Raw genomic sequence first — 65,629 nt, forward strand, 5'->3', positions numbered from 1 at the left:
GGTTTTTTTGTTTTGTTTTGTTTTGATACTTGAAGAGTCAGTGATTGACATTGTACAGTGATGCCCTGGACTGGACGGTGGATGCACTTTATAGTAACTTGTATACTGGTAGTGAGTGGGGTCCCATCCTGCCTCTGCCAAGCTGTCAGCACCGGCAGGAGCAGAGCCAGGATGGGCTGGTTCTTCCAAAAACCTTTCTAGGATGTTAGGGGGTACAACCTCGGGATTTTAACGTGGGGTTTTGTCACATACTGTAGAAACTCGACGTCCTGTTCTGCCATCAGCTGACCTGGGGGGAAAAACTCATCCATAATTATTCCTGGGCTCCACTTCAGTTTTGCCTGTCACAGCGATGGCTGGGGATGGCAGAGGGTGGGCAGCTCCTGCCTTTACTCCCCTGTAACTCCCTCGTTTCCATAGGGTTACTCTGCTGGAATCTGAAGTCGGTTCAGCCCTGACAGTGTCACTGCTGGAGCAGCTCCAGCCCCGCTCCAGGGCTGCTGATGGAGCGAATTGAAAGTCACCCACCCTGGTAAAGTGACACTAATGTAGGAGCTGGAGTTGTTCCACCGGTGTCTGAAGAAAAAGACAAAGAACCAAGCCGCCCTTGGGCAACAGTGGGTGGGTTTCCTGGGTGGCTGGTGGCAGAACGGGCTTTCGGGTCTTGCGCCGATGCTTTCGGAACAACTCGCGGAGGAACGGAGCGGGGGGGTGAGAGCAGCACAGGACCTCTCTGCTCCAGGAGCTGGGATGGAGAGGAGCAGTCCCAGGCTGCTTTGCTCATCTGTGAAACCACCAGCAGCACCCTTATATTTTCTTTCCCTTTTTTCTTATGAATTCTAAGAGAATCATAAAAAAAAAGGGGGGGAAAAAACCCCCACCCAGGGGCCAGCTCCTGTGCTGCGATTGAGGCGTCGCTCCTGGGCTGAACGCTGCGTTAAGCAAACATGAAAGGCAGCGGGGTGCAAGCGCTGAGGGATCCCAGACTGGCAGCTCTTGCTCCAGCCGTGGCTGCTGCAGAGCCTGTCTCTGATCCCAGCCCCAGGGGAGCTGGGGAAAGCCTTGGGGATGCCCGGAGCAGCCCCCCAGGCATCCGGCTCCACCAGTGGAAAGCCTTTGGGGCTGCAGAGGATTTCCTCTGGCTCTTCCCTGGTATCAAAGAGATCCAGGCTCCGGCTCGCTGCTGTCAGGACTCCAGCAGAGCAGCTCCAGTGGGATTTCCCACATGAGACACAAACTAACCCAAACCCCAAACCTCTGGAGACGGGCAGCCGATCCTGGTGATCCCCACACAGCGACTTCCCAACCCTCCACGGTTTGGCTGGTGGGGTTTGTTTTTTCGGGCTTGCCCAGGACCACCTCAGCTTTCTCCCCCCCTCGCTCCGAAATCCCATACAAGTTTGTGTGTATCCTCTTCCCCACACATCCAGGTGCTACCAAACACACTCCTGCTCCACGGTACGACCAACCTCACGCTGAGCCAACCAGCCACAGAGCTCCCCAGCGTTAGCCTGGCCGTCCCAGCTCTGTGGCCCTTTCCATTTCAAGTCCATTCCCTATCACGTTTGCGTTTGTTTCTTGCTTCCTTGGGGTTGTTTTTTATTTCTTTTAACGTCATAGGAAACCTGTAGTTGGGATTGTTACTATTGGAAACCGATCACATGTTCCATCCAGGTATTTTCATCTCTCTGGCGTTACGCAAAGATAAAGGCCTGAGAGAAAGAGAAAGAGAGAGAGAGAGAGGAGAGATGTAACCGAACATAGAAGTAGAGTTAGGCTCGTCGTCTGAGTTTTGAGGCATATAGTATAAGGGGAGAAGGAAAAAAAAAGAAAAGGAAAAAAATTAAAATAATGATGTTGCACAACTTGTAGAAAACAAAGAAGGGAAAGGGTTAATGTATTAAATGTGCTAAATTACATTAAGAACTTAATTTTATTAAAGTATTATTACTTAAGAAGCTTGGTGTCTGCTCTTGGTTTCTGTCCGTGATTTTGGGGAGGGGGCAGGGGGAGGAGGAGTGGGTTGGGGAGGAGCTGTGGCCGGGTAGAGCTTTGGGGAGGGGGGGCTGTAACCTCCTTCCACTGCTTCTCCCATCGAGTTTCACACCTTTAGTGACACTTCCCAGGGTTGTTTCACTTGGAAACCTGTCAGCATCCTGGCACCAGCTGCTGGTGCCGCTCCTGCAGCATCAAGGTCCCACATCCACCAGCCTCATGCACCTTTCCCCCCTTCCCACTGCTCCACACCAGCAGAAATCCTATAAAACCTGACAAACCTGGTACAAAACTGAAGCTGTGGGGTTTGAAAGCATCCCCTGTGTCCCTGCCAGCACCCGGCTGGGTGGCACATCTGCCAGCAGCAAGCCCCAAGGGGTGCTTGGTGGGAGCCCTGTGCCTTTGTGGAGCTGGGGGGAGCATCCTCCTCCTCCTGTGCACCCACCTTTCGCAGTGGCAGGGCTGACATCACCTCTTGGCACCGTGCTTGGGTGCAGGCAGATGGTGGTGCGGAAGAGGCGGCGCTTGGCAGCTCTCCCTACGGCCATGGCTCTCCCTGGTTGGGTGGGGGAATGAGTGTGTGTCATGTGTGTGTGCGTCCCCCAGACAGCCCCCAGCTGTGCCCAGGCACAGGGTGCTGCTGTGGGTGGGCCTGGAGGGCTGGGGGATGAGGCCATCACACCCCTCACCCACCCAGGGACAGCGCTGTGGCCAGGGACACGTGCCAAGGGCAAGATGCTGGGGACAAAAAAGGGGTGATTTCAACCCAAAGGATTTCAACCCTGTTGCCCCCATGCTGCAGCAGTAGGATCCAGCCCGAAGGTCAAGTTTTCCCCCTCCAGCCTCCCAGCAAGACATCCCCTTGCTCAGGCACCTTCCTCTCCACTCATCCTCCTCCTCGCCTCTCATGCCTATCATGGCTGGGGGATGCTGCCCAGCACCGGGAGGCACAGGGTGGCAGAGCTCCTGCCCTTGGGGAAGGACTCCAGCTGAGAAAGTGCCTCCAGCAGCAACTTTATTTGGGGATTTTACCCAAATTCCCACTTCAAAAATAAATTGCAGCCCAAGGGGCAATCCTACAGCACGGCCAAGTGAGGTGGGGTGACCCCCCCAAAAACCCCACTGATGGGGGACACAGACAATGCTCCCAGTGCTGGGGGTAATGGAAGGGATGGGGTCTCCTAGGAAAGCAACTGAACATCCCTCTTGACTGACACCTGTCAATCACACCCAGACAGCAGCCCTGGGCTCAGCACGCTGACTGCATCCACCCTAGGAGGGACCCGCTGTCCCAGGGTGGGGGGACACAGCCACTGTCACCCATGGGTGCCACAGACACTCCCTCAAGTACATGGGTCACGTCCCCAGGACGGGACACACCGGCATCGGTCCCCACAGGACAGGGGAGGGTCCCACTCACTCAGGGGGCTCCTCACACGCCAGGGGAGCTGTGCCAAGGGAGCAGGTGCCCACCCTCAGCACCCCATCCCTGTCCTCACCCCACCAAAGCCCCAGGACCCCCATGCTCCTTCCTCAAGGGTCTCCCCCAGGCACTGCAGCCCCAGGGTCCCTGCTCCACACCCCCCAGGCTGGGGCAGCAGTGGAAGGGGGAGCTTTTCCTTTGCTGGGGCCACGCCGCAGGCACCCCGAGGGGCTCACGGCACCAGGGTCCTTAGGGGCAGCAGCAGGGAGTCACCCCCTGCGTCCCATGGGGGAGAGGGCTGGCCCACAGCTGCCCCAGCAGCACCCAAAGGCACACCCAGCCCTTGGCATTCAAGGGCAGGGCAACTGACTGTGTCACCAGGCAAGAGAAGGGTGCAGCTTGTGTCCCCCTGCGCACCCCACCCTGAAGAGCTGCACCCAGAGGTGCTGCCAATGTGGGGCACGAGTCAGGGTGTCCGGGCTTGTTCGGTGCCACCCTGAGTCACTGTGCCTTCAGGGCTGGGGGAGGCAGGGACATGAGGGGACAGCGTGTCCCAAACCATGGGGAGAAACCCTGATGCTTTCCAACCCCCTGCCCACCCCCCCACCTTTGTGTAGGTCCTACATAAACACAGGGAGAGCAACACACGGGCAGCATGATGATGCACACGAGAGCAGCCGTGCAGAAGCCCCCCCTGTCCTGGGGAGCTGCTGTGAGCAGAGGTAGAGGGTGAGAAACACGATGCCAGCGTGCGCTAGGTGGTGGTGTGGGGGGTGGTCAGGGTCGGGGCACCCCTGGGGACTCAGATGTTCTGGCAGCAGGGGGTCTGCTTGTTCTCCTGCTGCGTGGGCAGCACCTGGATGGGCTCGATGGTCGTGGTGGGGACAAACTCAGACTCTGTCTGTCCATCCATCTGCCTCTGTGACACAACACGGTAGATCTCTGCCAGGAGAGAGGGCAAAATAAAGCAACACTGCAGTGGGAGACCCACCCCCCGCTCCCAAAACACACAGCACAAGGGGTGCAAACACCCCCAACTCTCCATCCAGGGGAGCAGGAACCCATCCCACAACACACAGCCAGCGTCTCCAGCAGGTCCTGCGAGGACACAGCGTTTATCATGATGTCCATCATCCCACCCCACCCCCTTCCCTGGTCACCCCTTACCTGTGAGGATGCTTTGGAAAGCTGTCGCCACGTTGGTGGAGTCCAGAGCAGACGTCTCAAGGAAGAACAGCCCGTTCTTCTCTGCAAGGACAGGGTGAGCTCAGGCGGGTACCATGAGCTATGGTGGCTCTTGACAGGACAGGATGGGGGAGATACCTGCAAAGCTCCTGGCCTCGCTGGCGGGCACGGCCCGCAGGTGGCACAGGTCGCTCTTGTTGCCCACCAGCATGATGACGATGTTGGCATCAGCGTGGTCCTGCAGCTCCTTCAGCCAGCGCTCAGCGTTCTCATAGGTCAGGTACTTGGCGATGTCGTAGACGAGCAGAGCTCCCACCGCTCCCCGGTAGTAGCTGGGGGACAGCAAGGGGGCACGAGTCACAGCGGGGCCCCAGGAGTAGGGGTGCAGAGGGGGAGCAAGGGCACTCACGCTGAGGTGACGGCCCGGTACCGCTCCTGCCCAGCTGTGTCCCAGATCTGAACCTTCACAGTCTTGCCCTCCACCTGGATGCTCCTCGTAGCAAACTCCACGCCGATGGTGCTCTTGCTCTCCAGGTTGAACTCATTGCGGGTGAAGCGTGAGAGCAGGTTGCTCTTCCCCACTCCGGAGTCCCCGATGAGCACAACTGGGGGGGAAGGAGGGAGGGGAGGGGGCACAAGCACAGCGTCAGCCCCCACAGATCCCCACAAAAGGCACTTTGCATCCTTTAATGCCAACCATCCCAGCAAACCCCACAGCCAGGCCTGGCAGGGGTGGGGGAGGCAGGGACACAAGGGGACACTGTGTCCCCATGGGGGATGTCCCCATGTGCCCCCACGCCAGGCCCCCACCTCCATTTCAGCTGCCAGGTGAGGGGCTACTCCCACAAAGCTGCACTGGGCTGGGGGGGAACAGGACCCAGCCTCCAGCCATCCCAACAGCCACCTGTAAATACCCCTCAGGAAGATCCCTGCTGGATTTCCTGCCCAGCATCGAACAGGAAGGCACCCAGTGCCCCCAGGACCCCAAAACGGGCAGCAAACCAGAGCCAGGACCTGTGCAGAGCCAGCCAGGGAAGCCAAGCAGAGCCAGGTCTCCTATTTCCAGCACATCAGACCTGGTCTGAGAAGGAGCATCTTCCTCCTCCTCCTCCTCCTCTGCTGCCACCACTCCGGCCACGAGCGGAACGTCCCTGGGCGTGGGTTAGTGAAGCACATTTTCTGCCTGTCCCAGATCTGGCTGGTTCCTGTAGAACCTGGTGCAACAGGCTCTGGGGCAGCTGTATCACACCTCTCCCTGGCAAGTTTGTTTGGTTTATTACTCAACAGCTTTTGATTTCTTTCTTTATTCCCCCCATTTTTATTCTCCTCATTCTCTGGATGCACCCAAACGCATCCCGCTTCACATCGCCCACCCTCGGGGGACCACGGGGCTCAGGGACACTGGTGCCACCAAGATGAGCCAAGAGTTGGGCTGAAATCACAAGGATGTTGCTCCATGTCCCCACCAATTCCCCATCATCCCAGAGGGTGGCTGGGAAGCATGGGAGCCTTGCTGACAGTCCCCACGTTGGGGTAGGAGGAAAGGGTGGCTCCTCCACGCAGCGCTCAGAGCTGCTGGGGACTGCAGAGAGGCCCAGGGGGACTGTGACAGCCAGGGCCACCCCAGACAAAGCAGTAATAAAACGCAGGCTCGTCACAAGCTGGGTTAATTAACGCTTACTGAGCCCCACTGCTTTGGTCTGGGCTTGGTGTTCAATCAGGGGGAAGTTGCCACTTCCCCAGCTCAACTGCCACATCTCCCTTCCTGGCAGCACAGGGATCCGGCTGCCCACAGACCCACACACTTCCACTGCCCAGGGACAAGGAGGGCAGCTCTGGCTGCACGATGTGTGGCCAGGGGAAACTGAGGCACGAGCTGCAGCACCCCTGCCACCAGAAAATTAAATAATTTTAAAAAGCCTTCAGAAAACAGGCTGGGGGGGAGGAAGGAGCAGCCACACGCTGACCCTGCCCAGCCCAGCCGGGTCCTGGGGGCTTTGCACCACACCAGGGATGCAGGGAGGGGTTGGATGGGGCAGGGAGGCAGCAGCCTCCGGGATACCTTGATGCAGAAGGGGTACATGCTCAGCTTCAGCCCCACTCCGCACCCCCACCCCTTGAAGGACAAGAGGGACCCTCCACCCCCCTGCACACAAGCGTTGGGCACTCAGTCCTTGTGCCTCTGCACAGGCAGCACGAGCTGTTTAAAGCTGAGAACACACACCCTGTGGGGCAGGGGTAACACATCATCACATCCCTCCCTGGAGGTGGGCACGGGAACAGCCTGGAACTCCACACAGGGGTCCCTGGGAAGGGTCCAAGGAGCAGCCATACCCAGGGCCCTTTTGCATCTATCCCGAGCCCCTCCAGCAGCATCCTGAGATCGCAGACAGATCGTGCATCAGGCTTTGCCACAGAAGGCAGCTGCTGCTCCTAACTCAACGGAAACCCAGATAACAGGGCTTGGAGCAGCACCCAGCTCCTGTTTCTCAGGGGGAAACACTGACCTGGGGCAGGGCCACCCAGCCCTGGGGAGCACAGGGTGTCACACACTGCATCCCCCGTGGCCTTCTCTCCTACTCCAGGGAGGATGAATGGTCCTCCCACTAAAAACCCAGCTCTTACTCCGTTTTAAAGGAGTCCTGAGGCCCCACAGAGCCCAGCACTGCTCCTGCCTTGGGATCCCAGGGAAGGGACAGGCAGCCCAGGACGATGTGCCAGGGCCAGCTCGGGAGCCGTGCTGCTGGCGCAAGGCTGGCTGAGGGGCAGAGGACACACCAGCTCCTGCCCAGCGCCAGCTGCTTCAGTTCCCCCCTCGCCAGGTCCCAGGACAGCTCTGAGGAGGCTTTTCCTGGGCAGGGGCCAGGCAGGCATGTGAGGTGGCTGGGCTCGCTGGGACCTTTGGGCAGGCTGACTCACGGCTGGTCAGAGGGTGAGCTCACTCCCAGTGTTTATTGCTCAGGCTGTGACGTTGCCAGGCCGTCCCCTGGCCTCCTCCGGCACCAGGCCCAGCGCAGCGCCAGCGGCAGGGAAACGCGGAATGCGGAGGGGCTGGCGGCTCAGACGGGGTTCCAACAGCCAGGAAAACCAACATCCCAGCTCCAAGTGCCCAACCTCACCCCCTGACACACCTGAGAGGCCACCCCAGCCCCGGCAGGGACAAGCCCCGAGCCCCACACCCTTCACCTGACCCACGGCCGGGCGAGCAGCACAGCTTTTCCTCAGGGAATTGCCCACTCAGCCCCCAGCACCGCTCCCCCCACCCCAGCTGTGGGCAGGGGAGCACCCAAATCCACCCAGCACCCAAACCCACCCAGCACCCAAACCCACCCAGCACCCGCAGTGTCACAGGGTCCAGGCTCCCCCTCCCACCCCCAGCACCCTGCCCCAGGCACAGCCACCCCTCCCAGGGTGCTGCACCCGGGTGAGCGCCCCGGACTCCTCCCGCAGCACCAAGGAGCCGCCTTAACCAGCACCAGGGCCACGAACAGCCACCCGCACCCAGTGCCCGCAGACCAGCCCGGCTCAAACCCCCCACTCAGCCCACCCCAAGGCCCCAGCACCACCGTAGGGGAGGGAGCCCCCCAGGAGCCCCCCCAGGAGCCGGGGTTAAGCCCCAGGACGAGCCAAAGCCCCGACCTCCGGCTCCCCGCCCAGCTGCCAGGGGGCAGCGCCACCAGCCCCAGCGGGCTGAGGCCGAGCACAGCTCATCGCAGGCACGGCCAGGGCAGCAGACCCACCTTTGAAGAGGTAATCGTACTCGTCCCTCTTAACCTTGTCCCGCATCTCACCCGGCACCACCGCACCCCCAATCCCGCTGGGACAACTGGGATTTCCGGGCCCTGTCCAGCCCTGCGGGGACCGTCCCCCGTGTCCCCATTGGCGGCCACGGCCCTTCCTCCTCCACAGCCGTTGGTGGGTGGGACTGTCCGTCACCGCCCAGGTGCGCTCACCTGGGCCAGATGAGGGGGATTGGGGGGGCTGGAGGGGGGCAGCAGCTCTGCGGCTGCTCCCGGGGCTCGCCCGGGCGGTCTGGTGCCAAACACAGGGGGCTGGAGCGGCTCTGGTGGGACGGGGGCTGGGAGTGGGCTGGTCAGTCTGGGAGGGTATGAGGGGATCTGATCCACGCTCATCAACCCCTAAAGGGGGTCAAGGGGAGGGGACCAGGCTCTTCTCGGCTGCCCAGCGACAGGACAAGGGGCAACGGGCACAGACTGGAGCAGGGGAAGGTCGGTGCCCTCAGGAGGAGAAACTTCTTCCCTCTGTGGGTGCTGGAGCCCTGGGCCAGGCTGCCCGGAGCGGGTGGGGAGTCTCCTTCTGCGGAGAGATGCCGGAGCCGCCTGGACACCGGCCTGTGCCCCCCGCTGAGGGGATGCTGCTCTGCCAGGGGGTGGGATGGGGGTCTCCAGAGGGTCCTTTCTGTCACATCCCACTCTGAAAGGAGGGACAAGCAGCTCTTGTTGGAATATGAAGTGAGCCAGCACTTAACATCTGTACACAAACATTAAGAGGGACACAGAGAACGGAGGCACCACGAACGCCAGCACCCTCCCAGCTCGACCCGTTCCAGCTGCACAGCTTTACTGGGAGCTGGGGTCAGCTTTGCCTTACTTGGCAGTGGCTTTGGTGAGAAGAGATCACTGGTGCTGGATGCAGGGTCCAGCTGGGCCATTGGGTAGGAAGCATCCCCATCCCCTTGTTGGGTAGGAAGCATCAGCATCCCCATCCCCACGCCCCCTGGTCCCTTCGTTTGCTTTAACTCTGTCTCTTATGTAAATTAGGCTCTGCTTCTTATGTAAATTAGCAGGCAAGCTCAGAAAAGGGAAGTTTTGGGTGAGTGGGTGGTTTGGGTCGAGGTTGTGGTCCGTGTCCCCCCCAGCCCCGGACCCTTTCTCTTTCACCCTGCTATCCTGGGGTTTGCTGAATTCGGGCTTAGGCACCCCATTTTCTTGTGCTTTGTGGGTGTTTGGGGCATGTTTACTTCACTTTGGGGACCTCCATCCCCAAAGCACAACTGAGCTCCTCTTTTAGCTTCCAAACATCCCAAATAGCTCTAGTAAGGGTGGAGAAAAGGACAAAGGGGAAGCAGGGGTCCAGACCACCTTAAAGATCCCACCTGTCTCCTACACCTTCCAAGTCCTCCTGTCATCCCGTGTGGCAGCAGGGAAAGGCCACCAATGGGACAGTTGTGGCCACGCTCTCCATGCAGAACCACGGGACCTGGGCTGGCACGTCTTGCGTGGCACAAAGGGAAAGAGAAGGGGCTGAACTAGAGGAAGATATGGAGAATCTAAGGTAATTCTCATGTTTTCAAGGGGTTGGGGTGAGGCCAGGTCATGGTCAACTGCCCACCATCCTCCATAAGGCATTGAGGGGGTGGGATTGTGTGGAGAGGGGGTGCAGGGAGACTGTGGCATCGGGCTGGGAGGGGGCATGAGAGGACCGTGTTCCTCCCTATCTCTGGCATCTTGTGGAGGTGGGGACCAGGGGATGGAGCCACAAACATGCAGGAGTTCCAGCTCAGCAAAGCTGCGTTTCCCAAGTCCTTTAATGATCACTGAGTCACCGTAGCGCTGGACATGAAGCTGCTCCCAGGCCCTTTGGCACCGGGCTCTGCACCCACGCAGACAGGGAGGACCCTCACCAGGTCCCTGCTGTCACAATTGTCCCATGTCTGGGATGGGGACAGAGCTGTGCTAAGGGCTGAGTGCTGCCACTCAGCTCCTTACAGCTTGGGATGACCCCAGAGCCGTCCCCGCTGGAGATGGAGACCTGTGGGGACAGCCACGTCCCCAGCACAGGGCACAGGGTGGTCCCACGGGAGCAACCCCAGGGCCAGACACAACTGGAGCGGCTTGGGTGGCTGGCACAATCCTGGCCAGACCCTCCTGCCTTCTTCCCAGCAATATCATGGGGTATCTCAGTCCTCTGCACCCCGACTCCTGAGGGGCAGGGGGGTCCATGCACGGTAGCGGTGATGCTCATGGGGGGCCCAGCGAAGCAGACGGAGTGGAGCTCCCAGCACTTGATGCATCTCACCAGAGTTTGATCAGGCTGCTCGTCCCCAAGACAGGGTGTCGGGGTGTCCCCACCGCACTGAGACAGGGGTGGAGGCCACTGGAGTGTCCTGGGGCTGCGGGGATCCCGGGGGGCTTCCCGGGGTGCCCGGCTGGCTCAGAGGGCCACGCAGCACGGGCGCTTGGGCTGCACCGAGGCTGCGCTCTCCGGGCTCTCGCTGGCAAGTGACACCATGTTGCTTTGGCTGCTCCTCTGCTTCTGCTTCTGCACTTTCTGGAAGATCTCTGCAAAATAAGAGGTGCCAGGGGGATGTCGGGGGGTCTGTGTGTCAGCCCAGGGTCCCCCCAAGGGAGCAGGGACTGTTCTCGCCTGCCAGCCCACTGCTGGGCACGTCGGTGGCTCCCCCTTATGCAGCAGAGGGGACAAGTTGTGGGGTGACAAAGGAGCAGCTCCCCCAAGCTGCATCCCTGCGGTGCCTGGGGAACACCCTGCGCTTGGGGATTTCCTCTGGCTTAACCTAGATTGGTGCCCCAACCCCGGCCAGGGCTGGCAGCTCATCAGGCCAGACTGGCTTGGCTCGGCACAGCACGACTTGGCATGGCTCAGTATGGCATGGATTGGCATGGATCAGCACAGCATGGCACAGCACAGCATGGCACAGATCAGCACGGAGCAGCACAGCACAGCATGGCACAGTTGGGCATGGCTTGGCACAGCACAGCATGGCATGGCTTGGCACAGCTTGGCACAGTTCAGCACAGCTCGGCTCAGCACAGCACAGCCCGGCACGGCTCGGCACACCGCTCCTGCCCTGCTGCTGGCTGCCTTTCCCAGAGCATCACCCCTCTCCATTCCATCCCCCCAGGTCCCTGTGGCCAGTTCAGCAGGGTGCCGGAGACATTGAGTCAGGAGCCCGGGAGGACAGGAAGGGAGAGCAGGGATTACAGGGAAGAAGGAGCCCCTGGGATGTCCCTGAGCTTCGGGGATGTCCCCGAGGCTGGGAGAACAAAACTCTCGGGGTGTGGAGGGTGGAACGCCCAGCACCAAGGGCCGGAAACCAAACCAGCCTGAAAGACGACGCTGAACCCAGCCCCAACAGACCTCAGGTGGAGCGGGGCAGAGCAGAGACAGGCTGCACATCCCCTGCCCAGCCCCATGGTAAGGCACCCCCGTGATGCCCTGGGACCCCCGTGATGCCCTGGGACCCCCGTGACGCCCTGGCACCCCCGTGATGCCCTGGCACCCCCGTGATGCCCTGGGACCCCACTGTCTGTACCCTTCAGGATGGTCTCAAACGCCTGCTCGACGTTGGTGGAGTCCAGCGCCGAGGTCTCCACAAAGAGCAGCCCGTTGTTGTCTGCAATGAGAGGAGCCCCCCGAGATGATGCAGACCCCAGGGAGGGCACAGCTCCATTTCCCAGCCCCTTTAGGGATGTTTGGGTGCCTGCATGGGTGCGGGTCCCTGATATCAGGGAGGTTCCCAGGTCCCCAGGCTCACAGCAGGGTGCCACTCTGTACCTGCAAACATTTTTGCCTCCTCCATGGGCACCTCCCGAGCCTGCACCAGGTCGGTCTTGTTTCCCACCAGCATGACAACGATGCTGGGCTCAGCGTGGTCGTACAGCTCCTTCAGCCAGCGGTCCACCACGTCGTATGTCTGGTGCTTGGTGATGTCAAAGACGACCAGGGCACCCACAGCCCCCCGGTAATACCTACAGGAGAACCCCACCATCACCCCATGCTCCAAAAGACACCCCCCTACCCCCCAGCATCCTCACCCATGGGGCTCAACTAAGGAGGGCATCACCACCCAGGTACCAGGGTGGGGGTGAGCCCCAGGCATCCCAGCCTTACGCAGAGGTGATGGCCCGGTACCGCTCCAGTCCAGCCGTGTCCCAGATCTGAGCCTTCACCACGGCATCTCCCACCAGGATGGTTCTGGTGGAGAACTCCACGCCGATGGTGGTCCGGCTGTCGTGGTTGAACTCGTTGCGGGTGAAGCGGGAGAGCAGGTTGGTTTTCCCCACCCCAGACTCCCCGATCAAGACGACTGAGGAAAGAAGGAGCTCTCAGGGAGGGGAGGGGGCTGCTCTGAGACATTTCCTGGTGGGTCTGGCGCCACTTCCCAGCCTGAGCCAGACCAGCCAACACCTCGTTGCCTTGGCAGGGTGGCAGCCAGACCGCCCCAGCAGCTGGCATGGGGTGCATGGGCATCCCCCCTTGCCTGATGCCCCCAGCCCCAGTCACTCCTTTGGCAGGAGGGGGTCCTGTCTCTGCATCACAAGCTGTAAATGCCCCCCCCCCCAGCCCCTGAGCGTGGCTGAGCCACCTCGACCAAGCCCAGCCATGCTCCCTGACAGCTGGTGTGGCCCCAGCATTGTCCGGGGGGGTCACAGCTACCCAGCCCAAGGGGAACCCCAAATTCTGGTGGGATCCAGCCAGCAGCACGTGGCAGGGATGCAGGACACAGCCCTGTGCCTGAGGAGCTCGAGCTGGGGGGCATGAAACTGCACCCCCCCCCGCCTTTCTCCAGCCCAGGTTTGACCCCCACACCCTCCCCAAGTGCCACCACCCAGGTCACCCCATGCCCTTGGGGTGGGCAAGGCTATGCCAGTGTCTCCATAGACCCCAGCGCTGCTCCCCAAGCCCCTGACCCTTCACACCCCCCCCACCAGCACACACCAGCACTGCCGGGCAGGACAGCCACGTCCCAGTTCAGGGCAGGAAGGCAGCAGCCCAACAACCTCCTCCCCACCGCTCCCACAGCCCTCTGAGGAGGGGTCTTCGCGCCCAGCCCGGGACTCACCCTTGAAGACGAAGTTATAATCCTCCTCGGCGCTGCCCATGGCGCCCCGGCCGCCGCCCGCCCTCGCCGGGGCCGGTTGGTTTCCTCCTTCCCGCTGCGAGGGGAAGGGCCGGGCTGGGGAGGCACCGGGGCGGGGGGGGATGCAGGGGACAAAGTTTCCCTGGGGCTGCCGAGAGGGTTGGGCAGCGGGTCCGGGGTTGGGCAGAGGGTCCGGGGTTGGGCAGAGGGTCCGAGGCGGCAGCAAGGCCGCCCGCGTTGGCGTGGCCGGTTGACTCAAGGGGTGGGACCGGGTGTCGCGGCGCAGGTTGGGCAGGTAGTGTCACCCCTGGGACCGTCACGGGGCGGCCGGAGGAGGAGCCGGGGCCCGAGCCGGGCTGCTCGGGCCGGGGTTGGTTGGGACAGCGGGGGGGGGGTGTGTGGGTGCAGCCCCCCCCCTCCCCGCCCCCCCCAGCCCTGGCTCAGCCTGGCTCCCACCGGGTGTGGAAGCGTTTCCTCGCCTCTGCTGCCATCGTGTGAACGCCAGGGATAGTGGGGAAGGGAAGGAGCACCCCCTCCCCACCACCCCCACGCAGATGGGCAGGGGTCTGGGCTCCCAGCCCCTCGCCGCCCCCACCCCGCCTTCCCCCGGGACAGAGCTATGGGCAGCCCCACAACACAGCCCGGGACACCCCCATGTGTCACCCCCTCCCCACCAGCTCCTTTTATTGACACAAAACAGGATGCAAACATCAGACACTTTTATTTCAGCCCCCCCTCATGCTATTTTTGCTCCCCCCTTATTTTTAAAGGCCACACCAAAGCGGGACAGAGCTCCAGGATGTTTGTGGGGCTGCTCGTCCCCCCTTTAACCCCCCCTCCCCACCATCAAGGGCATCGAGGCAGCCAGCCTTTGCACAGCGACAGCTTCGGGCTCCCCCAGCCCCGTGCTCAGGATGCGGCCACCTGCGTGAGCGGCTCCTCCAGGTACTGGACCAGCGCCTGCGCCTGCGAGCAGAGAGCGGGGGGGGTTGTGCAACCAGCACCCACACACGCAGCCCACGCACCCCGCGTAATTTGGGCTTCGTTGGGGAGGCTTTGGAAGGTGTGGTGGGGCACCAGGGCTGGCACCGGAGGCAGAGGAGCCTCGGAGAGGAGGGAAGAGGAGGCCCAGGCACGGCAGCTTCCTCCACCACTCCCCTCTTCATCCTCAACAGCTCCTTCCCACCCCACAGCAGGGATGTGGCCCCGCAGACCCCCCGGCCCCCTCCGCACCAGCGTTACCTTGGCCTTCAGCATCCCGAATCCAACGGTCTCCTTCGCGTACATGCAGAGCAGCAGGTTTGCCACCCGGGTGATGGCCACTCGCCCCTCCTGCCCAGGGAGAAGCAGCACCCATCGTACCCCTGGCTTGGTAGGGACCATCAGCAGGGTCCCGAGGGACCCTCAGAGCCACGGCAGTGCCCAGGTCCCTAGGAAGGGGCAGGCAGCCCCCAGCCCCACATACCATGCAGTCCATGAGGATGAATTTGAGGTTGTCCTCATTGAAGGCCTGGTGCCCGTTCTTGTCGTAGGCCACCCAGATGTTGCTGGCGATGGCCGCGGTGACCCTGGCATCAGTGTCGCCATAGCCTGAGTAGGCGAGCAAGGACCCCTCGTTGTTCAGGAGCCTGGTCATGAGACGGGGTGGGGAGCAAAGGGGTGCCTGTAAACCCAGTGCCAGGCAGCACTGCAACCCCCCCAGCCCAGTCCCCTGCTCCCAGGACACCCGTGTTTGCCCAGGGGTTTTGGCAGGGGGTGAGGGGGGCTACAAAGCTCTGGGGTGGCCCCACTCCCAAGCACTATGGGGCTGCGGTGACCAGCTGCAGACCAGGCACGAGCCTGGGGGGCAAGCACTGTGTGTGGCCCCGTCACCATCCACCCTGCACAGCCCCGGCGCTGTGCACCGTGTAGGGTGAGCAGTATGGGGCCCCTGCACTGTGCAGGGCTCTGGCACTGCGCACCGTGCACCGGCCCAGCACCGTACACAGACCCAGCACCATGCAAAGACCCAGCACCGTGCCTGGGCCCAGCACCATCCAGAGACCCAGCACTGTGCATGGGCTCAGGACCGTGCATGGCCCCAGCACCATCCAGAGACCCGGTGCCATGCACAGCCCCAGCACCATGTATAGACCCAGCACCGTGCATGGGCTCAGGACCATGTATAGACCCAGCACCGTGCCTGGGCCCAGCACCATCCAGAGACCCAGCACTGTGCATGGGCTCAGGACCATGTATAGACCCAGCACCGTGCCTGGGCCCAGCACCATCCAGAGACCCAGCACCATCCAGAGACCCAGCACTGTGCATGGGCTCAGGACCGTGCATGGCCCCAGCACCATCCAGAGTCCCGGTGCCATGCACAGCCCCAGCACCATGTATAGACCCAGCACTGTGCATGGGCTCAGGACCGTGCATGGCCCCAGCACCATCCAGAGTCCCGGTGCCATGCACAGCCCCAGCATCGTGCATGGGCTCAGGACCATGTATAGACCCAGCACCGTGCCTGGGCCCAGCACCATCCGGAGGCCCAGCACTGCGCACAGCCCCAGTCCCTTGCACAGCACCGTGCACGTCCCTTTTCCCACCCGGGGGGCCATTTCCAAGGCAGGAGGAGGAAAGCCTTTCCTCGCAGGGGTCTCCCGCACCCAGCGGGAGCGCGGCCGCCGGCCCCGCAGCCACAGCCGGGAGGGGAAAGCCGCCCTCACCCCCAGCCCCCAGCCCCCAGCCCCCAGCCCCCACTCACAGGGTGCTCTGGACGCCGCCGGTGTTGGCCTGGCTCAGCACCTGCGTCAGGGCTTTGGGGCGCAGCATGGCCGCAGCCGCCCCGCTCCGCGGCCTGCGATGGCGGGGAGGGAGGGAGGCGGCCTGCCCCGCCGGTGGGGACCATGCTCAGCACAGAGCACGCTGGGACTTGTAGTGTCTGCCCGGTGCGTCCTGCCGGCTGCTTCTGGGGGGGCCCCGGTCCCGCGGAGCCACCCTGGGGTGCTGCCCAGCACCCGGCTCGGGGTGCGGCCGCCTGGCTGCCCCAGGGGGTCAAGGGGAAGGAGAATTGGGGAGGAGGGGGAGGTCTGGGATTGACCAGACACCCTCCCCTCCCCGGCCCCCAAACCCTACCCCTGGACTGGCCGAGCAGCGCTCGGCTCTGGGCCCCTGGCGTGGGGCAGCCCTGGGCAGGGTGGCAGGGGGCTTGTCCCCCGCAACCAGCCCGCATGAAGGGTGGGGAGCCCACCCCCCGCTGGGGTCCCTGGTAAAATCCGGCCCCCCTTAGGCTAGCTTTAGCGCAGGGGGGGTCCCGCTCAGTGGGTGCGGGTCAGGGACGGGTGCGGGGTGATCCCCTCACGAAGGGGATCCCGCCTGGGGCCAGCTGGTGGGGGGTGGGGGTATAGGACGGAGCCAGCCAGCGTGGGCGGTGGGCGTGCAGGACGGATGCAGCTACCCAAGGGCATCCCGGACAAGAAGGGGGGTGCAGACTGAGCCCAGCCGGGGAGAGGGGCGCGCCTGGGGCTGCTGTGAGGGGCGGCGGGGCGGGCAGCACCCCGGCTCTGCCCCCCCCAGCCCCCCCCAACCCGTCAGCGCTGCAGTTCCCCGCCGGGCCGCTAGGGGGCGGTACCGGCGGTGACGGGAGGGAGGGAGGGGGGGGTTGTTGGAGCCGGGGAGCCGCTCTTGCTCGGCGCGCGCGCCGCCTTTCTCTGGTGGCGGCCCGGGCTGGCGGCGAAGATGGCGGAGCCGAGCGGCGGCGGGCCCGGCCCCGGCGGGGACGGTGAGGCGGGGCCGGGCGGCCCCGGCGGGGCTCTCATCCGAGTCACGGTGAAGACCCCCAAGGACAAGGAGGAGATCGTCATCGCGGACGGCGCCTCCGTGCGCGAGGTGGGGGCGGGAGCGGGCCTGGGGGGGGGGGGGTGTGGAGCGGCGAGGGGCGCCCGGCCTGGGGCTGAGCGGGCCGGGGGCGCTGAGGGGGCGCAGGGGCTGGGGGCGAGGGGCTGGGGAGGGCCCGGCCGGGATGTGAGGGGCTGGGGGGGCCTGGCCGGGGGCTTGTTGGGAGGCACCTGGCTTCGGGGATGGGGGGCGGGGGGGGGCGAATGGCTTTGGAGGGGGCGTGAGGGCGCCGGGGGCCCGGAGCGGTGGGGGAGCGGGGCCTCGGGGGGGAGCCGAGGGCCGGAGGGGCTTGGGGGACTTTCAGAGGCCTGGCTCCGGGTTGGGGGGAGCCGGGGGGGCTCCCTGGGCTGCGCTGGGGCCTTGCGGGATCCGAGCTGTGATGGGGGCAGCCTGGAGAGCTGGGTGCGGGCAGGTGCTTGGGAGGGGGCGGGGGTCTTTGGGCGGGGAGCTGACACTGGGGATGGGGGCGGCCCTGGGGGAATCCGTGGGAGGGTTCGTGGGCGTCGAAAACGGGGCGTTGTTGGGGATGTGTGAGGGCTTGGAGAGGGGCTTTGTGGGGAGTGGTCACGGGGAAGGGAGCTTTGGGGAGGGAGTGGGGGGGGGAGTGGTGGCAGTTGGGGAATGGGGGTGGGGGCTGGGCTGCGCGGGGAGTGGGAGGGAAGGCGTTCCTTGGGCGGGCGGTGTGGGAACAGCCCTGCGATGGGGAGAAGTGGCTTTGGGGACGGAGCCGGATGAGTGCGTGGGGGGGCTGCGTGCCGGGAGGCGGCTGGCTGGGCGCCGGGAGGTGAAAGGAGAGGGGCTGGGCAAGTCCCCGGGGCAAAGGTTGGATGGAGCCGAGGAAAGGGCTCACCAGCCCGGGTGTGTGTGTGTGGGCTGGGGCGGGGGGTGCCGGGCAGCAGGGAGGGAGCCGCGCGGGCGGCGGGGGGCGGGCGGGAGGAGGCTGGAGTTGGCTGCGGCCGTGGGGCAGTGGCTGTGCCCACTGGGGCAGGGAGTCACTGCGGGCCCTGGGCCGGCTCTGTGCTTTGAGCTGGGGTGCAGGGCACGAGGCTGCGGTGTGGAGGAGCTGGCGGGGAGCTCTGGGGAGCGGAGTCATGGGGTGGGCAGGGGCTGTAGGGTGTGTGGCCCTCCTGCTCCCAAGAGCCCATTGCTGTAAGCGTGGTGGTTGATGACAGCTTTGCACAGAGCAGGGCAGAGGGCACAGAGCTTGGTGACCAGGATAACCTGGGGCTCAGGGCTTTGCTCTCCCAGGTGGTGTTTTTGAGGGTTCTGGTGTGCAGGCTGCGAGCCCCTCCAGGCAGGTGTGTCCCTCTCTTTCCATCCGCCCCTTTCCCTCTGAATTTTCCATACTTTGTGGCTTTCAGATACAAGAGTTTTTGGGGTTTTTTTCCCCCTGCAAATCGACTTGGGAATGCCCCAGCTGGGCTAGCAGTGAGGATTGTATTGGCAGGTGTTAATCCCAGCCCATCACACAGGGAAGAAGAGGTGTCTGTCTTGCATGGCCTGGCATGCTCGTGGGGAATTCAGTTGCAGAAATAGGAATTGGAGAAGACCTAGTTTGTTTCCATTGGCTGATAAAGGATTGTTCCCTTTTCCATAGAGCTCTGTCCTCTATTAAATCAGAGTTGGGCTTTCCTTAGGAAAAAAAATACCAACTCCAATGAGCAGAGACAGAAAACAGTTCAGTCATTCAGAGGATAAATGGTGTAGTTGGATTAGACCTAAGAGAGACACTTGATCTTGCTTTGGAAGCCTTCAGCTCATCTTCAGGTAATTGCTTTATTCTTTCTGAAGTTTTCTCCTCACATAAGGAGATGTGGGGCTGTTGGAGAGGGGTGAGAGGAGCCCTGGGGATGCTCAGAGGGCTGGAGCAGCTCCCCTACAGAGAGAGGCTAAGGGAGCTGGGCTGGGTCAGCCTGGAGAAGAGAAGGCTGAGGGGGGACCTCACTGCAGCCCCCCAGTCCCTGAAGGGAGCAGAGGAACATGCCATTCTGTGATTTTGTAAGTGGAGAGCTTCTCTTTGGTTTTGTTTTGGGTTTTCTTCCTTAACTCCTCAGACATCCTCAGCAACTGGTGATGGAATTGGTACCTGCCTGGGCTCCTGCTGGGTGAGGTGCTGAAGGGCTGGCAGGTCCCTGTGCTGCTTGGGTAGTGCTGATGATACCTGGAGCATCACCTTTAAATTCCTGGTTTCAGTCCTTTGCCTGAAAACTGCTTTGCTTGTTTTTCAGTTCAAAGAAGAGATTTCCAGGCGGTTTAAAGCCAAACAGGATCAGCTGGTTCTGATCTTTGCCGGGAAGATCCTGAAGGATGGAGACACGTTGAATCAACACGGGATCAAGGATGGGCTGACTGTTCACTTGGTCATTAAGACTCCGCAGAAGTAAGAAACCCTTTGGTGTGGGGGGGGTGCTGAGGGTGAATGGGTGTGATGGATAAGGGAGGGTAGAGGATTTCTGCCCTGTCAGGGACTGGAGTGGGGGGTGTGTGGGTCCAGCTGCAGTGATCAGGCAGGAGAATGCTCCCAGGCTCCCTCCCTGCTGCAGCTTTGCTGTGCAGGCTGGGGGTTGATCACTCAGCCTGTCTTTTCCTTTTCCAGGTATCCCTCCTAATACTTCCCTAGGGATTTTTCTCAGCTCCACACACATTCAATTATAAGCATGCTAAACATCCAGGAGTAGCTCCCAAACCAAAGGAGCCAGGACTGAAAGTCATACCAGGCCTGAAAACTCCCCAGGCAGCCCACAAGCAGCCCCTGGCAGACACCTGCTTTGGCAGGGGGGTTGGACTTGAGGATCTGGAGCAGCTCCCCTACGGAGAGAGGCTGAGGGAGCTGGGCTGGGGCAGCCTGGAGAAGAGAAGGCTGTGGGGGGACCTCACTGCAGCCCCCCAGTCCCTGAAGGGAGCAGAGGAACAGGAGGGGAATCAGCTTGTTAAAGGGCAGAGACTGGCAGGACAAGGGGCTGGAGTGAAGCTGGAGGAGGGAAGGGGGAGAGGAGATACTGGGGGGAAGTTCTTTGCAGAGAGAGTGGTGAGGGGCTGGAAGGGGCTGCCCAGAGAGGGGGTGGGTGCCCCATCCCTGGGGGTGTTCAAGGCCAGGTTGGCTGGGGCCCTGGGCACCCTTGTGTAGCTCCAGGCCTGGAGGTTGGTGTCCCTGGCTGTGGCAGGGGGTTGGAGCTCTGGGACCCTTGGGGTCCCTCCCAGCCCATCCCAGTCTGTGTTTCTGTGACCTCTGGAGGTCCCTTCCAACCCCTGCGATTCTGTGGTACCTGAGGGGCTGGGCTCCTCTCCCACACAACTCATACACATGACTTAGCATATTTTGAACCTTTATAATCCAGTAATCATGAAAGAACCCCCTGGACCTTGCTGCTGGTCCTAACAAAGATAAGTTGGTGTCAGTAGAAACTCCTTTCCCAGTGAGTTCCTGGTGGAAGCTGAAACCAGAGCCTGGATTTTCCTTCGGCTCCGATCACAGCCTGAGCTCTGAGCGAGCGGGTCTGGGGGGCACCCCTGGGCAGGGCTGCATGGGTGGGTGCTGCTGCTTGGTGGGAACACCTGGAGCCTCCTGTGTGACCTCAGTGGGGTTGTTGGTTCCAGTACCATGGGGTGTACCCACCACAGCTCCCAGTTTGGGTGCAGCTCTGCCTCGCGCTCAGCCTGCGCAGGGGATGCAGGAGGAGCTGCAGGGTTAGGCTCTTCCCAGTGGAGCAGTGGGAACAGTTGCTGCACTTCAGATGTGCCTGTGTTCTTTTTGCTCCCCAAACCCCCTTCTCCAGCCCTTTCTTGAGCTCCCTGCTGCAGTCACATCGGGCTCCTGGCGAACTAACAGGGCTGAATGTCTTTGTGCAGCTCTGCTGTCCCCTGGGAGAGCTGCCTTACTGGCTCAGTCAAGATTACTGCTCTCTCCCCCTTGCCCCCCCTCTGTTTTTTTTTACAAAGACGAGCATGTGCACTGTCAGCTTCTGCAGGAGGCCTCTCTCTCTGGATCCTGCATCTCCAGGTAGCCTGATAATCCCCTGATGCTGTTTACCACTGTCTCCACAGCACACTGTGGTACTTGTGAGCCATTTCAGAGGGTAAACAAGAGCATTGTCCTGCCCTGCTCATTTTTTTCCCTGCTAATAGTCATAGATAAGTGCTTACTGAAGATATTATAGCCTCTTCCTGTGCTGAGAGAAACCAAATGACCTTTCTGTCAGCTTCCTTCTTCCTTTTTTGTTCAGCTTCCTATTTGTTTTGTTTCCCCACTCTCTGGTGTCTCCTCAGTGGCTGCTGGTTTTCAGAAAGTGGATAGAGACCTTCAGGTTTGATTTTTAAAGTCCTAGAATCAGAATGAAAAGGAAAGGAAGTGAAGGAAAGGTGTACTTGGATCAGTTTGGGGGGAAAATACCATTATTGATTTGGAAAAGAAAGATCAAGAAGTTGTTATACTTATTTACTTGTAAGTGGCATGTTTGAGGCAGGATTTGAGGTGAGTGAGAAATTTTGTGGTCTGATTTCACAGGAAAGCTCTTCAGCAGTAGCCCAGGACTCATTGTCATGACTGCAGATACTTCAGAGAATCTTTAAATGTTGTCTTTGCTCTGTGATCCTTGGGGTCCCTTTCCAACCTGGACCAGTCTGGGATTCTGTGATTCTATGGTGGCTGTCTCCTGCCTCAGTTTCCCCATATGTAGAGTAATGCTGATAGTTCTTTTTGCCCCTGGGAGCACTGATAGGAATATTCAGTGCAGAAAAACATCTTCTCCCTCACCCCATGCACCAGCCCTGCTGTTACCTCCTGTGGCTTCTGTGGGAGCAGCAGGAGGATGTTCCTGTTTGGAGCAAAGTCGTTGCTCAAGGATATAGCTGAGGTAAATAGTTCAGTGTGATTCAGGGAAGAGCTGGATGCAACTCGGGCTAAGACCAGTCAAGCCACTTCACGTGGGCTGGGATAGAATGTCTGGGGCTGCTCTGCATCAGGCTGGGAGGCAGATTCCAGCAGATGGGAGGCATCTGGGAGCAGAGCTGGGTGTTGGCACAGGCGGGACTGGGAGCAGCTGGGGCTGGTGGCTGCGGGGATGACACACACGAAGGGAGGAGGCTTGGTCAGGGTGTGGGGGGTACTGCTCTGTGTCCCCCCAGCAGGACTCTGCTCCTCAGTCCCAGGAGTTTAATGCTGCCTTTTGTTTCTCTGCAGGGTCCAAGATTCAACGTCTGCTGCTTCTGCCCCCAACGCTGCTTCTGCCCCCACTGCAACCCCTTCTTCTCCTGCTGCCCCATCTCAGCCTTCCACATCCAGCAGTGCCGGCTCCGACGCCGGGAGCGGCAGCAGGCGGAGCAGTGGGTCAGGGACCATGGGAGGTCCTGGAGATGGAGGCCCTAATAGTGCTACATCCATCCTGTGTAAGTGACACCTGGGAGGAGTGACGTGAAGGAAGAATTTCTTAGGGATTCAACCAAGGAGTTGGGGTCTCTGACACCTGTACTTGTCTCTGGGCTTTGTGTGAGTCACTTCTGCTGGTGTAGCGTGGTTTCCTGCTCAGGGTAATGCCATGTGTAGGGGGCGTCATCCCTCAGAGCTGCTGTGGGAATGTAGGATACCCCCCTAGATTAGTGTGGGTGCAGTTGAGCTGATGGGCTGGTCCTCTTTCTGCAGCTGCTGGCAGTTAACTGGCTCTCCCCATATCTTCTTCCCTTTCCAGCTGGTTTTGGTGGCATCACTGGGCTGGGCAACCTTGGCATGGGCTCTGCCAACTTCATGGAGCTCCAGCAGCAGATGCAGCGACAGCTGATGTCAAACCCAGAGATGCTTTCTCAGATCATGGAGAATCCCTTGGTGCAGAACATGATGTCTAACCCTGACCTCATGAGGCAGATGATCATGGCCAATCCCCAGATGCAGCAGCTCATGGAGAGAAATCCGGAGATAAGCCACATGCTGAATAACCCAGAGCTCATGAGACAGGTGAGTTGGTGCTCCAGGGCCTGTTCAGAGCGTGTTCAGGAGCATCTTTGAGGACCAGCCTCAGTGTCCACTCTCCAAAGGCAGCATGTGAATGCCAGTGATTTTTAGATATTCCTTCCTTCCAGCTGCAAGCTGCCCACAAAGAGATGGTGGCCTTGAGTTAGGTGAATACTCAACCCCTGTACCTGCAACTCTTACCTCCCTTGCAGGACTATCAAATCCATCCTGTGTGGGGCACAAAAGGATGCTGGGATCATCCCAGCGTGCTGATCCAAGGCTTCTGTGTTCTGATTGAGGAATGGGAGTAAAAGCAGTCACAGAGAAGTGAAGCTACTGCAGAAGCTCTTTTCCCACCTCTTTATTTCTCTTGGTAGATTAAGTGTAGACTACAGACCGTTTTACTACCTGGATCAGCCAGGAGCACTAGTTGTAGGCTGGGATCCCAGAGCTCAGTTTTCTTTACAATCCCAGAACAAAGAGGGCATGTGCCCTAGAGGGCTAGCTATCTGGAAGACCAAAGGCTCATCAGGAGGGAAGCATAAGGGATGAGTGAGAGCCTGAGTGTTAAATAGCCCTTGACAGGACTCTGCCGTTCCCCCAGAGGAACCTCCTTGTCAGGAGGTCTTTCTGGGATGTTGCTGGATGAGCCTAGTTCCTGTCTGCTGCTCAGTTATCTTTCAGCTGTGTTAGCTGTCCATGAAATTCCAGAGCTGCAGGACCTCATTGTGAATGATCCATACTTAAGCAGATCCTCAAATGAGATCTGGACCTTCCCTGTGCAGGGGAGACACATCTGAAGTCTGGAGAGGGGGAATATCTTGGTTTCCTTGAAATGGGAAGGATCCAGTCTCTTCCACCTTCTTAGTTTTTGAATCCAATCCACCCACTCCTGAGTGGGAACATATGGGTGTTAAATGTTTGGATGTCCTGATAGTGCTTAGAAACAAAACATTCTCATCCAGCTGAATTGAGGTTGAGGAGGAAGAGAGCTGAACAGGAATGGGAGGAGCCAGGATCCCTGGGCTCTTTTTGCTTGGATAAATGATCTCTCTGCTCTCTGGCTGTGAAACGGGTTTAATTATACTCTTTAGTCTGGGAGCTGAGATTTAACTCTTTCAGTGCTTGGCTGGTAGATGAGGAGAATGCTCCTGAGCTGCTAACCAGTCTCTTGGTCCTCTCCACTCTTCCATGGTGCACAAGGCCTGAGCTTTCCACGTTTTCCCTTCCTTCTCCCAGACCATGGAATTGGCTCGTAACCCTGCCATGATGCAGGAGATGATGCGGAACCAGGACCGGGCTTTGAGTAACCTGGAGAGCATTCCAGGAGGATACAACGCCCTGCGCCGCATGTACACGGACATCCAGGAGCCCATGTTCAGTGCAGCCAGGGAGCAGGTACTGCCTGGGTGTCTGTGAGTGGGGTGTAGCATGCTGAGCAGCAGAAAGGGGGCTTTCCCTGTGCTGACAGAGGAGAGAAGATCTCTTCCCCCAGCGTGGCTGTCCCTCCCCTCCCGCTCCAGGTGGTGAATGCAGCCAGTAGCAGAAGCTCAGCTGCTTTTGTTCCATGGTTTGGTAACAGAGACCTGCCCCTCACTCCTTTGGTCTCTGAGCAGGCTGGATGCCAGCTGAAGGCCCCACAGCTTCGTTAGCACAGCCCTTTGCTCTCAGCCCACCTCCCTGTATTAGCTCAAGCCTGACGCCTCTGGGTTGGAGCTGGCTGCGATCCATCTGGCTGGAAGCGCAGGAGGAGCGAGCGCAGGTCTGTCTGCAGGCGGCTGTGCAGACATGCTCCAGCCCTGCCTTACCTACTGGTATGTCCGGGTGCTGGGTTGACACGGGTGTTTTGAAGCCCTGAGCTTGAGGGAGCCCAATCTAGGGCTGCGGCCACTTCTTCAGCCAGATCCCTTTCTGAGTGAGGTGTGTTGGGGATGATGGATTTCTCAGGAGGCAAATTATGGCACACAGTTAGCAAATTCTGGACCGGGATGAATGTGTTCTGCTGGCAGTTCCCTAACTCCTACAGGGGTGAGGTTAGTTTGATGGTCTCTGCTGGGGCTAATTGATGAACCTTGTGTAGCTCCAGGCCTGGAGGTTGGTGGCCCTGCCTGTGGCAGGGGGGCTGGAACTCTGTGATCCTTGGGGTCCCTTCCAACCCAGCCCAGTCTATGATTCTATGACTTCTTTTTTTTTTGTTTCTTTTTCCCTAGTTTGGCAACAATCCTTTCTCTTCCTTGACGGGGAATTCTGATAGCTCAAGCTCTCAGCCTTTGCGGACGGAGAACAGAGAACCGTTACCCAACCCCTGGAGCCCCACGCCCCCTGCTTCCCAGAGCCAGGTGCCCAGCAGCGAAGGGAGCACTGGCTCAGCAACCACCCAAAGCACACCGACTGTATCCAACCCCTTTGGGCTGAATGCTGCTAGCATCGGGGCTGGTACGTAAGCAGGAGAGGAACCAGAGGGTGCTGCTGCCTGAACAGCTCGCCCAGGCTTCCTCAGAGCGGGCTTCCCTCTGGTATTTGAGTGTCTGCCTGGCTGTGGCTGCTCCCTAGATGGATGAACGGGAGCAAGCACAAGTGGGTTGTTTCTTGTGTGCCTCTCAGAGGGTTATTTTGGGAGCTCTGATGTCCTGGAGCCCTTGAGAGCAGGGGAGAGTGGCAAGCACAGCGCTGCCAGCGCTGTCCGCAGCGATTCTCAGATGAATGGAGGCATTGCTATTGTATGTCGTGCTGGATTTCGGGCATTGCAGCGTTGCTCAGGCTTGTAAAGGGGTTTTGATGTCTTTTCCTTTCCCCCTTGCAGGCATGTTCAACAGCCCAGAGATGCAAGGACTCCTGCAGCAGATTTCTGAAAACCCTCAGCTGATGCAGAACATGATCTCGGCCCCTTATATGCGAAGCATGATGCAAACTCTTGCCCAGAACCCGGACTTTGCAGCACAGGTATGAGTGGTGTGGTTGTCTTCTCTTGTCAGACAGGTGGTGAGCACAATGCTTGTGAGACCGGTCTGCTTCTAGAGTTGGAGTTGTTCCTCTTGCAGAAACCAGAGTGCTGAGTGAATACAGACAGTGTTGTTCCCTTTCTTCATAGCCTGAAGGTGGTCACCGTGCCGAGTCCCGTGTCTTAGCAGAGCCCCTGCTGGAAAAGGTGGCTTTCAGAGGGACTTGGGAACCGTCCTTCTCTTTGCCCTTGGCCAGGTGGCCAAAGTTCAACGCTGCTGTCAGGAATTGAGCTGTCCTGTTTCAGTCCCCGTTAGCGTGGGAGCACGTTGAAAGCCCAGGGAGGGAGTCAGGGGCATGACTGACTTGTTCTTAGTTCTGTAGGGTTTAACGGCCCTCAACAGTGGCAGCAACCCTCTGACCCTGCCTACGTGTGCTGTCTCTTGCTAGATCATGGTAAATGTCCCCCTCTTTGCTGGGAATCCACAGCTTCAAGAACAGCTCCGCCTTCAGCTCCCAGTCTTCCTGCAGCAGGTAAAGGCCCCTGTCTGGCCCTGTGCTGCTCTCATCCCACGGGCTTCAGAGCTTAATGGACTAGGAAGCATGATGGGCTTGGGTGGTTTGGGCTGTGAAAGCAAGGGGTTTGCAGAGAAAGGAAGCACTTGCTTAGACAAGGCAACCTGGATAACCTCAAGGTAGATTTCATATCCGACTAGTTAAGCTGCGTGAAACTGCTGTGTGGACAGTCTCACAAAAACTAAACCAGCTAATTGTGCTAGAGCAGCTGGTCCACTCAAGTAAACCAAACCAAACTGCTTTAGTTCCAAGGAGTGTGCCCCCAGCTCTAACCTGATTCACCTAGTTCCTTTAAGAAATTCCATCTGAACTCTCTGAGTGTCCCTGCAGATGAGCCCTGCGGTCTGGAGGCTCGAAGGAGGAACCAGACTCGTAGGTTGGCTCTGGCTGTAGGGCAAGAGGCGCAGCTCTCTGCTGGTTGTTAGATGGAAGCTGCTGGATCTCTGGCTGTGGCAGCTCTCGCTGGTTGGTACCTCTGTGTCTTTCTGCCTTTGTTCCCAGATGCAGAACCCAGATTCCCTCTCCATTCTCACCAACCCCCGCGCCATGCAGGCTCTCCTCCAGATCCAGCAGGGACTCCAGACGCTGCAAACGGAGGCCCCAGGACTAGTGCCAAGGTAATAAGTGCTTTAGAGTGGGTTTCTGTGGGCAGAGCTGACATGCCTGATGCCAGCAGGCAGGCTAGCTGTTGATTCATCGAGGGGCTCTGCTTAGGGCACTCTGTCATGGGGACTTCAGGGGGTATGTGCCCATGAGCTCCAGCTAATTAGTGCTTTCTCCTTGGTTGTAGGAAGTCCTCAACTTTTATTTTTGGGGGATTTTTGGAGAAAAGGTTTGGAAACTGTTTGTTCCCTCCCCCATCTTTTGTTTGCTGTATATTCAGTATTGGCTGAACTCAAGAACTTTCTCTGGGGAGCAGGATGAGATGCACAGCCGCAAGGTTTTTGGTGGAGGGGGGGCATACCTTGGGGCAGGCTGCTCTGCTGGCAGCCCTCAGGCCTTCTGCTCTCTGGCAGCGTGGGTCACGTTCAGTCACTGCAGTTCCTTTCAGGCCTGTGCCTCTGTCAGGATTTCCCACTCCCAGCACCGTGTGTGACCAGGGTACAAATGCAGCCGGTTTAATTTCCAAAGCTGTCCTATCCTCCCAGCCTCAGCGAGGGCCAGCCTGGCACAGCCTGGCTCTCTGGGGACAGCCAGGAGTGTCAGCTTGCCTCTGAGCACCCCCTGCCTTCCTCCACAGCCTCGGCTCCTTCGGCATGCCTCGAATGCCCCCGTCCTCCACAGGAGGAAGCACAATCCCGGAGAACCCCGTTCCCTCCGCTTCGACGCCGGCCAGTGCCTCTCCAGCCGGGGGTGGTAACCCCCAACAGCAGCTCATGCAGCAGATGATCCAGCTGCTGGCCGGAGGAAGCTCTCAAGTATGTACTGCCCAGCTGTGCTGCGCTTCTGGGGAGGGACATCTCCAGGGTGAGGCAGAGGTGGGACCAACCCCACCCTGGTCCCCACCAGGTTTCTCTTGGCTGTGGTGCTTTATGTTAAGTTTGGTGTCTCAGGCTGGTTGGTTCTTTGGGGTGTAGTAACCTTTTGGAGCTAAGAGCACCAGGGATCCTCCTCCCAGCGCTGCTGCGGCTGTAGGTACAGGGCTTGGACTGACTGTGGGGTGTGGCTGAGCCCTGGGACAGGCTGCCCAGGGGGTGTGGAGTCTCCTTCTCTGGAGAGATTCCAGCCCCATCTGGACACCGACCTGTGTGACCTGTCGTAGGGACCCTGCTTTGGCAGGGGGTGGGACCCCATGGGCTCTGGAGGTCCCTTCCAACCCCTGTGATTCCGTTGGGAGGTGGGTACTGGTGTGGGGAGATGGGTAACGTCACTAAAGGAGCCTGGAGCGTGTGTGAGTGCCTAAGGCTGAGCTGGGGCTCCCTGCTCACCCCTCCCTGCTGGCCCTGCCCATATCAGGTGTTGATCTCTGCTGGGTGACTCTCAGGTCTTTGTCCTTTCCCTCTGTAGGCGCAGAGTCCTGAAGTGCGATTCCAACAGCAGCTGGAGCAGCTGAACGCCATGGGCTTCATCAACCGGGAGGCCAACCTCCAGGCTCTTATTGCCACTGGTGGAGACATCAATGCAGCTATTGAGAGACTGCTGGGCTCCCAGCCTTCCTAAACTCTTGTCATGCTGCCCCGCAGACGTCAGCACACGCATCCATACACATGCAAAGGGGATCTTTCAGGAAAGCCCACCATCATTTTCATATCTGACAGCTGTCCATGTATTTAAAACAAAAAAAAAAGATACAGCTTAACCCTTGACCTTCCTACTAAGTTAAGATTTCATGTTGAAATGCTCTTTAACTGGCTTGTATGTGGATTCCAGTTCTCATCGTGGCCACAGAGACTTCAGATGTGTATTTTTTCCTAAATATGCCCTCTGTCTCAGACACTCTTCTCTCTCTCTCTAGATGGTAGAGGCGATCCTTCTAGTTACTTACCTGAATGATTGTGGTTTTGAGTAGCTTGATTTTAACTGTACATGATTCCTTCCCCTAGCCCTCCTTTAAGGCAAAGTATTTAAAACTTGAGCCAAGTTTGGGTTTTGGTTTATTTTCTCTCCCAGCATCTTATTGGGAATGGATCAAAAGAGAAATGGAAAATGAGCTGGAAATTCCTGGTGTCGTTTGTCTTAATGGTCCATGGGGTGAACTGAACCTGTGTCCCTTGCACACCCTGGTCTCCTGGTAGAGGGTTAACGTGGGGGTGAGCTGCATTTGAAGCACAGCCTCCTCACACCCTTGGGATGGTGTAAAGGAGCCTGGATGCCTCCAGGGATCAGGCTTGAGATGGCCTGTGTTGGCAAGGTGTTGTTTCTACCCAAGCGATGATTTATTTCTTGTGCAGTGGTGTCAGGGGCTTGTTGACTCTCCTGCTCAGTAGGCTCATTCCTCAAAGTGTGAAAACAAAACTACCCCCCCCAAAAAAACCTCTAAAAAAGGCAAATTTAAAACCAAGTGAACCATTATCTCACTTCACTGGAAAATACTGAAGTTCATGTTCTTCCCAGTTTAGATCCATCTTCCATTCCGGACCCCCTTCCCCTCCCCTCCCTTCCCTTCCCCCCCCCTCCCCACCCCCATTTCGGTGTGTTTGAATGTTACAACTCTGAGGAACTCCCCGAGGATCAGCAGGGTGATCTCTTCCCAAGAGCCTCCGTGGCTGTGTAATTTGCATACCATTTTTATCAAAGAGAAATAAATGCGCACAACCATCTGTCTCCCTGCACTCCATGTATCTTCCTTGATTGCCACCTTCAAGCTGATTGAGTTCCCATAGTTACTTCTGATTAATCTATCTTGTGTGTCCCCCCCCCTCTTCCCCTCCTCCATGCTTGCTACCTCTTGCAGATTGTGAGGGGCTGTGGTGGAACCTCCCCACCTGGATGAGCTCGTGGCAGGAAACCTTTCTAACGCCTGGAGAACGCAGCTGGCTCCTAGTCCAGCCCTGAACGTGCCTGTTGGGAAGCTTCCATTGAGCTGAGGACTCTCAAGTAGGTGTAGGACAACAGGTAGTTGCTCTGTGTTGGCCAGACCTCATCTCCTGTGGGTTAAGGAGCCAGTGGGTGGTTCTGCTGAGCCTGGAGATGTTTGCTCACAGCTGGATGGTCCTGGGAACCCAGGCAGCTCTGTGCACGGTGGATTTTCCTGTAGCAAGCATGGTGCTTGCTAGCTGGGTGTGAACGTTCTGGGGGGTTTTATTTGGTGGTTGGTTGGGTTTTAAGTCCCTTTTGGTAGGGGAGGATTGGGTAGTTGGGAGGGAATGGGAGGAATCCCGGTGGAGCTTTCTGGTATACCAGTAAAACCTGCTGCACCCAGCTTGCTCCTGTGTCAGAGATGGGATCTATCAGTGTTCCGTGGTGGTGGAGGGTGTAGGTGGAGCAGTGATTGCTTGAGAAAACAGGGGAGTGCACAGGGATGGGAAGTGCTCCTGCCTCTGTGTACGTGCACCACGAGGAGACAGGTCCTCTCCTCTGAGGCTTCAGGAAGCCTGGCTTTAATCTCCTGGAGGCTGTGCTCATACACGTGGATTTCTTCTCCCAGCCCCTCCTCAAACACGACAAGAATTCACAGGGAGGTGAATGAGGATGGGTGCTGGAGCTCCTGACTGCTGCAGGGTCACAGCTCTTCCCTAGCATTGCTGATCTGCCCCTTTGCAGCTAAAAATGGGCTTCTGAGAAAGCCTGGGTGGCCCTTTGTGCTCTCTCAGGCTTGGCAGGTGCCTCTGCACACTGAGGTCTGGTTGTCTCCACGAAGGGCTTCTCCTTGCAAGCCAGCTCTTGCAAAGAATGCTTGTGGGAGCTGTGGACAGAGGCTGGGGTAACCAGGGCGTGGGGAAGGCAGCTGGAAGGTTCCTCCAAGGCTGTGGCTGTCTCAGCTGGCTGCGCTGAGTGGAGCAGCACAGGGCCGGGCTGGCAGCGCTGCCATGGCAGGGGGCTCCTGCCCCAGCGTGGGTGGGTGCTGGGGATGGGGGGGAGAAGGAAGGTGCTTCTCCTGGAAGTCCTTGCTGGGATACTTATATTCCTCCCATGTCCCCCCATGTCCCCCATCCCCTCGTGTCTTGTGCCCCCATGTCCCCCCCGAGCCCCTCCCCGTGTCCCCCCGCCCCCCGTGGCCCCGCGCACGCGCCCCAGCAGAGCCCCACCGCCCCGCCCCGCGCGCATGCGCACACACCCCCCGCATCCACGCGGACCCACAGCACCGCCCCCTTCCCGCCGGGCCGCAATGCGCATGCGCAGACAGACCCCGCGTCCATCCGCGCGGCCGGCACCGGGTCCCGCTGCCGCCGCCGCCATGACGAGCGCGGAGGGCGGCGGGATGAGCTTCGCGGAGCGGCAGCTGCGGCGACACGGCTGGCGGCGAGGTGGGGCTGGGGGCGAGGGGGGGCTGGGGCGAGGGGGGGCTGGGGGCTGGGGTGAGGGGGGGCTGGGGGCTGGGGGAGAGAGGTGGGGCTGGGGGCGAGGGGGGGCTGGGGGCTGGGGCGAGGGGGGGGCTGGGGGCGAGGTGGGGCTGGCGGCGGGGGGGGGGGGGGGGCTGGCGGCGGGGGGGTCTCCCCCCTGCCCCTCGCTGACCGCCGCCGTTGCCCGCAGGGCGCGGGCTGGGGAAGCGGGAGGACGGCGCCGCCGAGCCCATCCGGGTGAAGGTGAAGTGTGACACGGCGGGGGTGAGTGCGGCCCCGGCCCCGGCCCCGGCCCCGCTGGCGGGTGGCCGGTTGGGTGGCTGCTCTGACCCCCGCAGGTCGGGCACGACGCGGCGGAGCCCTTCTCCTTCCACTGGTGGGACCACGTCTTCAACCAGGCGGCCGCCGGCATCGCTGTGGAGCCCGGGCAGGTAGGACAGGGCTGGGGAGGGGGGAGGATGGGGATGCGGGGGGCTTTGCGGTGCCTCTCGGCCGCCTCGAAGCCCCTGAGCCCCCCTGCTCGGGGCTGAGTCCCCCCTGGCCTCTCCATGCCCTCAGGACGGGGTGTCCGTGAAGGCGCTTTGCCGGCAGGGCCGGGCGATCAGCACCAAGAGGCCTCGCCAGGCCGGCAGCGCCGGGGGGATGCTGTACGGCCGCTTCGTGAAGGTAACCGGCCCCGGGACGGCTGCTGAGCCCGGCAGCCCGCGGCCTCCCCACCCCCATGGCTGCTTGGGCACCCCCCACCCTTGTCCCCCGCCTTGTCCCCCTCACGGCTGCTGCCCGCTGCAGGCAGCCACGCTCACAGCCCGCGGGGAGGAGTCCCTGAGGCTGCCCACCGGCTCCGAGAGCAGCGAGGAGGAGGAAGAGGAGAAGCTGGACCTCTCTTCTGCCAGGAGGCAAGGCTGGGGTGGCAGTGGGGGGGATGAGGGTGCTGAGCCCGGGTCTGGATGGAGCTCCCCCTGTGCCAGTGCTGGGGGTGACACATCCTGTCTGCGTCCCTCAGGCTGACGGACGAGGAGCTGATGCGGGTGTGCGGGGGCCGCACAGCACACAAGTAAGTGGTTGGTCTGGGGCTGTGGTTCCTCCTCCCTACCCAGCAGGCTGGGCTGGGGGGCACGTTCCCTGCCAGACCCCAGCTGCCCGTGGTCATTGCAGGGGTGCCCGTCACGGCCTGACGATGAGCGCCAAGCTGGCTCGCCTGGAGGAGCAGGAACGAGCCTTTCTGGCCACCTACCGACCCAAGGAGCAGCAGGGGAACGAGCCCCTGGAGAGCAGCAGCCCCCCAGCTGGGAGGCAGGAAAAAAGGAAGAAAAAAAGGAAAAAGTCCAGGGATGGGGCTGATCCTGAGGTGCTGCAGAGCCAGGAGCCGTGTGGGGAGGAGGAGGAGGTGGTGGGAGAAGAAGGGAAGGTCATGAAGAAGAAGAAGAGGAAGAAGAACCAGGAGCCAAGTGGAGAAGAGCAGGTGATGGGGGAAGAGGGGAAGGATGCAAAGAGGAAAAAGAAGAAGAAGCAGAAGCAGAAGGAAGAGGATGAAGGAGAGACAGCTGAGGCAGAGAAGGAGGAGAAAAAGAAAAAGCATGTCAAAGAAGAGCTGGCTGAAGTAGAGGTACTGCTGCAAGACACAGACGGGCCAGACCAGGCCGGGCACAGGACCAGGAAGAAGAGGAAGAAAAGGAAGAGGGAGCCAGAGTGATGAGGGGCCAGGGCTGCCATCCTGTGCAGCTGCTGGTACTGTCTGGCTCGGAGGGTCCCGATCCTGCCTGCTGGCACTGGTGGGTGCCCAGGGGTGCTCCAGTCTCTTGCTGGTAGAGCCCAGCTGGGTGTTTGCTGCCTGGGGCTGCTGGGGCTGGACTGAGCTCTCAGTCCCTGAGCCTTCCTTCCATCTGGGGAGCCCCAGTTCCCACCAGACCCTGGGGCAGGGACCCATTTTCCATGGGACTGTCACAGAGGGACACAAGGGGACAGACCCCACAGAGGACTGACATTGGTTCTGTTCTCCCAAGGCCATGAATAAACCTTTATTGCAGTGAAACTGTCCTGAAGTGTGAGGTACATTGCAGGTGCCTACACCTAGAAGCACTCAGGGGGGGTAGCAGCCCCAAACAGAGCTGGGCAGGTGCCCTGCAGCTCCCAGGAGCTTTAGTCTGCGGTGAACTTCTATCCCAGAGCTCACAGAGGTGCTGAGCATCCTCACATGGCAGAATCAGGCCCTGAGTGGCCATGCCAAAGCCAGGCCTGGCCCTGCTGAGCCCTGTCCCTAGGTCAGCTGCAGGACACAGTCTGTTTCGGGGTAGGGGGGCAGGTTTAAAGCGTATTTCTCCTGGAGTGCAGGAGGCACAAACCTGCCCCCCAGGAAGTGGTAGCGCCCAGCGAAGTGCACGGCCGCCTTCTTGGGCGCCGTGAGCGAGATGAGCATGTCGGGCTGGAGACCATCGGCCTTCCCCTTCTCCACGTCCCAGCCTGCAACGAGCCCCCAGGTCAGGCTGGGGCCAGGAGGGGCCCTGCCCAGGCACCGTCCGGCCGCCACTCACCTGAGGGGATGTCGATGCTGGCGATGGGCACCGTGATGCGCTCCAGGGTGCTGAGGATGCTGCCGAAGGGCTCCCGCACCGCCCCCTTGAAGCTGAACCCGAAAATGGCATCCACCACCAAGCCGTAGAGCTCATCGATGAGAGCAGCCTGGGTGCGGGAGGCAGCGGGTGAAGCCCTGCCCCAGGGCACAGCTCTGCTCCCACTGCCCCAGGGCACAGCTCTGAGGGGCTCTGCTCCCGCTGCCCCAGGGCACAGCTCTGCTCCCCCTGCCCCAGGGCACAGCTCTGAGGGGCTCTGCTCCCCCTGCCCCAGGGCACAGCTCTGCTCCCCCTGCCCCAGGGCACAGCTCTGAGGGGCTCTGCTCCCCCTGCCCCAGGGCACAACTCTGCTCCCCCTGCCCCAGGGCACAGCTCTGAGGGGCTCTGCTCCCGCTGCCCCAGGGCACAGCTCTTCTCCCCCTGCCCCAGGGCACAGCTCTGAGGGGCTCTGCTCCCCCTGCCCCAGGGCACAGCCCTGAGGGGCTCTGCTCCCTCGGTGGGGGCTGCCTCTCACCTCGGCTGGGAACTCGGGCAGGAAGGGGATGTCCATCTTCTGGCACTGGGTGGTCAAACCCTCAAACAGGGGCTTGCTGGGGCGCTTGGGGTAATACACGGTCGGCTGGTAGCCCTGTGAGAGCAGAGGGACCTGAACCGTGTGCCCTGGCACCCAGAGCAGCCGGAGCAGCGGGACCCCTGCGGGGATGGGGGGACACGGGGGTGACACGCGGCCCCCCCAGACACTCACAAACATCTTCAGGTGCCGGGCACAGACCAGGCCGTCGCCGCCGTTGTTCCCCGGCCCACACACAACCAGCACGGCCGGCTGGCTCGTGGTGAAGGAGCTGGGTGGGTAGGCCTGGGGTGGGGTGGGAGGCACAGGGTGAGGCTGGGGCGGCGGGGCCGGGACCCCATCCCTCTCAGGGCCCCCAGACACACACCCTGCCCTCCTGTGCCCACCTTGGCGATGGCGGTGGCGCAGCTCAGCCCCGCCAGCTCCATCAGCTGGTCCACGCTGAACTTGTACTCGGTGAAGAGCTCCTGGTCAATGGCCTGGGCCTCCTCCTGCCTGGGGAGGGCAGAGGGCACCCCTGGGGACCCACACCCTGGGGACCCGCACCCTGGGGACCCACTCCCCTGGGGACCCGCACCCTGGGGACCCACACCCCTGGGGACCCGCACCCCTGGGGACCTGCACCCTGGGGACCTCCACAGGGCTGGGGACAGCCTGGGGGCTGCGGGGACCCCCTGGGCTTGGCAAAGCACTGGCGGGGGGGGGGATAGCAGGGCCCAGCTCCCCGGGCCGGATACCCCCAACCCTCCTGCACCCCCCATGTCCCGCCCGACCTCCCCGCACCACCCCCCCCACTCTGTCCGACCCTCCCCCCGCCGCGTCCCGCCCCGTTTCCCCCCCCCCCCGCCCTGCGCACCCCGTTACCCGCCGTCTCACCCTCCCCGCACCCTGCGGACCCCCAAACAGCCCCCGCGCCCTCCACCGCCCCCCGGACCTCCCTTCCCCGGCCCCCCGCGGCCGTACCCGAGGAAGCGGAGCCCCCGCGGGCCGGGCCCGACGCTGGGCCCGTGCATGGCGCGGCGGGGGCGGCACCGGTCCCGCTCCCAGCCCCAGCCCCGCGTCCCGCAGCGCCCGCCCGCCCGCGCCCCGGCCGCCACCAGCAGCCCCAAGCCCAACCCCAGCAGCGCCCGCGGCCCCGGCATGCGGCGGGCCCGGCCCGGTGCGGGGCTCAGCTCGGCGCGGTGCGGAGCTCGCCCGGCGCAGGCGCGACCCGGGGCGGAGCGTCCATCCCCGGGCAGCGGGGCGGCGCCGGGCTCCCGCGGAACCTCCCTGGCCCCATCCCCGCCCCATCCCCATCCCCGGCCCCAGCCCCGGCCCCAGCCCCGGCCCCAGCCCCGGCCCCGGCGCGGGAAGGAGCGCGGCACAGCCCCGGGTTCAGCTCCGTGTTGCTTCGAGCACCGGGAACGGGCTCACACCGATCCCCTCCAGCCCGGGGGACGCGCGGGGCGGGCCGGATGCTGGTGGCCGGTCCCGCTGCGGCCCCTCCGCCGCGTCCCGGCCCCGTCCTCCGTGTCCCGGCCCCGTTCTCCGTGTCCCGGCCCCGTCCGCCGCGTCCCGGCCCCGTTCTCCGTGTCCCGGCCCCGTTCTCCGTGTCCCGGCCCCGTCCGTCGTGTCCCGGCCCCGTTCTCCGTGTCCCGGCCCCGTCCTGCGCGTCACACGAGGCTGCAGACGAGGGACCGCATCCTGCGCCCCGTGCGGGGGTCCCGACACTCTGCAGCGGGGGCTCCGGCGGGGCTGGGGGCAGCGAGACCGCGGCGGGGTTACGGGGTGCGGGATGCAGAGCGGGGGGTGTGTGTGGGGGTGGGGGTGTTATATGGGGTGGGGCTTGAATCCCCTCTCCCATGTGCTGCCCCACCTGCGGGGCTGGGGTTTGGAGCTGGCTCCGAGGTACCGAAGCTTTTGGGTTTGGGATGAAGCTGCTGCAAGAAGCGGGGGCGCCCCAAACCTTGTTTGGGGGGGGTGGGGGTGTCTCCATCCCTGAACCCTCCCCTCGGAGGGCACCGGAGCCCAGAACATCCCCCCTGCTCCCTTGCCCGCATCACCTACCGCCCCGGGGTCCTCAGCTGGAGGGGTTGGTGGTCACGACGCCCTGAAAACCGCAGTGTGAGGGGGGGGAACCGCAGCCCTGGGCTCGCTGGGGCAGGGTGAACGGGTTGGGTTCAGCACTGACCTGGCTGGCGGCTGCGCTGGCGGAGGCCGGGCAGGTCCCTGGGGGCACAGCAGAGACGGCTCGTGGAGGAGCTGGAGAGCGGCTGCATCACAGACTCTCTCCTGTCACATCGTTATTGAACCCTCCCCACATTCCAGCTTAAATCACTCCAAATCCACTCCCTGGAATGACCCATCTTTTGAAACCTCTGGATTTTCACCGTTAAGCACACGAAGTCCCTGGGGTGATGCCATGCCCTGCGTTGCATTTCCTGCTAATGAAGGTGTGAGGAGCTATTCTGGGCTGGCCCCTTCCTCACCCACCCACCTGTTAGTGTGGGGCTGACTGCGACACCCCGGAGCTGTGCTGGGACCATCCTCATCCTCCCTAGAAGTGTCCGGATCATGGGGCTCCAGTGTGGGCCCATCAGCCAGGGCTGCTCCTGTGGAAGGGTGAGTAGGTGGGAGCCTGGTACCTGAGCGTGCCAGAGCCTTGGCTCCGTTGGGAATTGTCTGTACGGCTCAAGGAAGTTGCCTGGGGTTTTGTTTGCACCCTCTTACCCAAATGCCTGGGCTGTGCTCCCAGCACAGGCACATTCAGCTTGTCCCCAGTCCCAGCTTTCCCCCCAAGGGGCCTGGGGTGAGAGGAAGGAGGATTTATCTGCTGAGTGATGCTGAGAACTCATCCACTGAGGAAGGAGGGACAGGGGGGCAGCTTTCCTACTCACACCTCACTCCCCTGTGCTCGTGTCCGGCTGGCGTGGGGCAGCGTGGAGCAAAACCGCAGCTGGTTGGGGTCCTGCTGGGATGGAGAGCGGCCTTGGGCTCACACCAACCCCTGGAGCCTCGTCCAGCATCCCCTCCCTGGGGCCTCAGCACCCCGATCTGCCCCACACCCCGCCAGGGTGATGCTCACCATGGCTGGGGGGGGCACCCAGCCGCCCCCACGGGAGAGGCGGCCGCGGAGGCAGAGCCGGTGCTGGATGGCGGCGGTGAGTTTACCCACCAGCCGCTCGCGGGCGGCTCTGGGAACGTCCTGTGGGGGAGAAGAGTCCACATGGGCTGTGCCGAACGGCTCCAGCCCCAGCACTGGGCCAGTCACCCTGCCGGTGCTTGGGAGGGCCTGGCCTCAAGTCCTGCCTCACCTGGCAGTGGGAAAGCAAAGCCAGGGCCTCCTTGTAGTGCCTGATGGCTTTCTGGGGCTCTCCCAGGCAGAAGCAGGCTGCTCCCAGCCCCTCACACGCTTGCCACTGCCCCTGCACGTCCCCTGCGAGGTGACACATCAGTGCACGGGCCGAGCATCGCTGATGCCCTTCAGATCCAGCACAAGCCTGGCTCAGCTCTGGTTGGCATCCAGATGCTGCAGAGCCCCCAGGACAGGGACGATTCACCAGCACCAGCCCTTACCTGAGTCCCGGAAGGCTTGCAGGGCGTGCAGGTAGTTCTCTGCTGCAGCCTCGTGGTCCCCAAGCCGGCCACAGGCATACGCCAGGTTACTGAAGCACTGTCCCTGCGCCCTCCGGTTCCCTAAAGCGCCTGGAATTGGGAATACTGGGCTCCATCCTGAGCAGCCGGCTCACCCCAGCAAAGCCAAGAGGAAAAGCTGCTGGTGGGACTTACCGTGCAGAGCCGCCGCGCGCCGGTGCCAGCCCAGCGCCGTGCCGAAGCTGCGCAGGGCGTTGTGGGCAGCACCCAGGTTCTGCAGCAGCGCAGCCTCCCTGCGCCGGTCCTGGTCGCTGCCACAGAGAGCAAGAGCCCGCTCAAAGCTCTCAGCAGCCAGGGAGAAGACACGGAGCTGGGAGTAGCCGAGGCCGATGTCGTCGTAGAGTTTCCCTGTGGGCCAGAGAGGAAAAGCCGGGGTGTGGGATGCTGCACCCCGGGGGCAGCGAGAGGAAGCGGGGTGCAGTGTGGCTGTACCTCGCAGGGCCGCGTCGGGGATGCTCTCACAGAGCGAGCGGCACTGGGCAAGCACCCCGGTGATCTCTGCGGCCCTGAACTGTCGGCTCTGCAGCATGGAGCCGCTCGCCCTGCTCAGAGCCACGGCCGCAGCTTCGGGGCTCGCAGCCGACGCGTAGGTCCGTGCGGCGTCCAGGAAGCAACGCGCGGCTTGCGCCGGCTCCCGCATCCCCAGGTAGCAGCAGCCCATCTGCACCCGGGTCCCGGCTCGGCTGCCAGCCCGTGCGGTGCCATCAGGGCAGCTGGCTTTGCCAAAATGCTCCAGAGCCTTTGGAAAGTCCCGGAGCCCTTCGTGAGCTGCTCCCACGTTGAAATAAAGGTCCCCCAAGTGCTCCCCGCTCTCTGCCTCCGCAGGCTGGGACTGGAGGAGGAACTCGAGGCCCTTTATGGGCTTCCCGGTCTCCACGTAGGCAGCCCCCAGGTTGAAGGCACAAAGCCTGCGGAGCCGGGGGCTCGCCGTGGCCCTGGAGAGGAGAAACGCCTTCCTGAAGCATCCCACCGCCTCCTGTGTGTCACCCAGCGCCAGCGCCCAGCGCCCGGCTCGTGTGAGCCCCTCAATCTCTGCCACCTGGCCTGCTGCCTCGTCCCCTCCCTCCAGAGCATCTTCTCCCTCAGCCTTGGGCTTCTCCTTCCTTTTCTTCTGGCTCTTCTTCCTGGCTGTGGGCGCTGTGGGCTGCGCTCCAGCATCAGCAGCCTCCTCCGAAGCCATGGGCAGGGTGAGCAACCTGTCTGCAAAGAGGGATGCAGCCAGCAGCCCGAGCCAGCACGGCCCTGGGATCTCATGAAACAAGCAGCCTTATTTTCTATAATTAAAAAGAAATTAATTAATAAGGATTAGAGATGTCTCATAGCCTGGTTGGTGCTGGATTTGCAGGGAGCATCCTCCTCCCCGCAAAGCCTTTCCGTGGAGGATGCCAGCCCAGGTGCTGCACCAGGTGCCCACCTCCTGCAGACCTTGTGTGTGCCAGAGAGGAGAAAGAGGGGTGCACGCCGAGGCACGGGGTGCTGCCTGGGGTGTCTTTTAGGAGGCACTTACTGTTCTTCAGATGCAAAGGGTGCTGAGGAGGGATGGGGCATCACCAACTGCTCACAGCCGTGTCGCAGCCGCAAACCGCCGCTCTCCAGGCAGGGACCAACCGTGTCCAAGACACTCCCAAGTGCTGCCGGGGCAGGAAAGCTGCCTGGTGTGGGTCACATCCCCCCCAGCCCCAGGTGATGGGTGCTGGGGCCCTGGCACGGGAGCCGTGGCAGTTTCCGAGTGCCGGGCAGCGCGTGGCGTGCGCAGCCTGGGACAAAGGCTCTGCCGGGCCCGGTGTCCCTGCCATGGCCCAGCTGGCTCCGGTTTCACCTCGGCACGGTGTGCAGTGCCATGGCAACTCGGATCGGGCTGACCGTGGGATGGGCGACGCAACCGCCACCCCTCGGTGCTCTGCGGGTGCTGGCGGCTGGTTCCGCAGGGTGAATCGGGGTGGGGGGCGCCCGGGGCAGCCGGGGTCTGGCCGCGCCTTTCCACCGGTCTGAGTTACCCCCGCTCACGGATGGGGCTGGGGGCTCTTGGCAGCCCCTGCGCGGGTGGGCAGACCCGGCTGTGGCCCCTGCCCGATCCCCTCGCGTGCTGAGCCCTGCGGACTGGGGGTGCTCCGTGCGCGCTCACCCCGTCACCCCAGCACGTCCTCCGCGCCCTGGGGTCCCCCCACCCTGGTGTGTGACACCCCCCGCCCCCGGGACTCCCCCCGCCCCCTGGGGTCCCCCCCACCCTGGTGTGTGACACCCCCCGCCCCGGGGCTCCCCCACCCCGGTGTGTGACACCCCCGGGGCTCCCCGCGCCCCCCGGTGTGTGACGCCCCCCGCCCCGGGGCTCCCCGCGCCCCTCCACCCGCGCGGGTCCCGGTGCCGGTCCCGGACTCCAGCGCCCGGCGGCCCCCGCGCGGCGCCACGTGGGCGGCGGGAGATTCAAATCGCGGGCGGGGCCGCGGCGGCCGCAGCCATGGACGGAGCGGGGCCGGGGCGCCGTGAGTGACCGGAGACGGGCGGGGGGCGGCCGGAGCCTGCCGGAGCCGGGGAGGGGGCGGCCGGAGCCGGGGAGGGGGCGGCCGGAGCCGGGGAGGGGGCGGCCGGAGCCGGGGAGGGGGCGGCTGGAGTCGGGGGCCGGCGGCTGGAGTCGGGGGCCGGCGCTGGCTGATGCTGGCGGCTGCTGGGGCTGGGGGCGGCTGGGGCCGGTGGGGGGGAGGCGGGGGCTTGCTGTGGCCGGCGGTTGATGGGGCTGGGGGGTGTTGGGGTGAGTGGGAGGGCGGGAACAGGCAGGTTGGGGGTGTGGGTGCTGCCAGAGCCCCCCCCCCCCCGCCTCCTGGGGCTGTGTTTTGGGGAACGTGCCTGGGGGTGCTGTGGGGTGCCACCCAGCAGTCATGGGGGCCTCCAGCACCAGCGGTGCCAAAGGACCCCAAACCTGCTGCTGTGCCTCCCACACTCCCCCCTCGGTGCTGGGTCTGGGGGGTGGCCGCAGCCTGGACAGTGTCACAGGTCTCAGCCCTGTACCCCCCCCCACACCCAGGGAGGTGTTGTCAGGGTGCTGTGCCTGCAGCCCCCCTGTCCTTTGTGAGCCCCTAATTTGGGTGGGTATGGGTGCTGATCCCCCCACCCCAATACCAGGGGTGACGGGGTGCCCCCCTGCTGCCCCCCAGATGGACGCCTCACGGCCGATGAGATGGATGAGCAGAGGAGGCAGAACCTCGCCTACCAGTACCTGTGTCGCTTGGAGGAGGCCAAGCGGTGGGGCTGGACCCCTCCTCAAGTTTGGGGGGGCGGGAGGATTGCCAGGGTGGGGGTAAAGCCCAGGGGGTCTGGGTGCAGGGGGCTGTGAGGTGTAACGCTGCACAGTGGGTCTGGGTGGGGGGCTGCTCAGTCCTGTCTGCTCTGGGTGCTTTCTGGGCCTTTTGGGGGCTGGGTGGGGTTGGTTTTTTTTTGGGGGGGGGGGGATGCTCAGCCGTGCTGCTGTACCCAGAGAAACACCCAGCTGTTAATCCCCCCCCCCCCACCCAGCAAAGGGATGGGGGCTGACATCTCCCTGCCGTGGGGGGTTTATGTGAGGGGGGGGGGGTGTCTCCTTTGGGTGCTGCTGTCCCTGCTGGGGAGGGGGCTGGGTGGGGGGGCTGGGGAGGGTCTGTGATGAGCCCCATCTCCTCCCTGGCAGCTGGATGGAGGCCTGCCTGAGGGAGGAGCTGCCCCCCCCCACGGAGCTGGAGGAAAGCCTCCGCAACGGGGTGGTCCTGGCCAAGCTGGGCCACTGCTTTGCCCCCACCGTGGTCCCTCTGAAGAAGATCTACGACCCTGAGCAGGCACGGTACAAGGTGAGGCAGGGGCACCATGGGGGGCATCCCTTGGGGTGCACCCCAAAACTGACAGGGCCCTGGAAGGGAGGGGAGTGCTGGTTCCAGTCCTAGAGGGACAGCTTAATAGAGCAGGGATGAAAACGAGCTGCCCAGGGCTTGAGGGGGTCACGGGCTTTGCCTCTGGCTTTAGGTTCGTGTCTTGGCTGGGTGGCTCTGGGATGGGGTGGGGGGGACACCCCAGGGTTGGGGGAGGTGGGGTTCAGCCTGACCTTGGCTTCCTCTTCCAGGCAGCCGGGCTGCACTTTCGGCACACGGACAACATTAACTACTGGCGCGATGCCCTGCACCATGTAGGGCTGCCCTTGGTAATGCACCCCCTCTTTGCCCCTGTCCCCCCACCCGTGGGCTGCCGTCCTCCCCTCCCCCCATGGACCACCCCCCCTTTGACCACCATCCTCCCCTTCCATGCCACGGACCCCCCTCTTTGGCCGCTGCTGTCCCCCCCTCCCCCCACCTTCCCCAGGGAGACCCCTCTCAGGCCACCATCCCCCCACCCCCATCTTGGGGAGACCCCCCTCAGGCTGCTATGTCCCCCTTCTTGGGCCTTTGTCCTCCCCCCCCGGCTGTGGACCCCACTTTGGCCATCGTCCTCCCCCCATGGACCCCCCTTGGTGCCGTTTGGACCTGACCTCTCACTTGTCTTGTTGGCAGATCTTCTACCCAGAGACCACGGACATCTACGACAAGAAGAACATGCCCAGGGTGGTCTACTGCATCCACGCGCTGAGGTGGGTGTCCCCAGCCCAGCCCCGGCGCCCAAATGGATGTCCTGGCTCAGGACCCCCTGGGTGGCCGGGCTGGTGGTCTCGGGTGTCATGGAAGGGGTGGGATGGAGAAGCCAGTGACCCTGTGGTCATGGTGTGTGCCTGCTTCACCTTGCAGCTTGTACCTCTTCAAGCTGGGGCTGGCCCCCCAGATCCAGGACTTGTCTGGGAAAGTGGATTTCACAGGTACGGGACTGCATGGGAACTGAGGCTGGGGGTCTGCCCAGCCCAGCCCCGGGGCACCGAGGGGTCCCCTGGGTCCCCGTGCTGGGAGGGATGTGGGGAATGAAGACCTTGGGCGAGCTCTTCCCTGAGCTGCCTGGTGATGCTCGTACCCCAGTGTGGATGTTTCAGCCCCTCTGGTCTGGGGGGGGGGTGTCTCTGGGGGTCACCCCCTGCTCCAATGCTGCACCGGGTGCTGGTGCTGAGCGGTGACACCCCGGTGCTCTGCTCCAGAGGAGGAGATCAACAACATGAAGCGGGAGCTGGAGAAGTACGGGCTGCAGCTGCCGGCCTTCAGCAAGATCGGGGGCATCCTGGCCAAGGAGCTCTCGGTGGACGAAGCAGCAGGTGATGGGGGCTCCTGCTGGGTGGGTGGGTGGGGGGGGGTGGTCTCCACTCGGCCCCCAGTGTCAAATCTGGGGCCAGCAAATTGAGGATGCACTTGGAGAGGGGGGGGATTGGGATGATCTTGAGGCAGAGGGGTGGGGGGTTGGATGTGCTTCTTGGGGTGGGGGGGTTTGGGGTGGGCTTTTTGTGGGGGGTGGAGTTTGGGATGGGCTTTTGTGGGGGTGGGATTGGGATGCATTTGGAGGTAGGGGCTTTGGGGATGGGAGGGTTTGGGGATGGGCTTTGGGGATGGGGGAAGGCTTGGGATGGGCTTCTTGGGTGGGGGCTTTGGGGTGGGCTTTGGGGGGGAGTTGGGGCAGGGGGTTGGGGATGGGCTTGTGGGGGGGTGTTTGGGATGCACTGGGGGGTTGGGAATGGGCTGGGGGGGGATGCTCTCCTTTGGGCACAACTGCCAGGGCCAGCACACCCCCATCCCATCCAGCAGCCCCTGGGGTCTGGCATTAGCCAAGCTCACCATAGACACACAGATGTGCCGGGCACGGGACACCCCAGCCGGCCCTTTGCAAAGGGGGGTGTGTGTGTGTGTGTGTGCGTGTGTGTGTCACACCATCGCACGCACCGTGCCCCAAACCCCAGCACACGGGGGTGTGACAGGTGCTCTGCCCTGTCCCCCAGTCCACGCTGCTGTGCTGGCCATCAATGAAGCTGTGGACCGCGGCGTGGCGGCGCAGACCATGGCGGCTCTGCGCAACCCCAGCGCCGCGCTGCTCGACCTGCGCGAGGCGCTGGCTGGCGCCTACCAGGAGATGCTCCATCAGGCAAAGCTGGAGAAGGGCAGGAATGCCAGGAACAAGGTGAGGAGGGCATGGGGGGGAGGGTCTTTGGGGGGGCTGGGAGAGGAGCAGCCCCTCTGCTGGTGGGTGCTTCCAGCTGGAGGGGTCCCCTCGGGGCTGTGCTTGTGCTTGGGGGGTGAAACGTGGCCTGGGAGCCCCTGGGCTGATGGGAGGATGGGAGGAAGGCCATGGGGAAATGGTTCCTCCTTGGGGGCTGGTTGACTTGAGGTTGGGAAATGAGCCCAGGCATCCGTGGGGGACCCCTGCTGCCTGGCCCTGGGCTGCTTGGACAGACAGCTCAGGGTTGGGGGCTCCTTCTCCAGTACCCACAGGTGATCTCTGAGGGAGAGGACATCTACGACCGGTGTCTGACCCAGGCTGAAATCCAAGGGAACATCAACAGAGTGAATGGTGAGCCAAACCATGCCCCCCCCCCCCCCCCCCCCCTCCCTGGGAAGGGGTCTCCAGAGCTTATCAATGGGGAGGATGGTGGTACCCCCAGGCTGGTGAGGAGAACCTGCCCGGGATAGTGGCCATAGTGGGGAGTTGTTGTCTGCTCAGGCCAGCTTCAGAGCAGGGCTGGGTGTGCTTGTCAAGGACAAACTTAAGATGACTGGCACACCAGCTTCAACCGTAGCTCCCTGGAGCTGTGGGGTGACTTTTTACCCCCCCACTTCCATCTGGGTACTGACTGTCCTCTCCTCTAGTGCATGGAGCTCTGGAGGAGGTGGATGATGCCCTGGAGAGGCAGGACGCGCCGGCGCTGTACCAAGCGCTGCAGGACCCTGTCCTGGCCCTGCGCTGTCTCCAGAGGGATAACCTTGACCTCTACTTGGAGCAGCTCAGCACAGACCGGGAGCAGAAGGCGCTGGTAGGGGCTGGTGGGAGCCTGTGGGTAGGGGTGGTCCCCAGGGAGGAGGAGGAGGAGGATGATGAGGAGGAGGTGGTGGCTCTGTGAATCAGCAGCTTTCCACAAGTGGTCCAAGCGTGGCTGCTCTCTGGGCGCTGGCAGGAGGGAGTGTGAGACCAGGAGCTCTCTCCTCCTTCTGCAGGAGCTGGGCTACGTGGAGCTGCTGGAGCAGGAGGAGGTGGAGTCCGGCATCCTGGCGGCGAACAAGAGGGGCGAGGAGCAGCGAGCCAGTGAGCGGCTGGGCTGGGGAGGGGGGTGATGGGTGTCCTGCTCCTGGCAGGTTTTGCTGCCTGGAGCATCCCCTGGAGCTGCCTGGCTGAGCACCCCAGGGGAGATGGGGCACGACCAGCTCAGCCCGGTCTCTCCCGCAGTGCTGGGGGCCGTCAGTCGGATCAACAGCGCCATCCGTCGCGGGGTGCCGGCTGAGACGGTGGAAGCCCTGATGGACCCTGTAGCGCAGCTGCCCCACGTCTACCCCCTTGCTGCCCCCTTGTACCAGTGCCAGCTGGCCCTGCTCCAGCACCAGCACCCACAGGTGAGAGCTCCAGGGACTGGTGAGGGGGTCTGCTAGGACTGAGGGGTGCTCCCCCTGCGCCTTGGCGGGCTGCTGGGACCACAGGATGGGGTTATGGGTGGATCATTGTCTCCTCCTGCCCCATGCAGGGTGAGCTGGTGCAAGAGGAGCTGTTCGTGGCTGTGGAGATGCTTTCAGCTGTGGCACTGGTGAACCAAGCCTTGGATGCTGGAGACCCCCATGGGCTCTGGAGCAGCCTGGGCAGCCCTGCCCTGGGGCTCTCGGGCGTTGAGGATGCGAATGCACAGCGGTGAGGAGAGGGGCTGTGTGTGGGGTGGGGTGGGGTGGGACATGGGCTTGTTTCACAGCCTCCCTGCCCTGTGCCTTGCCCCTTCCCCTCAGACAAGCAGGGCTGTGCTGGGTGCTGTTCCTGTGTCTCAGGGTGACAGCTGGGTGTGCTTTGTCTCTCCTGCAGTTATTTTGAGGACTTGGTGCAGCTGAAAGGCCGGTTTAGGGAAGCAGGAGCCGAGTTCCTGGGCTGGAATGACATTCAGGACAGCGTGACCACCACCAATTCCTCAGTGGAAGATGAGAACGAGCGTGAGTGCTGCCCGGGGGGGGGTCTGGGGGGGCTCTGCAGGCTTCTGGAAGGGTGGTTGCAGTAGGAGCTCAGCCCTGAGGAGACACCAGAGACTCCCCCAGGCTGGGACTCCATGGGGTGCCCAGAGCCTCAGGGGGGGCTGACCCTCCTGTCCTTCCCCTCCGGCGCAGGGGTTCTCGCTGTCCGGCTGATCAACGCGGCGCTGGCGCAGCCGGACCCGGAGCGGACGCTGGCGGCCCTGCTGCTGCCTGCGGCCGCCCTGCCCGACGTCGCTCTCCCGACCGCTCGGCACTACCACGACGTCCTGGCCCGGGCACGGAGGCTCAAGGCACAGGTTGGGTGGCTCCCCACACCCGCCACCCCCAGCCCCACGGTGCTGCCCAAGCCCCCCGTCCCCCTGCCCCAGCAGCGCAACCCCTTGCGAAGCAGAAGGTGCTCGGGGTGGGGGGATGTAGCTCAAGGCTGAGCTGAGGCTCTGGAGGGGCTGCCCAGCTTGCTAGGGCACATCACCCCACCCCCCTCCCTCACCCCCATCTCCCAGGCCACAGAGGATGATGGAGCCGTGCTTTGGTGGGAAGAGATCCGGGATGGAGTCAACCAGGCCAACCGGGACACCGAGGCAGCCAGGAGGAGTGAGTGCTCTGCCCAGTGCGGGTGCCGGCCCTGGGGGAGGAGGCAGGGGGGGATAAGGGGCTCATAAAGACACCCCCCACCCCCTCTGCTCCCGCAGTGGCTCTGGGCATGGCCGCCATCAACCAGGCCATCAAGGAAGGGAAGGCGGCGCAGACCCTGCGCGTGCTGCGCAACCCCGACGTGGGCCTGTGCGGCGTGGTGAGCGCCTGCGCCACGGCCTACCAGGACCAGCTCGCAGCTCTGATGGCTGCCAAGGGACAAGCAGGTAACGCCTGGGGGGCTGCAGCCCCCCCGCCCACCCAACTTCCCCCATCCCAGCAGCCCGGGGTGCCCCTTGCCTGAGCCATTTGAGGAGCCACTTCAGCTCCCTCTTCCCCTCGGGCCGCAGGGAGCGCGAAGCTGTGCTGGGTCTGCCACAGGCTGCGGGATGGCGCTGAGTTCTACCTGAACCTGCGGACCCTCGAGGGCAGCTGGCAGCGCCCGCGGGACGGCGACCTCAGCACCGCACACCTGAGCCGGGAGGAGATCCAGGTATGGGCGGGATGGGGGGTGGGATGGGTGGGTGAGTGGTGGGATGGGGGGTGGGATGGGACGTGGGGTGGGTGAGTGGTGGGGTGAGTGGTGGGATGGGTGGGTGGGATGGGTGAGTGGTGGGATGGGTGGATGGGGTGGGTGAGTGGTGGGATGGGTGGATGGGGTGGGTGAGTGGTGGGATGGGTGAGTGGTGGGATGGGTGGATGGGGTGGGTGAGTGGTGGGATGGGTGAGTGGTGGGATGGGTGGATGGGGTGGGCGAGTGGTGGGGTGAGTGGTGGGATGGGTGGATGGGCGGGGTGGGTGGTGGGATGGGTGGATGGGCGGGGTGGGTGGTGGGATGGGTGGAATGAGTGGCGGGGTGGGTGGTGGGATGGGTGGGTGGGTGAGTGGTGGGATGGATGGGTGGGTGGGTGGTGGGATGGGTGGTGGGATGGGTGGAATGAGTGGCGGGGTGGGTGGTGGGATGGGTGGGTGGTGGGATGGGATGGGATGGGTGGAGCTGGCAGCATTGTGGTGGCTGAGCTGGTGTGTCCCATCCCCACAGTCGCTCATCACCCGAGTGACAGCGGCGCACGACCGGGCGCAGCTGTGGGCAGCCAACGCCTCCTTCCTGGTGAAGCTCCAGGCTCAGCTGCGGGGCTTCCTCGTCCGCCGGGAATTCGCCGCGCGACGGCGCATCCTGCGGGAGCAGCAGCCGGCTGCCCTCAGGATCCAGGTGATGCAGCCAGAATCCATCCCTCCCCCTGGGCCAGGTGCCAACCATGGGGGTGGCTCCTCAGCACCATCATCCGTCTGGTCTGGGGAGCACCGGTCCTCGCTGCCCTGTGTGGACTCTCAGAGGATGCTGGGGGACTTGTGGCTGTCGTAGTGACCTTGCACAGCTCTCAGCAGCTGGTTGTCCTTCCTCCACACACAGGCCTGCTGGCGAGGGTACAAGCAGCGCCGAGCTTACCTGGAGAGGCTGCGCTACCTGCGAGCCAACGTGGACGCTGTGACAAAGGTCTGGAAGGCTTTTTCCTTCACTCTTCTCTCCCACCTTGGGCATCACCACATGGGTGGTGTTTCCACCTCACCCAGCACAAAGGCAGCTGGGCTGGGGTGGGCAGCTGGGCAGTGGGTGAGGAGGGGATGGGGGGAGCTCAACCTGTAGGGGAACATTGCCAAAATCCCTGTGTCTTTCCCCCCACCACCCTTCCCACCCCCTTGCTTTGGCTGAGTGAGTCCTTCTGGTATCCAACCACTTGAGCATCTCTCCCAGATCCAGGCAGGGGTGAGGATGTGGCAGGCTCGGCGCAGGTACCAGGAGAGGCTGCGCTACTTCAGGCAGAATGTGAGTGGTGGGATAAGGGGGGGTAAAACAGGTCCTCAGAGTGTGTTGCTGTCCATGGGGATGGAGCACGGGGATGGTCCTGAGCATGGGAATGGTCCTGAGCACTTGGTGGAGGGGCTCCTACCCCCCTGAGTGCTGGTGGTGTGGCTGGAGGGGGAGATGGGCTGGAAAAGGTGTCTGGTGGGTCTGGAAGCCGGATGAAATCTGGCTTTGTGAAGCATGAGGGAGGGACACACCGAAACCCAACAAGGGCTTCCAGGTGCCTGTTAGAGGAGGAGGAAATCTGGGGGGGAAAGGGGGGGTTTGGCTGTGGGGAGCAGCCGTGAAGAGGCTGCAATCCTGCCCCTCCCTCCTGGCTGGTGCAGACTCCCAGCACAGCGTTGGTGGGTGCCCAGGAGCAGACAGCTGGGTCCCTGGCCAGCGCTCCCCACCCCATCCTCTCCCCCGACCCCGTGTTTTGGGGATGCTGGGGAGGGGGGAAACATCCCCCATCCTCTTGTTTGTCTTGGCAGATTAAAGCTGTAATTAAAATCCAGGCTTTTGTGCGAGCTAACAAGGCCCGTGGGGATTACAGGATGCTGGGTAAGTGTCTGCTCAGCGCTGCTCCCAAGTGGCTCTAATTAATTGGGATGGGGACTCTGCCTCCTCCCTCCTTGGCCCTGCACAGTGGGGAGGTGGCAGCAGGCTGGTCACCGGTGTCCCCATGGCAAGCAGGAGAGCAGCAGAGGCTTGAGGGATCCCTTGGTGCTGGCTCAGGGGTCCCTTGGATCAATGACAGCAGCCTTGGGGCTGCTCCTGGAGGCTTCCCAGGGAGGTCCTGCACAGCTCAGCCCCATCTCATCCTGGGGTTGCTTTTTTGGGGGAGAAGGAGGAGGGATGGGGTGACCCAGAGAGGTGTTGGGGGTCTGTGTTGGGAGCGGCCGTGGGCGCTCATGGAGATGCGATGTCCTCCTGCAGTCCGCGCCAGGGACCCGCCGCTCGGCGTCGTCCGGCGCTTCATCCACTTGCTGGAGCAGAGCCAGCACGACTTCTGGGAGGAGTCGGAGGTGCTGCGGCTGCAGGAGGAGGTGGTGAAGAGGATCCGTGCCAACCAGCAGCTGGAGAGCGACCTGGACCTCATGGACATCAAGATCGGGCTGCTGGTCAAGAACAGGATCACGCTGCAGGTGGGGAGCCCGGTGCTGGGGACGGGACCTCGCCCACCTCAGGCTTTGCTGTCGAAGGGGGTTGGGGAGCTCTGAGGTCCCTCTGAGTCTTTCCCTGGCAGCTGAATGCCAGCAGCCACCGACACCTCTCTCTCCTTGCTGGTGTGGCTCCAGGAGGTGGTGTCCCACTGCAAGAAGCTGACCAGCAAGAACAAGGAGCAGCTCTCAGAGATGATGTCTGTGGACAAGCAGAAGGGGCTCAAGTCCCTCAGCAAGGAGAAGCGCCAGAAGCTGGAGGCCTACCAGCATCTCTTCTACCTGCTGCAGGTTGGGGCTCTGCTGTGTCCCCCACAGCTTGGGGAGCAGCGGGGGGACCTCTGCCACCTCGTGACACGTGGTGTTCCTCATCCCTGCAGACGCAGCCTGTGTACTTGGCCAGGCTGATCTTCCAGATGCCCCAGAACAAATCCACCAAGTTCATGGAGTCGGTGATCTTCACGCTCTACAACTACGCCTCCAACCCCCGGGAGGCCTATCTGCTGCTCCAGCTCTTCAAAGCAGCGCTGCAGGAGGAGATCAGGTGGGTGCACAGGGTGCCCTGGGCTTGGGGGGACGGCTCTGGGGAACATGGACCAGGGGCATCAGCTTGGGCACAGTTATCTCATGCCCCATCCCTGGGGGTGTCCAAGGCCAGGTTGGATGGGGCCCTGGGCAAACTTGTGTAGCTCCAGGGCTGGAGGTTGGTGTCCCTGCCTGTGGCAGGGGGTTGGAGCTCTGGGACCCTTGGGGGTCCCTTCCAATCCATGCCTTTCTATGATTCTATCTCCTCTGCTGGTCCATCCCCTTCATCCCATCGGCCCTGTCTCTCCACCCAGGTCCAAGGTGGACCATGTCCATGACATCCTGACGGGGAACGCCACGGTGATCCGGCTGGTGGTCAGCTTCTACCGCAACGCGCGGGGCCACAACGCCCTGAGGCAGATCCTGGGTGGGCCAGTACAGGAGGTCCTGCAGGACAAGACCCTCAGCATCCGCACCGACCCCGTGGAGATCTACAAGGCGTGGATCAACCAGACCGAGTCGCAGAGCGGGCAGAGATGGTGGGGCCCTGGGGAAAGGAGGCTTAATCCATCCATAGGGTGAGGGGAGCTGGGAATGACGATGGTGACCTTGTCTCCCATCTCCACAGTAAGCTCCCATATGAGGTGAGCCCTGAGCAGGCTCTTAGCCACCCCGAGGTCCAGAGGCGACTGGATATTTCTATCTGCAACCTCCTCACGATGACAGACAAGTTTGTCTCTGCCATCACCTCCTCCGTGGAGAAGATCCCGTACGTATCTTGATGGCCACTCCACTTCTGAGAGCTTCACTGCTGGCATTGGCATGGTAAAAGCTGAGCTTTGAGGGCATCTTGGAGGATGAAGGTTCCTCACAGGGCGCCTGGGCTGGCAGCAGGGGAGAGGAAGGGACCTGAGGGATGTTGTGTCCTCCTGGGGACTCCTCTGTTGCCCCAAGGCTGGGGACTTGCTGCTTCTTGGGTGATGGGTGGCAGGGTGGCTGAGCCTGTGCTGACCCACGTGCTGACAGACCTCTCCTGCCCTCTCCTCAGCTATGGGATGCGCTACGTGGCCAAAATCCTGAGGACATCCTTGGTTGAGAAATTCCCCATGGCCTCAGCAGAGGAGATTGACAAGGTACCCCAGGACTTGGTGGGGGTCTGCGTGGCTTGGTGGGGTTCAGCCATGTGTGGTTGAACATGTGAAGGGCCAATAAAGCTTCGTAGAAAGATGAGTCAACCTTGGGCAACCTTGTGCAGCTCCAGGACTGGAGGCTGGTGGCCCTGCCTGTTGGCAGGGTGGTTGGGACTGTGTGATCCTTGGGGTCCCTTTGAACCCAGACCTTGGGGTTCCTTCCAACCACCTTCAAATGGATGTTTTCCTTGAGCCTCTCAGGAAACACTGACGGTGGTCTCCATGCTGCTGTCCCCTCTGGGAGGTCCCACCTGGACTAAACAACATCCCGTGCCGAGCTACCACGGGACCTGCCCCGTGTGCTCCCCCAACACCCAGCCTGTCTCCTGCCCTAGGTTGTGGGGCACCTGCTCTACTACCGCTTCATGAACCCAGCAGTGGTGGCCCCCGACGGCTTCGACGTCGTGGACATCTCGGCTGGGGTGACCCTGCACCCCGACCAGCGCCGCAGCCTGGGCTCCATCGCCAAGGTGCTGCAGCACGCGGCCGCCCGCAAGGCGTTCCAGGGGGAGAACTCCCACCTCTGCGGGGTCAACCGCTACCTGGAGGACACCCACGCCAAGTTCAGGTGGGCACCAGGGTGGTGTCGGGGCAGGAGGGTGGCTGGGGGGGGGGGGGGGGGCAGGGTTTTTGGGGGGGCTGAGCGAAGAGGTTCTCCTGCCCTGCAGGAGGTTCCTCGCCGCTGCCTGCAGCGTCCCTGAGCCGGAGGAGCGGTTCAGCGTGGATGAGTACTCAGAGATGGTGGCGGTGGCCAAGCCGGTCATCTACATCACCGTGGGGGAGCTGATCAACACACACAAGGTACAGGCAAAGAGCTCCTGTAGGCCCCGTTTCTCCTGCTCCCACCTCCTGGTCTTGCTGCTGTTTCATCCTCCTCCGCAGCCTGTGGCCACCACAGCTCCTCCTGGCTTCGTTTTGGGGTCTTTTTTCTCCTCTTTAAGCCAGCAAACGACCCACAGTCTGTCAATTGTCCACCACTTGTCCATCCCTGGACCTCACAACCTTGTGTTTCCCCTCTTGGGTGCAAAGGACATAGTGCTGTTCCCACCTGGCCTTCGCTCCCTGCTCCCTTCTGTGCCTCTTCACTGCTCACTCTCCTTCCTTGCACCATCCAGCTGCTGCTCGAGCACCAGGACTCCATTGCTCCCCACCATGGAGACCCCCTGCATGAGCTTCTAGAAGACCTTGATGAGCTGCCTACGGTCCAGTCCCTTGTCGGTAGGTAGAGCTCTGGAGCCCACCACCCACCCCAGCAGGAGGGGATGGACATGGGGATGGCTTCTCTTGCACAAAGCTCTTGCTGGATGGCTTTGGGCATGGAGCATCCAGCCCTCCTGAGCCCCATGGGGCTACTTGGGGTCTCTACCCTCACAGGGGAGAGCATCACCGGCCCAGCAGGCAGCAGCACCGAGCAGGCGCTCTCCCAGCTCAGCAAAATGGAGATCTCCCTCACCCTCACCAGCAAGCTGGTGCCCATGGCCAGCAGTGAGGAGAGCGACACAAGGAGCTTGTTGTTGAGGTGAGGATGGGCTTCAGGGGAGCTTGCTGGGCCTTGGGATGCTGGTTGGGATGCTCAAGGTTGGGGAGGAAGAAACCATTGGGAGGCAACTGGTGGAGGAGGATGATGGTCTGGAGAAGATGTTTGATGTCTCCTTCTGGTCTTCAGCACCAAGCAGATGCTGGTGGATGTGATCCAGTCCCAGCCAGGAGATTCCCTCACGGAGATCCTGTGGACACCAGCTTCAGAGCATGAGGTGGGATGTGTGGGGCTGCTGCTGGAGATGAGATAAAAGGCTTCTTGGAAGGTTTCTCTTTCTTCATTCTTGGCAAATGAGCCCTCAGCAGAAAGCTGCCCTGCTCCTCATGGAGCTTTGCCTGCCACACTTATGCTCCAGAGGTGGCTGGGCTCTCTTTTTTGGAGAAAGCCCATATTTTGGGCCAGGAGAAACTCGTACTGAAGTGTCTGTGTGGCCTTTGGTGGCTCCATCTCCTGGGGTCCCATCCCAGCTGCCCACCAGGCTCTCACCCCCTTCTCCTCCCCAGGAAGCCTCCCACGACCACCTCATGCACAGGCGGGCGCTGCAGGACGCCCGGACCCCCACCAAGCTGCAGCGCAACCGCTCCCTGGCTGCCAACAGCCAGCTCTCCATGGAGGAGAAGAAGCGCAAGATCATCCGCAACCTGCGGCGCCTGGAGAGCCTGGGGCTGGTGGACTCTGCCCACCAGTACCAGGAGCTCATCAACCAGCTGGCCAAGGTAGGCTTGGGAGGAGGACACTGAGGTCACCTCTCAAACCCACCTGAGACACCTCCCTGGTGCTCCAAAGGGGTCATATGGGGTTCCTCACAGGGCTTTGTGTGTCCTGCAGGACATCTGCAACCAGAGGCGTCACCGGCAGCACCGCAGAGCGGAGCTCCTGAAGCTCAGGCAGACTCTGCAGGGCCTCAACACCAAGACCTCCTTCTACGAGGACCAGGTGGATTACTACAACCAGTACATCAAGACCTGCCTCGACAACCTGGCGGCCAGCAGCAAGTAGGGTCCTTTACCAAAAAACCCCAAATCATTGAAAAGATTCATGATCTCTAATTATTAGTGAGTGCTGGAGATGGTGGGGTGGGGGTTGAGGGGTCATGGGTGGCTGGGGACCAGCTCTGAGTGTGGTGTGTGTGGTCCCTTCTCCTCCTCAAGGGTCAGCAAGAAGAACAAGAAGCTGCCGTCGCTGCGCTACACGGCGTCCCGGCTCCTGGAGAAGGGGGTGCTGCTGGAGATCGAGGACTTGCCCCACAGCCAGTATGTAGCCCCCTCCCCGCTGGGCCATGTGATGAGTTATTTCAGGTCAAAGCTTGGGGGGGTAGAGGGAAACAGCTTGGGAGAAGGGCACACGTGTGGGTCCATCATCATCATCATCATCCTCCCAAGGATGGGGATGAGTTGGTTTGGAGAGCAGAGGGGGGGCTGGGATTTGGAGGGGGCTTTTGGGTGCGTGCACAGGGGGTTGTGTTGGGTGGCTGACCTGCTCCAGGGGTGGGTTTAAGCCATGAAGCCCCTGCCTGGGTAGCAGATGGCTCCTTCCCTCCAGGTTCAGGAACGTGATCTTTGACATCATCCCCTGCGAGGAGCCGGGCAGGTTCCAGGTGAAAGCCCAATTCATGGGCATCGACATGGAGCGGTTCCAGCTGCACTACCAGGTGGGGACTCCGTCCTGGGGGGGCTGCTGGTGCCCCAGTGAGGGGAGGGCAGCCTGGGGGTGCTGGGGGGTGGGTGGTGGCCCCATACCTACCTGGTTTTGGGTGGGGGACTTGGATCCCTGCCCCAAGCCACCTTGTATTATGTCACCCTGATGCAAACCCAGCTCGGTGGGGTGTGATGGGTGGGGGGGACACGGTGTGGGGGTGGTGGTGGTGACAGTCGCCTCTGCCCCAGGACCTGCTGCAGCTGCAATATGAGGGTGTAGCTGTCATGAAGATGTTTGATAAGGCCAAGGTCAACGTCAACCTGCTCATCTTCCTACTCAACAAGAAGTTCTTCAAGAAGTAACAACATCAGGGGGTGGGGTGGGGGGGTGAGTGGGATGGGTGGGGGGGTATAATGCAAACCTGCCAAAGAGAAACCTCAAGGCTTGAGGGGGGGTCCTGGGGTGGGGGGAAGCTGCCACCAGCACCTGGTTTGGGAGAGCTGAGGGCTTGAAGCTCAGCACCAGCCCCCCCAACCTTGATGGTGGAGTTGGCTGGAGCTCACTGAGACCCACCCAACTGTTGCAAGCCCCCCACTGCTCTGTGCCCCCTGCCACCCTGAGCCCCCTGCTACTGGGAGCTGGTACCCAACCCTGCCCTGGGGAGGCTGGGGGTGCTGCTGCTCTCAAAGCTTGCATGGCTTTTAAAATCATCCCATTCTTGTGGGTGCTTTGGCTGCGTAGGTCCTGTGCCACCCCTGGTGGGGGGTCTGGGCAAGACACGTGTTTTTAGTGATGAAATAAAGGTATTTAATATATATATATTCATTTTTCTTACACTGCAGATGTCAGAATTAAGACTTTATATGGGAGGAAAGGAGAGTGTAGAGGCAACAGCAGCTCATGAAGATGCCCAAGGGCTGTTCTCTCCTAAACCAGGGTGCAATAGATGTTTGATTGCTTTATACATATATATATATATATTATTTTTTATGATGACTTTCACCACCTGCTTTCTCCAGAAAGAAATAGGGGGAGGGTGACCCAGAGCTGCTGCTGTTCCAGGGATGCTTCAGGGGATCAGAGCAGGACCTTCTCTCCATCAGCAGCTGATGGAGCAGCTGGAGTGGTGGCTGGACTGTCCCCTCTTTGCCTGCTCCAGCACTTAGTTAGGTTTGAAGTGTGGCCATGGCTGCTTTTAAAGCACTTTCTCCTCTATCTAAACCCTTCCTTGGGCTGGGACCAGTCCCAGCCTTGTCCCCAGCGCTGCCTCAGCCCTTAGCACCCTGAGGTGGCTCAATGGTACCCTGCTGTCTTGGACCCTGGGCTGTGTCTCTTGTCTCTGGGAAGTGCTGTTTGTTTGTCAGTCCTTGATACATCTATTTTTACAGTTTGTTTTCTTTCCCTCCTGTTGTAAAAGCTGCCCCCACCCTCTGTGCTGCATCCCAACCCCTCCACCCTCATCCTCTAAATAAATAAATACCTATTAACCAATCCAGAATGGCTCTGGGGGATTATTTCTCATTAAAACTGCCTCTTCCCAGCCTTTTCCTTCACTTACTGGGTGTTTTCAGGGTTTGGCCTTTCCTCCAGCCCCCCTTCCCCAAGGAAGGTGCCCTCACAGCTCCTGGGGCTGGGGGTTGTTGCCACATTCCCCCTGGAACTGGCTCTGCTGAGTCAGACCCTGAGGCATCGACTCGGCTCTTATGGGGGGAATTTGGGCCACTTTCAGACACATTTTAAATCTTAAATAAGTACTATAATTCCATCCCATAAAGACCATGATTACACCTCTAAAAGAACAAATGGGGATCAGTAGGGCTGGGGAGGGGATTGTGCCCCTGGACTGGGCACTGGGGAGGCTGCAGCTCCAGTGCTGGGTCCAGTTCTGGGCAGATGGGAGGGGAAAGTTCTTCCCTGGCAGAGCTGTGGGGCTGTGGCACAGGCTGCCCAGGGAGGGGCTGAGTCCCCTTCCCTGGGGGTGTTTAACAGAGGGGAGATGAGGTGCTCAGGGAGCTGGTTCAGCACAGGATGGGGACGGTTGGACTTGAGGATCTCAAAGGGCTTTTCCAGCCTGGGGACTCTGAAGCTGCAGCTCTCCTCCAGCTTTAACTCCAGCCAGGGCTGTGAGTAGCAGGGCTGGGTGCTGGGTGCTGTGTCCCTTCCAGTGCCACCAGTTTGGGTTTGTTTTCATTCTGGTTACCTCTTATTTTCTCTTCCTTGCCTTCAGTGGAAGAACCACCAGCCTCTCCCATAGTGCCTCCCCCCCCCTTCCAGCAGCTGCAGGCTCTGACCCCCTGAATTTTGGTCGCTGGTTTTGTGGTAACGATGCTCGTTAAGCACCAGCCCTGGGCTCACACAGGCTGGAGGAGACTCGGTGTTTTAAGGGAAAAGCTGGTTGGTTTATTCCTTGTGGCTCTGGGAAGCTTTGTGGGGGCCAGCGGAGCCTCTGGATGGGGGGTGCAGGTTCCTACCCCCTGCCCGTGTGTTCTGCAGAGGAAGTTTGGGGGGAAGGTTAACGCTGGGAGAGGCTGAGCATCTCCCGAGGCAGCTCCACTAGATGTCATTGCGAGCTGGGGGATGAGCGCCCTGGGAGCCCAGGCGCCGGCCGTGGGTGCTGCTCCGGGCGCCCTTGGAGCATCCCGGGTACCAACAGCCTCCTGCTGCCGGGTGCTGGGCGTGACCCCCCCCCCCGCAAACACAGGGGGTGTAGCCCCGGTCTGAGGGATGGATCCTTCTCACGGATCCCGGGCTGTGCACTCGGGATCTGGGATGATGGGACAGAGGTGTGTGAGCAGAGGGGCTCTGGCCTTGCACACACAGCCCTTGGCTTCCCCTCTGCTCTGGGGGCTTCCCCAAGGCACCGTGCTTGCTGGGGGCTGTGGGGTGCTGGGATGCTCAGCTGGAAAGGGCACAGGGAGAAAAGTCAGGTCCTGCCCCAACCTGTTGCTGAAAAACCACCCTGGAAAGGTGTCATTTGGGGATGGGGAGAGATTTGGGCTCCCAGGCTTGTATTTCATCCCTGCACCCACACAGCACTCAGCGCCTGGGGCCATGCGTGCTCCCTGTGTGGCCACACGTGTCATCCCCTCACCGATGTCGGAGGGCTGGGATCTTGTACCCAGCTGTGATCTGGTGTCCCCAGCTCAGCAGAGGAGCTGGTGGCCATGCCACGGGCCACCCAAAGGTGCTGGCAAAGGCACCACATCCCTGGTTGCCATGCAGACCCTCAACGATGCTAACCCTGCTCCCTCCAGCCCCCTTCCCTCTCCCTGATTACTTATTGCCCTAATTACCTCTGGGAGCATAAATGAGCCACAGATGGGTGGGTTTTAACGAAGAGAAGAGGAAAAAAGGGTGTGAAGGGGGAGTTAAGAGAAGTATGTGTGGGAGTGTGTGCCATGGGTGTATATGTGGGTGTGAGAGGGAGAGAAAAGGGTTTGGGGCACTAAGTGGCATTAAGTGTCTGAGCCCAGCAGTCAGTGGAGTTCAGGAGCCTGGAGGCAGCTGCTCAGTGTAATCCATGTGGGCAGGTACCACTGGACCCACCGTGAGCAGGGCAGCAGCCCCCAGGCTGCTGGGGCTGGGATTTCCCCTCCACCCCAGGGTGGGATTTCCCCCCATTTGGGTGGGAAGAGGGGAGATAAGGAGGAGTAGCACGGGAAGGACCGTGGCTGGGGGCTCACAATCCTGGCAGCATCTTCCATCTACCCGAGAAAGGATGAAAAGGCGTTAAAATAGGTGCATCCCCACCCCAACTTGGGGCTGCCCAGCCCTGTGGGGCAGGAGCTGGGGGGGTTCAGTGCTGGGCAGGTTGGCTGAGCAGCAGCGCTCCCGGAGAGCTGCTCTCCCCCGGCATCACGTGCTGCAGCGATGCTAATCCTGTTTGGAAAGCCCGCGCCCCGCGCCGCACCCCCTAATTAACCCCCCTCGCCACCACGGCTGCGGGGCTGGGGCTGCTGCGCTGCCGCGGGGGTGTCCGTGTGTCCTGGGACTCGCTCCACGAAGCTGAGGATGCTCCCGTGCTCCCTGCGCTGCGCTAAAGGGTGCTGAGTCCCGGACACGCACCCCCTGCCCACCCACAACGCGTGCTGCTGGGTAGGGACCGATGTGCAAGCGCATCCCAGCCCTGAAGTCAGGACATCCCGGCAGGAAAGCACCCGGAGGGACAGACCGACCCGGCTCGGGCAGCGCTGAGAGGGCTCAGCACCCACAAGCCCCCCCCCCGCAGCACCGAGGAGGTAGGTGAGCAGCACCATCCTGCCCATGTGGGACTTCGGGGTGGAGCTCGGCTGTGCCAGGCGCTCCCCGGCAGCGCTGGGTGGGGGGCGTGGGGGGCTCGGGGTGCCACCGGCTGCTGCTGGGCTGGTGGGGGCTTCGTGTGCTTGGGAATCCCGTTGCCGTTCCCTTCGGCTGGTAGCAGCTTCCTCGTGGGAAGAGAGGGGAAAAAGCACAAACCCAGCTGGGGAGAAAATAAGAGGGGAATGTTTGCCGACTGTCTGCTGCGTGGTGTTGCTGTTTGTTGTGTTTCTGCCGTTGCCTTGGCAACCCCGGGAAGACATGCCAGGCTGGAGCATCGCGGGTACCGCTGCGCTGTGCCGGGGAAGCTGCCGGCCCCGCCGCACCCTGCGCTGGGGATGGGGACTGCTGGGCGCAGGGTGGGTGATGGGTGATGGGGGGGGGGGTCGTGTTTGCTCCTGGGTGAGCCTGGGATGGGTGCTCGCGGCGCACCCCTGGGCTGTGGTGTCCCGCAAATGATGAGGGGTGTGAGGGTGCAGAGGGTTGTCCCTGCCCGTGGGGAGAGCAGCCAGCCCCACGGGGGACTCCTGGGGTCACCCCAATCTTCCTTGCCCAGAAGAGAGGGAGCGAACCAGGGTGGCTGGGGGGACACTGGCTGCACCTCTGTCTATCCAGGATGGGAACTGGTCTCCTTACACCTGTGTAGTGAACTGCAGCCTTGTGCCAGTGGGGTTAAGCTGCTCCCAGTCTCCCACAGCTCCATCTCCAGCTTTGCTGGGTGGGCATCTGCTGCCTGCGTGGGCAGGGAGGGATGGAGCCTGGCTCCTGGGGGGCTGGCTGGGGCTGGGGGTGACCAGGGAGGAGGAGGGGAGAGGGGCCAAGAGCTGGCTTGGGGATGGTCCCAGAATCTCTGACTCCCTCCCGGAGCTGTTGGAGCTGCTGACATCCATCAGCAGCCTGTGCCCTGCAGCATCCCCAGGGCAAAGCAGTCAGGGGGTGGGGGAAGACTTTGTCCCTGGGGGCCAGGAACTGCTCTGTGCAGCTGAAAGCAGCACCGGAGATGCTTGTTAACTCTTGGGGGGCTGTGACAGGAGAGCTGAGCCTGAGGAGCTCAGCCTGCAGCCCCCAGAGCTCTGTGAGCCAACAGCATGGGGAAGAGGGGGTGGTCCTGCCACCCTGCTTTGCCCAACAAGTGTCAGCATGGGGAGGATGGGGAGAAGGGGGGGGCTGCATCCTGTGGCCATTAGAAGTGCCAGTTTAATTAAATCGTTGAATTGCTGCATCTCCATCAGTTTGTGTTAACTGAAAGGAGAGGCCTGATGAGGAATCCTGCCCTGAACTGGAAGCTGACTCATCCTCCTCCCAGTCCCAGGGTCAGCTCTGGACTGCAAATAAACACACCAGATTCCCACTGCTCAGTTCTGGGAACGTGCTCCCAGCCCTGCACGGAGGGCAGGGACCCAGGAAGGGGCTGGGCATCTGCCTGCCTCCTGCTGCATCCCTCTGCCCTGGGAGCTGGTGGGGGGGGGACACTTGGGTGGCACCTGGAGCCGTCCTGGGGATGAGAGGATGAAAATGCTGAGACTGGGTGGAGGGAAACACCACTTTGTTCTGATGAGGGTCTGAACAAACCCCATCCCAAAGCACAGAGATTCACTGTCCTGTTCCCTCTTCCAGGCTGGGAGAACGGGAATCAGGCCCCAGCTCCCCTGCACCCTCACTGTAGCTACTGGGGTGCACCCACCACCCATTTCCTTTGCTTCCATCCCCTCCTGTTTCCATCCCAGCAGCTCTGGGTGCAGCTCCAGCCCAAGCCCCAGCTCTCAGGAGCCAGGAAAACTGAAGCAATGAGAGGACAGAGCTGGGATCTGAAGATGCTCCCAGGATGGGGAGGAATGGGGTGGGCAGCCATTTTCACCCCAAAAATCTCTCAGTGTGGGGCTGGGCAGAAATGGGAGCAGACCTGTGAGTCATCCCCACGGAGCCTTGGGGCAGGACTGACCTTGTGCTGCTGAGCCAGCGTGGGCTGGGGACCGGGGAAGGGGGAAGCTTTTGCTCAGCACCAGGGGAAAGAATGAGCTCGGGGGCTGAAACCACCAGCCAGAGGGGATGGGAGCAAGGAGCAGGAGGTCAGGGAACGCCTTGGGATCTGCCCCTGTCCCTGAGGTGAGGAGTGCCAGGGCTTGCTGGAGCAGGAAGCGGGATTTGGGCACTCTGGGCCCCTCTATCTGACCCCCCCTCCCTGGGGCTGGGTGCTGCACATCCCTGGGGATGGGAACTCTGTGGGGGGTGTTGGGGAAGAACAACAAATCTCTGCTCCGTTCCTGCCACCCTGTCCTCAGCCTTGGGATCCTTCCAGGCTGGTGCTCACGAATGTTCCCCCCACGCCCCCCTCCCCTCCCCACATCAACTTCTAAGGCTTGAATCAGCGGACGTGACTCAGCCAGAGGAAAGAAGGAGCTGGGGAGAGCTGTGCTCAGCCCCAGGAGGGGACAGCGGGTCCCCTTCCCTACCAGCTCCACATTAGGGTGCTGCAAGCCCCCCCCTCCCTAAAATTCAAGGAGGCAACCCCCAGGCTGGCTTTCATCATCTCCATCCCATCCAGCCCTCCGTCACCTCCGTCCCATCGCTGTCCCCTCCCGGTGCCCAGCCCAGTGGGTGCAGCACTGGCGGGAACTGGTTGAGCTGGTGTACCCTGTCCTGGCAGAGAGGGGAGATTCCTCCGGTGTTGGGGTGTGTGGGGGGTGTGTAACCCTTTCTTTTGGGGGAGGGGGCTGCAAGACACGCCTGTGCTTTCTTTCTCATCACTGGGGTGGCCACGGCACCCCGAGGGGACTGGGTGTGGGTATCCCACGTTGCCCTTCCCAGCGGATGCTGAAGGGGACCGACCACGACCAGTTGGCTGCAGCGAAGTACATCTCCCCCCTTTTTTGGGGGGGTGGGAGATGGAGAAACTCACCCCATGGTGGGTTTACTCCTCCTGACCTCAGGTTAGGGGAGCAGCCGAGCGCCGGTGCCGAATCTTGGCTGGATTAAAGTTAAAGAGATCAAGCGGCTGCGGGATTAGGGAGTCAAGAGGTGGGGGAGGGGGAAAGGGGGGGACCTACGGAGGAGGATACACCAGAGCTGCAGGGAGAGGTGTGCAAGGCCTGGGCTTTGGAGCGATTAGATAAGTGACTCAGGGCCCTGGAGTGATTAGAGGAAGAAATGAGGTTTTACACCAATTAGGTGAAGTCCCCGTGCGGTGGGACCCAGCGGTGGCTGCAGAGAGAGGGGTCCCAGCCACCCCCCCCCCCTCCGGGTGCAGACGGGGCCAGAGAAGGATTAAAGGAGCATCAGAGGCCGAGGGCGATTTGATAAGGAAACAAAACAGAGGATCAATTAGCCTGGGAAAGAGGAGGAGGCCGGGAGATAACGGGAATAGGGGAGTGGAGCCGGTGAAACCAACCCCTGCGGCTCCTACCATGGGGATGGTGGGATGATGGGAATGGGATTGGGATGGGAATAGAATATGGGATTGGGATAGGATGGGATGGGGATAGGTTAGTGATGGGATGGGAATGGGATAGGACCAGATGGGATAGGATGGGATGGGGATGGGATGGGGATAGAATGGGGAAAGAATGGGATGGGATGGGGAATGGATTGGGATGAGGCTAGGATTGGGATGGGATTGGGGTGGCGATGGGATGGGGGTAAAAAGGGGATGAGGATCAGAGGAAAGCATTCCTAGCTGGATTCTCCAAGGGCTGTGTGCACGTGGGGCATTGAGCTGAGCTTAACAGACTAGTTCAGCTTGATGTTCACAGGACTGAATTCCCAGCCTGGCCTAAAGGCGAGTTTATAGTTGGCTGTGGCTGGTGTGAGCCCTGTGCACTCCTGCTGGGACGCAGAGAGGCATCTCCAGGCTGCTGCTCCTCCGGCCAGGGGAAGCCACAAGCTCTTCACTGCTCAGGTGTCTGTTCACCCACCAGGAGCAAGTGGATTCCCTGGAAAGGCAGCTTCACCAGGGTAACTCAGACCCGAATCCCACCCCAGATGCTCTGGGAGCTTTCAGCTGTGGGCGCCAGACGAGCGAGCAATTAAGTAACTCAACGGAGCCTTGAAATAATTAGCCCAAGGAAGGCAGCTCCAGCAGATGAGTTCAGTGAAGGAATGGGAGCGTTGGAGAGACGGAGATGAGAAGGGTGATCAGGTCTCAGCACAATTATCTAGAGAAAGTCTGCTCCAGACTGATTAGAGGAAGGGAAAAGAGCTTTCCGGGCAATTAGGTGAGGGAAATCAACTCTGGGCAGGAAGAAAATAGAGTGTGGAAGAGATTGGGGTGGGAGATAGGGAGTATCCGTGCTCCTGAGTCAGACAAGGGAGCTCGATAAGGGCTTTTCTGAGGCGGGAGTGAAGATTAGGGGGGGATTAGGGGGCAGAGGTGGGGGTGCAGTGGGTGCCCAGCGCTGGCAGGGACAGATGGGTGCTGGGGAAGAGGGGGTAGGAGGGAGGGGGATGGCTGTCCCTGGGATGGACCAGGAGATGTGGAGGGGAACATCCCTGGGGATGGGAGGAACAAAATCTGGGGGATAAATGGGGGGGTCCCAGTGAGGGAGCGGTGGGGCTGGCTGTGGGGAGCTGGGTGCTATTTCCAACCCGTCACGTGGCGGGATGCTCCCTTAATCCCTGAAACAGGATTAGTCCCTCATGCCCAGGGATGCTGAGAGCCAGCAGGTACTTCCTGCATGGGCAGCTCTGACTTTCAGGCAGGGACCCAGCGAGAAGGGAGCGTGGCCAGGGGAGACCCCAAGGGTGTGAACCCCCCTCACCCCATCCCAAACCAACAGCAGCAGGCTCCCAGCCATGCAGAACAGGGTACCCACAGCAGCAAGCTTTACCCTGGGGGGGGTTGGGGTTTGAGGGGGTGAGCCGCAGCCCAAGGTCGTGGCGCAGCTGCAGCTGGACGTGCCGAATCCTTGGGGAGCAGATGCCTTTGCTGTTTAATTACCCTTGGCTGCTGCTGGGGCAGCTTTTTGCCGGCCCTGCCATGAATCTGCAGGGCTTGGGGCAGCCAGGAGCCTCGTGGTTTTTCGGTTTCCTTCCTCCTTTGCTTCTTTTCCTTTATTTTTTTAATTGAAATCCTTGCACATGAGAAAGGAAAGCGGAGGGAGGGAGCGGAGCATCACCCCAGGCACATGATGCTGACTCGGGCGCTGCTGGAAGGGGGAAGCTGTGGTTTGGCTGCTGGCTCAGGGTTCGGTGGTGTCGGGAAATCAACCCCCTTGGAAAGAAAAACCCCTGGGCTCAGCCTGGGGGTTCAGCACATCCCTTGGGAAGAGGCGGCAGTGGTGGTGCTGGGATGGCTGGAGTGGGGACAGGGGTGGGGAGATGCTGCGCCGCATCTGGGGACACGCTGGGCTGGGGGAAGCAGCTTCACTGCCTGTGCCCACCCAAAAACTCATCAGCCTCAAGGGTGACACACTGGTAACGAGCCCCGAGCGCACCCCAGCACCCTCCCAGGGCACTGACGATCTCTAAAAATTCCTTTTAATTTATGTTTTTATGATTTTTCAATTTATTTCATCATTTCCCATTACATTTTTATTTTTTAATTTAGCCTTTTCTTACTTAGCAATTTTTTTTTACTTTTTAATTCACTTTTTAATTGCCTTTTTTACTTTTAAATTTAATTTTTTACTTTTAATTTACCTTTTTCACTTTTTAGCTTCCTTTTTTCTAATTTCCTTTTTTTTACTTTTTATTTTACCTTTTTTACTTTTTATTTATTTTTTACTTTTTAATTCACTTTTTAAATTTTTAATTCACTTTTTTACTCTTTAATTCACCTTTTTACTTTTTAATTTATTATTTTTACTTTTTTACCTTTAAATTCCCTTTTTTACTTATTTTTTTTACTTTTTTAATTAACTTTTTAACTTTTTAATTCACTTTTTTACTTTTTAATTCACCTTTTTTACTTTTTAATTTACTAATTTTACTTTTTTACCTTTTAATTCCCTTTTTTATTTTTTAATTTTTTTCCTTTTTAATTTTGTTTCTTTGGGAAAAAATCTATTCCCTTCTTTTTTCCCCCATTTTCCATTTCCTTTCCTTTCTCAATTTTTCAATTTATCTATTCCCCCCCATCCTGATCTGCACTCATGAGCTTTTAGGGGCTGATTAGGAGTGATGGAGAGCAGAGCTGGGGCCAGCCGGGGAAGGTCTCCCGGACACTCGTCCCTCCCGGGCGTCACAGCCCTGCTTTCAGCAGCAGGAGGGATG

The 65,629-nt window shown here is 61.3% G+C and overlaps 8 protein-coding genes across 10 annotated transcripts; 3 read left to right on the top strand and 5 right to left on the bottom strand.

Moving 5' to 3' along the window:
* Positions 1–4,041: 4,041 nt before the first annotated feature.
* On the bottom strand, positions 4,042–8,434 carry LOC311202293 (ras-related protein Rab-11A-like). Its single transcript, XM_084276847.1, has 5 exons — positions 8,344–8,434; positions 5,013–5,208; positions 4,742–4,935; positions 4,586–4,666; positions 4,042–4,360 (listed from the first exon to the last, which is right to left on the bottom strand). The coding sequence occupies exons 1-5, from the start codon at positions 8,387–8,389 to the stop codon at positions 4,221–4,223; spliced, it is 657 nt and encodes a 218-aa protein (XP_084132973.1). The 5' UTR covers positions 8,390–8,434; the 3' UTR covers positions 4,042–4,220.
* Positions 8,435–10,146: 1,712 nt separating this feature from the next.
* On the bottom strand, positions 10,147–13,467 carry RAB25 (RAB25, member RAS oncogene family; the record flags this gene model as incomplete). The annotated part of the gene is made up of 5 exons (XM_084276756.1): positions 10,147–10,905; positions 11,898–11,978; positions 12,140–12,333; positions 12,476–12,671; positions 13,428–13,467. The coding sequence occupies 5 exons, from the start codon at positions 13,465–13,467 to the stop codon at positions 10,778–10,780; spliced, it is 639 nt and encodes a 212-aa protein (XP_084132882.1). The 3' UTR covers positions 10,147–10,777.
* A 733-nt stretch (positions 13,468–14,200) lies between these two features.
* LAMTOR2 (late endosomal/lysosomal adaptor, MAPK and MTOR activator 2) lies at positions 14,201–16,343 on the bottom strand. Its single transcript, XM_084276765.1, has 4 exons — positions 16,192–16,343; positions 14,911–15,073; positions 14,688–14,777; positions 14,201–14,411 (listed from the first exon to the last, which is right to left on the bottom strand). Exons 1-4 carry the CDS (start codon positions 16,257–16,259, stop codon positions 14,355–14,357), a joined length of 378 nt encoding a protein of 125 aa, XP_084132891.1. The 5' UTR covers positions 16,260–16,343; the 3' UTR covers positions 14,201–14,354.
* An 822-nt stretch (positions 16,344–17,165) lies between these two features.
* UBQLN4 (ubiquilin 4) lies at positions 17,166–30,039 on the top strand (the record flags this gene model as incomplete). Its single annotated transcript, XM_084276833.1, has 11 exons — positions 17,166–17,315; positions 19,553–19,704; positions 22,504–22,709; positions 23,009–23,271; positions 24,508–24,666; positions 25,479–25,704; positions 26,072–26,211; positions 26,659–26,742; positions 27,286–27,401; positions 28,025–28,202; positions 28,792–30,039. 11 exons carry the CDS (start codon positions 17,166–17,168, stop codon positions 28,942–28,944), a joined length of 1,827 nt encoding a protein of 608 aa, XP_084132959.1. The 3' UTR covers positions 28,945–30,039.
* A 1,550-nt stretch (positions 30,040–31,589) lies between these two features.
* On the top strand, positions 31,590–33,763 carry GPATCH4 (G-patch domain containing 4). 2 transcript variants are annotated; one of them, XM_084276864.1, is made up of 7 exons: positions 31,590–31,691; positions 31,918–31,991; positions 32,066–32,158; positions 32,286–32,393; positions 32,517–32,623; positions 32,731–32,781; positions 32,883–33,763. In XM_084276864.1, exons 1-7 carry the CDS (start codon positions 31,622–31,624, stop codon positions 33,418–33,420), a joined length of 1,041 nt encoding a protein of 346 aa, XP_084132990.1. In that variant the 5' UTR covers positions 31,590–31,621; the 3' UTR covers positions 33,421–33,763. The 2 variants fall into 2 exon arrangements, with proteins under 2 accessions (XP_084132990.1, XP_084132989.1); XM_084276863.1 differs by having other exon boundaries at positions 32,286–32,623.
* Positions 33,764–33,912: 149 nt separating this feature from the next.
* NAXE (NAD(P)HX epimerase) lies at positions 33,913–36,074 on the bottom strand (the record flags this gene model as incomplete). 2 transcript variants are annotated; one of them, XM_084276866.1, is made up of 6 exons in its annotated part: positions 33,913–34,187; positions 34,259–34,406; positions 34,812–34,925; positions 35,043–35,153; positions 35,255–35,363; positions 35,985–36,074. In XM_084276866.1, the coding sequence occupies 6 exons, from the start codon at positions 36,008–36,010 to the stop codon at positions 33,985–33,987; spliced, it is 711 nt and encodes a 236-aa protein (XP_084132992.1). In that variant the 3' UTR covers positions 33,913–33,984. The 2 variants fall into 2 exon arrangements, with proteins under 2 accessions (XP_084132992.1, XP_084132991.1); XM_084276865.1 differs by having other exon boundaries at positions 35,832–36,010.
* An 853-nt stretch (positions 36,075–36,927) lies between these two features.
* Positions 36,928–39,681, bottom strand: TTC24 (tetratricopeptide repeat domain 24; the record flags this gene model as incomplete). The annotated part of the gene is made up of 7 exons (XM_084276649.1): positions 36,928–37,076; positions 37,752–37,815; positions 37,933–38,052; positions 38,162–38,283; positions 38,424–38,552; positions 38,637–38,849; positions 38,934–39,681. The coding sequence occupies 7 exons, from the start codon at positions 39,679–39,681 to the stop codon at positions 36,928–36,930; spliced, it is 1,545 nt and encodes a 514-aa protein (XP_084132775.1).
* Positions 39,682–41,664: 1,983 nt separating this feature from the next.
* IQGAP3 (IQ motif containing GTPase activating protein 3) lies at positions 41,665–55,488 on the top strand (the record flags this gene model as incomplete). Its single annotated transcript, XM_084276774.1, has 37 exons — positions 41,665–41,741; positions 42,163–42,319; positions 42,589–42,666; positions 43,013–43,089; positions 43,244–43,311; positions 43,582–43,695; positions 44,371–44,549; positions 44,852–44,939; positions 45,236–45,399; positions 45,581–45,668; positions 45,810–45,973; positions 46,102–46,262; positions 46,428–46,552; positions 46,724–46,887; positions 47,095–47,185; positions 47,284–47,451; positions 47,575–47,717; positions 48,267–48,437; positions 48,639–48,722; positions 48,981–49,052; positions 49,565–49,634; positions 50,010–50,218; positions 50,372–50,524; positions 50,614–50,777; positions 51,073–51,297; positions 51,387–51,527; positions 51,807–51,891; positions 52,284–52,516; positions 52,617–52,749; positions 53,064–53,166; positions 53,323–53,467; positions 53,615–53,702; positions 53,992–54,204; positions 54,317–54,483; positions 54,640–54,741; positions 55,031–55,139; positions 55,375–55,488. The coding sequence occupies exons 1-37, from the start codon at positions 41,677–41,679 to the stop codon at positions 55,486–55,488; spliced, it is 4,875 nt and encodes a 1,624-aa protein (XP_084132900.1). The 5' UTR covers positions 41,665–41,676.
* Between the last annotated feature and the right edge of the window lie 10,141 nt (positions 55,489–65,629).

The sequence above is a fragment of the Gallinula chloropus genome (assembly GCF_964237585.1).
Source record: "Gallinula chloropus genome assembly, chromosome: 29".
NCBI classification, from domain to species: Eukaryota; Metazoa; Chordata; class Aves; order Gruiformes; family Rallidae; genus Gallinula; species Gallinula chloropus.

Excerpts from the sequence above, each read along its gene's own strand:
- LOC311202293 (XM_084276847.1), bottom strand. The coding sequence starts at position 8,389 with ATGCGGGACAAGGTTAAGAGGGACGAGTACGATTACCTCTTCAAAG. Across the intron at positions 5,209-8,343 it reads GTACGATTACCTCTTCAAAG|TTGTGCTCATCGGGGACTCC; the intron begins GTGGGTCTGCTG and ends CTTCCCCCCCAG. Across the intron at positions 4,667-4,741 it reads CGAGGCCAGGAGCTTTGCAG|AGAAGAACGGGCTGTTCTTC; the intron begins GTATCTCCCCCA and ends CTGTCCTTGCAG.
- LAMTOR2 (XM_084276765.1), bottom strand. The coding sequence starts at position 16,259 with ATGCTGCGCCCCAAAGCCCTGACGCAGGTGCTGAGCCAGGCCAACACC. Across the intron at positions 14,778-14,910 it reads TCATCCTCATGGACTGCATG|GAGGGGCGAGTGGCCATCAC; the intron begins GTATGTGGGGCT and ends CTCCCTGGGCAG. Across the intron at positions 14,412-14,687 it reads TCGGGATGCTGAAGGCCAAG|GCGCAGGCGCTGGTCCAGTA; the intron begins GTAACGCTGGTG and ends CTCTGCTCGCAG.
- GPATCH4 (XM_084276863.1), top strand. The coding sequence starts at position 31,622 with ATGACGAGCGCGGAGGGCGGCGGGATGAGCTTCGCGGAGCGGCAGCTG. Across the intron at positions 31,692-31,917 it reads GCGACACGGCTGGCGGCGAG|GGCGCGGGCTGGGGAAGCGG; the intron begins GTGGGGCTGGGG and ends CGTTGCCCGCAG. Across the intron at positions 32,624-32,730 it reads GACCTCTCTTCTGCCAGGAG|GCTGACGGACGAGGAGCTGA; the intron begins GCAAGGCTGGGG and ends TGCGTCCCTCAG.